At 40.2% G+C, this 72,089-nt stretch overlaps 1 pseudogene; it reads right to left on the reverse strand.

Moving 5' to 3' along the window:
- Nucleotides 1-12,733: 12,733 nt before the first annotated feature.
- LOC124230558 (riboflavin kinase-like) lies at nucleotides 12,734-46,748 on the reverse strand (annotated as a pseudogene).
- Nucleotides 46,749-72,089: the final 25,341 nt, after the last annotated feature.

The raw sequence follows: 72,089 nt of genomic DNA on the forward strand, positions 1-72,089 counted from the left end.
TTTCATATGTAACCTCCTTGGAAGTTTCTGCCATGCTTTGAAGGATGCGCGGTGGGAGGAAGGCCATGCTCATCCAGCCTGACGTTCCTCAGATTGTGACATCAGAGCTCTGTTTACATAGCTGACGGACTGGGAATGCTGGAAAGGAGGGAGGGGACCACGTGAAAGATTCAGGAGGCTGCACTGCATGCCTGCTCTTTTTCTCCTGCGGCAAAGAGAGAAGGAATCTGTAAGGTTCTTCTCTGTCATTTCACGCCACCTGTTTCCTTTCTCACTCCTTTCCCAAAAACTTTTTTCAATAAACACTATGAAATAGACACCACAGGATGTCTACAGAGCAAATTCATCTTTCCTCAGGTGCAGACTTTGGAGACCTTTGGCATTTGCAGAAAAGTCTCCTGTGCTGCTGTTCTTTCTTCCACCTCTGGAAGGTACTAGAAAAAATGAAGGGACATGATGCTGCCTTACTTACTGCATCTAGGTGAGCCAAAGAGAGTTCATGACTCCTTCCACCGAAATCTGTTCAACACATATTTCGTGGAAACCTAAAATATACCAGGCACCACATGGGGGTGATGGAGATAAAGTCAAATAAATTGGAATTTCTCTGGGAGACTGTATGCTCCTCAAAGTCAGGGACATTATCTTATTCCACTTCATACCCTCAGCACACAGCAGAGTGCCAACACACAATAGCTGCTCCAAAAATATATGTGGAGTGCCAATTTCTCACAGAAATCCTTGTCTGCAGCTGAACAAAATTGGACTCTCTGCATATAACCTAGGGAAGAATTTTCTGTATCCTTAAAGTTAAAATGTTATCTTTGACCAGGGGAAGAAATAACCCCCGTTACAACAGTGATTAGCATTTATCAAGTACATTCTACATATCAAGTTTTTCAGGTACTGTTAAGCACTTCACGTTGATTGACTTGTTTAATCCTTTGAACCATCCTAACAACCCTGTGAGGTGGGCACCACTGTTATCCATGTTTTATGGATAAGACACTACGCCACAGAGACATAAAATCACTCAGCCCAGTTTGCGTAGAAACTGGCTCCAGAAGCCTTGTTTCTAATCTCCCAGATTGCAGCTGCGTAATCCCTCCAGGACCAGCCAGGCACAAAGAGAGCCAATTAAGACAGGGACTTTCAAACTTTTTTGGACTACGAGCTACCATAAAAAAATAAAATTTACACCAACACCTATATATATAAACCTGGAGCAAAAATTTCAGGAAACAATACTTACCCAAATTAAATGATATTTTCCATCATATTCTAATTTATTATTACTATTTTTGAAGCTGATCACAATCCACTAACTTCATTTCACAATGCATAGCTTAAAAAACCCTGGGTTAGCAGAAAGAGCCCAGCTCTACCTGGCTGACCTTGAGCCTGCTGTGCTTAAAGCAGATCTCTCTAAATTTTCTCTTCTGGGGCAATTCAATTGCAATGTCTGTGGTATGCCCAAAGACCTCTTTAGGCTCTTCAGACCTGGGCTTCTGGAAATCCTTCCTTTGCTCCTCTTCTAGGTCACTTCATCACTCCAGGCTGCCATCTTGGGTGGAGTCTCTTTCAGATATGGCTCCAGTCATCTCCACATATCTGATCCCTGGGAAGCATGCAGCTTTGTCCCCTTCACTCTCCCCCTCCACTGAGAACGAAAGTGCCCCCTTCTCTGGCCCTCTATCTTGTCTTGTCTCAGGCCAATCTAGGTACAGTTTCTCATACAATTCTTATGTCCTACCTCCCAACCTAGGGGACACAAGCTCTCTGATTGAAACACTTGGAGAGGATACAGACAGAGCACACTGATCTTTATCTCCAAAGGAATTCTCCTTCCTCCCCTCTTCAACTCCCCTCCTCTATAGGTAGGAGAAGCATGATGGGGAGAATAAGTTTCACATTCTCTTAGCATGACCTGGATTTTCCAGAACCTAGTATTGGAATATGGGGGATTTACCATCACCTATTACAAAGAGTCTTGGCAGACTCTTCCAATAGTATGAAGAAAAAAAGGGTTCCATATTCATATCGTTTTACAGATGGGTGGGCTATGGATAAGTGGAGGGAATGGGAAGAGAATGAGCAAAGTCTTGGAGTCTGGAACAAGCAATCAGAATTTGGGGATTACTGGGGAACACGAGCTTGCTGCGGAGAGCCATGTATGATGGAACAGGGAACAAACAATGGGTGTCAATGGAATAACAGGCAGCCCAGCCTGTAGGGGCTCTTCCTGACATCAGTTGACCATCCTGGATCCTTGGCACATCCCTATTACCCCAGGCTCAGAGACCTTCTTCCTGCCCACAATGCATCAATTTAATTAAGGCTTATGTGTTTGCAAACTTTCTGCCTTTGTGCTGCCTCAATTAAAAGTTTGCTCTTGGCTTCACTAACTCTATCCTTGTGCTTGAAACACTCTAGCAGCAGAGGCAAGAGCCAAGCAAAAGGTGAGCTGTCATATCCCGTAAAAGCTGCCGACTGGAGGGCCTGGGGATCGTGCTCACCCACCACTCCACCGACCACAGCTCTAGGATCCCGTGTACACAACTCTTCCAGGGCCAGTCAGCTAAGCCTGAGTCTACTAAGACTCTCCCTCCTGAAATAAGTTGAAGACCTGGGTTCCACGCTCAGCTCTGAAATTTGATACCTACCTAGTTTGAGTTGGTCTGAGTTAATCTTTGATTTTGAGTTTCTTCATCTGAAGTGTGGTAACAATAACACCTGGCTGGATGTCTCAGACTTATTGTGAGGAACTATGAAGTGATGTAAATAAAAGTACGTTGAAGCTCCTGTTGCTGCAACTGCTAAACTTTACCACTGCTCAGTAGATGAAATGGAGAGGATGTCATCACTCACACCTTGAGTCGATACAGTGAAACGTGGGACCTGACTCTGCTTCTGAATGTTCAATGTGCACCTACATTGAATGTGCACCTAGTTATCTGTTTGACTTTTAAAACTATGTTCTCACGAAGAACATGATATCCTCAATATAGTTAAGCTGTGGCAGCAATAGCTATTTCATATCATCCATCCCTTTGCAACATTGTTTAAAAAGGAACGAAGAAGACAAACTTTCAAAAAGGGCAGAGAATCCAAGATAACACTTCCTTCCTTCTTCTAAAACTTCAAAAGAGCACTCAAACCAAATCTATAGAAAACAGTAGAGAACAGGTCTCGCCGGTCAGGCAAAGGGCCAGGGGAAAATCCCGGTTTTGAAATATGCTGGAAATCTCAGAATAATAGTATTAGGTTTTGTTGGGTTCAGGAGATAGATTTGAAAACAAAACAAAAAACCTCATTTGACAGAAATACTGTGCTAGATGGGGAGCCTTTAATAAATTTGAAATACCAGCAGATCAGTAAGCAAAACAACTCCCTGGGCAGGAGAAGAAAATATTGTGAAGGCTCAGGGAGGCCTGAAGGGCCCCTGAGATGAACCTGGCTGCCACGAGTGACTCCTGGTTAACAGCAATATTTGTTTACATGGATCCAAGTAGAACCCACAGCAGGGAATCCTCTCAATGCCCCAGAGGGAGTGATTCTTCTAGGATTTATGACCACCTGCTTCTAGAAAAGTGCTTGTGGTGCCTTCTATTAAGTATACAAAACGAAATTGTTGACATGAAATAGAGAACATGAGCTTTCAGGGAGGAGGACGCAACTGGGTTAATCCCTCCAAGCAGAAGTATAAGTATTTCTCAGCAATGGAGGCCTTTCATCAGATGTGGTCTCTAGGAGAACGCACAGCCATGAAATACTTTGGAGTGCTGCCTTCACGTCAGCAGGGCTGGAGGCGCAGAGCCCCCCTGGCTTGCCCATCACCCGGGCACTTCCATGAGGCCCTGGGGCTCTCTGGAGAACGTTCTGAGAATCAGGGTTCCTGGTGATTATAGCTACTATGATTGAACGTTAGCCCTGAGCTTCCTGCAAATCAAGACAAAAAGGGAAACATTATGGATTTCATTTTTTTCTTCTTTAGATAAAAGACAACAAAAGGTTTTATCAGGCTCTCTTGAGCATTCTAATTTAATACAAGGAAGGCTTTTTGGAATGGCTGAAGGACTGGATGGATGGCATGTACTCAGAGCATCATTTCCTTCAGAGTTAAATGATAGCAGTGGATATTTGTCAGGTTTTTTTTTACTGCCCAGTATCAGAGCTCTTCTCCCCAATGTTTAGGGAATTGATTCCCCACTGCATGAGCCTTGGTGGAAAGTGTGTCTCTCCATAGAACCTGAAATAGCCAGGTGCTCCATCTCCCAGCCTCCTTGCAGCTAAACCATGGGCACATGATCAAAGCTCCACCAGTCAGATGCTAACCACATAAGGATTAGTTTCTGGGGCAACAAGGCTGGCCATCTGTGTGGAGGATGTGGTTCTGGTGGCTTCTAGTGGGAAGCTGTGGCATCCTGGCTCAGCAGCAGTGGCCCCGTCCTCGATAACAGGCTGTGGTCCAAATTTGGCTCTGGTTCTGACCCTAGTTCAGAGGTCCCCTTTTCTCACCGTTTCCAGCTTTCACATCTGTTCTCTGAGCTACCCATCATTTTCCTAATAAATTCCTTTCCATTTTAAATCAGTCAGAATTTGTTTCTGTTACTTACAACCGGTTAGATTTCCAACTGAAATAGTAACGTATGAGGCTTAGGTCTGCTATGGGAAATACAAAAGATAACAGACTGCAGTTGCATAATCCCTGTATTTAAATGAAGAGAATTCAACTATACAGGCTCATTGGACAAGAGCGTCAGAGAGAAAAGTAAGATTCTTTAATTTGCTCAGTTATCCTTGCCTGTTTAAACTCAACCAAGGCCTCCACTGTCGCAGAATAAGGAGGCCTTGGCCAAAATGCAAAGAGACACAAAAGAATTAAATCTTAGGTTTGAGCTTCCAAAGACCCAGGTTTTAGCAATTTAAAGATAAGTGAAGAAGTTTTCACGGGCAGTTTTCCTTTGATATCTGCCTTTGGGCCATGCTTGCTGACTTTACAACCTCAGCCCTTCCTAAGATGAGGCTCCACCAGAGACAGCAATAATGAGCACTCAAGACTCTTAACTGTGCAGGGACTGGCGCCCACCCCTTTCTCACACATTCCTCAGCAGCTCTGCTCTCCCCATAGCCCTCGGTAATCCAGGGAACTAGTTCCGGTTTAGAGCACTGATCTTAAGAAACTCTATTAAGACCAATATGCTGGAGGCAGGCAATTTGACGTCCCAAATCTAGTTCCAAAAAGAAAATTACAAATATTTTATAGATGAGTCCTTTGCATCTTCTTCACTCCCAATTCAACTGCTCACACCTGTTTCCATAAGAGGGAGAAAAGAGGAGAAGAGAGGAGAGAGGACAGAGCGAGAGTGGGGGAGTGGACGACTGAGAGGGAAAGGGACAGGAGGGGAGGGAAGGAAGAGGTCATCTATATGAAGTTGCACATAAAGGTTCCTGTCTCAGTCAGTTCAGTCTACTGTAACTAAATACCAGAGATTAGGTGACTTTTAGACAACATAAATTTATTTCTCACAGTTCTGGAGGCTGGAAGTCCAACATCAGGTGCCAGCATAGTCGAGGTCTGGTGAGGGCGCTCTTCTAGGTTGCAGACAGCCAACTTCTCACTGTATCCTCCTGTGGTGAAGAGAGCAAGAGCTCTCTGAGGGTGCCTTTTATAAGGGCACGAATCCCATTCGCGAGGGCTCCACCCTTATGACCTAATCACCTCCCCGAGGCCCCACCTCCACACACCATCACATTGAGTGTCAGGACTGCAGCATGTGAATCTGGGGAGGATGCAAACATTCAGTTCCCATCCAGTGTTGGCATCTTATGATCATCCACACCTCCAACTAGAACAGTAAACATTTTAAATTCACTGGAACACTCCAGATTCGAAGATGCCAACACTACTTAAACCTATACCTCTCCTCCCCCAATTTTAACACCTATACTTCAAAATTAAACCCACAAATGCATTACATAAAACCTGCATAGTAATTAGGAAAAAGAAGACTACTATCTCACTATGCCCTAATAAAGGTTGAAACAAAATTCCTCTGACTCGGGAGGTGGCAACTACAGGCCTACGAGCCCAACCTTTCCTGCTGCCTGAGTAAATGAGAGTTTGACACGTAGCCATGCCCACTCGTTTATGCAGTCTATGGTCAATTTTTCACTTTGGCAAAACCTACAGAATTTACTATGTGGCCCTCCACAAAATGATTTGTCAACCCTGCTTTAGCTCAGAGGGAAAGCCTAAGGCCTCTAGAATAAGGCCACCCGAAGTGTGGGCAGCGACTGCTCCTGACCTCTGAACTGCCTGTTACTGAAATGGAGAGTGTTTAGAATCTTTTATAGCATTTTGACATTGACTAGGTATCCAACTGGGTGACTTTTTTCTCATAATTAATTTTTATCATATTTTTAAAAGTATTATTTCATGAAGGATTAGAAATAAGAAAAAATGCTAGGAGTCACAAATTTTCTGTAAAAAATATACAAGAGGTAATTTAACACCCTTCGTAATGACTTTAGGCATCAATGGATAACAAAATTCAGTCCTAGAGGTTTCATCCATAGCAGAAATTTTGCATTGGAGAACAGAACAGAGCTGAGGGAGGCAGAGCCAGGTTTAAAAATTATTTGTCCTAGGGGCCAGACCCATGGCCTGGTGGTTAACTTCAGCATGCTCCACTTTAGCGACCCAGGTTTAATTTCCAGGCATGGACCTACACCATTCATTGGCAGCCATGCTGTCGTGGCAACCCACACACAAAGTAGAGGAAAACTAGCACAGACATTGGCTTAGGGTGAATCTTCCTCAGGAAAAAATAAATAAAATTATTTGTCATACAAGCTGGGTTCCCAGTGAAGCTTTCTCTAATTCTGCTGCTGTATTAAGGCCCCAATATCAGAGATACATTTATTTTTAATTAATGTACGAGTGCATACAGAGCACTTTCTCTACACAGGTGCTGGGAGAATTAAAATACAGTCCAAGGCCTCTAGAAGCATACACTCTAGGTAAAAGAGCTATGATGATTATAAAAATACGAGACAGTGGAGTTTGTGGGAGGCTGCTATGAAGACACTGTTGTGGGCTTGGAATGTGAATTCATACATGCATGAATGCCACTTGAATGTATCCATCTCCCTTCTGTTAAATGCCTTTCAGCCTTGCTGAATAATGCAACCCCTTGAGACCTTTAAGGGAAGGTGACTGTGCACAGGACTGTTATCAAGAAAGCCAGGCTGAGACACAAATGCTGGGCACCTCACTCCTTTACAAGTGGCTGATTCCAAATCCTAGCAGGTTAACCAGTGGTAGGCCGGGGGAGAGTTTTAGAGTTAAATGCTTATGTGGGAAATAATGGCTGAAAATAAATGAGCAATTATTAAAAGAATAGCAAACTAAGTAGAAGGAAAGAATATCATAGACAGAGTTATCCAAAAAGTTGGGAAACAATCAACTTAAACAGTATGTTAGTTCTGTTTTCAAGAAATATGCTTAATGCATTTTCAGATCAAGTTCCTCAGAAGTAAAGCAATGGGTCCCATTGTTAATACAGTAAATATATTTCCCCTGTGTTTCCAGGCTTTTTAGATCCTCTATAGTTGAACTAATATAGTAGTCACTAGGCACATGTGGCTATTTAAAGTAATTAGTGGAGAGTGAAGGAATGGAACATTATCATCATAGCAGAAGGTTGTATTGGACAGCGCTGCTTTATAATGTGTGAATTTTTTTTTTTCAGATTACTAGTTGGAGTCATTAAATTTAGAGGTACTTTACCTGAAAGGTGTTTGGAAATTGAACAAAAACATACTGAGCATGTAATTTGAAAACATAATACACTGTTAAAAAGAAATTTATCCTACGTTCCTCAACTTTTTGAACACCCTCTAAGGACATAATTAACTTTTTAAAGGCTGATTTTTATTTTCATCATGATATATTTTCACATAGTTTAAGGAATCAAATTATTCGACAAGACAGAGTAAGAAAAAGAAATATTTGTTTGTTCCCATCACACTCCATTTCCCACCGCTTAGATGCCAGCAATTTCAGCTCTTGGTGATTGAATATTTATCTCCCTATCTCTAAGGGAGATGCTGACACTGCTGCTGCTTATGTTTTCAGGTAGGCATCTATTTATTCATTTCCCATTAATGGAAGATGAGCATTTCTTTTCCTTTCTATCTCTGCCCTGGACACTTCCCTTCTCCTCATCCTTCCAATAAACACATTTTGTTTTATAAAAATTCAGTGCTGTAATTCTTAGGACCACGTAAATGATATTCACACCTGAGCTATACAGAACAGTATTTGACTTATTTGTCTGTGCACAAGTGTAAAGCTTCATGAATTTTTATGAAGCGAGCCCACTATACAACCATCACCCAGCTCTAGAAACAGGCCAGTGAGATCAAACCACCCAAGAGCCTTTGTGACTCCCCCAAGTCACCCCATCCTCGAGAATCATGCAGACCCTTTTTGCTATAGTTTTGCCTGTTGTTAAAATTTATATAGAATCATCAGTACATACTCTTTCTTGACTGGTTTCTTTTGTTGTTCTTTTTCTAGCTTGAGGTCAAAGCTTAGATTATTGATTTTTCTTATCTAATATATGGATTTAATGCTATAAATCTTTTGAGGAACACATTAGCTGCATCTCATCAATTTTTGCATGTTGCTTATTATCATCCATTTCAACATAGCTTTCCATTGTGATATTTTTGTATTTTTTAAGTATTGATTTTTCTCCATTGTGTGGTCATCAAGGTGTTCTTTATACCAATCCTTGGAAATTTGTTGAGATGTGTCTACATCCTGGACCATAGCTGCAGTGGATGTCATCATCTGACTAGTTTATGATAATACAGTCATTCTCCAAGATCCACCAGATTTCTAAGTCTGAACAGATAGGATAGGAGCCTTTACTTTGAATCTTTCAGGATTTTTGACGATGGCACTCTGCAATTTCCCCAGATGTAGCATTGATTTGGTTTACTATTCTGGCTTCTACTTGGCTCTTGTTACAGTCAGGAGACCAAAGTGGGCATTCAGTCAGTTGTCAAGTATGTCTGTTCTAAATACACACTCAGGAACAGGGGAAATAAGCACAGGGTAGGCCCAAGGATTGAAATGCCTGTAACACAGGCAGGGGCTCAAACTTCACACAGGACCTTCCAAAAGGAAGCCAACTATCAATGAAACATTGAGTCACAGCCACAACACAAAGAGTATGAAAGCTGAATTTGGAACGGATAGACAATAGGTACATGACAGCACAGTTACAGACTTCATCAAATCTCACAGTTCACTGATTCTGTGTCTAATCTGTACTTAACCTGTCCATTGAGATTTTAATTTCAATTATTTTTTCATCATCACAAATTCTATTTTGACAATTCTTAAATCTGCTCAATTTTTATAGAACCTTGTTGTTTCATCACTTTTGACACTCTTTTATTTCTTTACACCTATTACACGGTCATTTCAGATTCTGTGTCTGATAATTCCCTCCATCTGTCATCTTTGTAGAGCTTCATCTACAGTTTGTTTCTGCTAACTCTTGCTTATGATGGCAGGTCTTTTCACAGGGTAGATTTATTTCCTAGCTCAGTCTCTGAAGGTCAGATTGGTTTGGTCTATTAGCCTCACATCCATTTTCCAAGTAAAAGGGGAGCAGGAACAGGTTAGCACTTTTACCAAGAAAGCAAACCTGTTGTCATAAACTCCAAGTGGACTTCCGTTTCCATCTCCCTGATCAGAGCCGTGTTCCATGCCAGCCTTGACTGCAAGCTTTTAGGCCTCCATCACTGAGGGTGCTGGAGATGGGTGTTGAGAGAGCAAGTGTGAGTTCCTGCGTGAATTGGAGACAGCAAGAGCTCCAGGTCACTGCTATGGGGTTGGCGGCACAAGTCACGAAGGATACAGAGATCTGATTTGGAGTCATGGAAGAGAATTCAGACCTACTTACACTCCTTGTAACTCCAAGTGGCATGGGGACCCTCACTCTCAGAAGGTGGCCTTTTGATAGTCCTGATGCCCTGTGAGTGCTCTCTAAATAAAGTCGTCACGGTGCTGCAGGCATAAACAGGGGCTCTTAAAGGCAAGGCCTTTGGTTGTAGAACTACCACTACATGCCAGGGTCTCCCTACAGCTGTCACCTGTGACCTGCTGTTCAGACCTCTAACAACCTTAAAAGAACGTCAGACAGCAAATTAGGAACTCATACAGACAAGGCAAAAGATTCAAGCTGACACGGGGAAGAAAACACATCATTTAGTCCAGATTGATTTCAAGGCCTGAAAACAGTCAGACTAATCAAAAATGGTACTACTGCAATTTCTTATAATATCTAAATAATATAAAATTTAAAAAAATGTAGACATTGTTAACTAACTCCTAAACTGCACACTATAGATTTTCAAAAGCGATGGTTATTTAACAAGATGTAAGGTGACAATAACAGAGAACTTTCATACACTTAATGAGGACATCATTAGCAACAAGATATTCAAGCAAACACAAATCTGTTTTTACAGTTTCCATGTGTGTTTTTAACTTTGCTTCATAAGGTCACTGAGAATTAAGGCTTCTTTCAAGAATAGGGTTTCAAATATTAAATTATATTTCCTAAGTATTTTTATAAACAAGAAATGAAAAAGACTCATCCTACAGTGTTGGCCATAAATTCATACAACAAAAAGTAAAACACAACCCAACCAAATTTATCCATGCTTTCCCCTTTCTCCAACATGGATTTTAGATGCTTTTCTAAATACTTAATAAATAGTTTTGTTAAAATCAGTTCTCTAATTCATTTATACAAAGGGAAAAATGACTTACGAGTTATCTTTAAAGTTACCTTCTACATATTTCTTCCCCCACCAAATCTGGTGCTAAAGTAAACAAGAATGTAATGGACTGTTTCAGAGGACCCAAGAAATCTGTAACCTTAACTTCCTAAATATCCAAAGATTTCAACTTTCTCCCAGAGTAAACAAGTCTTGAGTGGTCAAAAATCATTTCTTAGTAGTTAGTAGGAGGAAAAAATGCATAGTATGAAGATTATTTAACTAAAACTTTATTATTTATGCCTTTCTCCCAAGCTACAAGCAGGTTTTAGCATTAAATTACATTGTGTGTACACAACTACAGCAGTTTATATTTGCTCAGGAATATATAATTACATTAAAAATAAATAACTTTCTATTTTATAATTTATTTGGCTCTTAAATAGTGTCCCTAGGAAGAAAACAAATATAGTGTATTCTTTACGAAACTGGTATATACGAATGAACTACTATGTGTTCATTTAAACTTTGAGGAAACCTAAAGGTGAAGTTTTGGGTTTTTTCTAAAATGTAATATAGATATGCACTTAATCACTGTTTATATAGTGAAGGGATGGAATAGTAGACACAGATGCAATCTTTTGTAAGTGTACAGTTGTAGGATATCCTAAATGGAAAAAAAAAACCCTGACATTGACAATTGTTTAATGGAAAAAAAGAACCAAAGTCAAGAAAAATGCTGAAGAACACCTACTCTTAAAAAGAAGAGAGAGAGGCCGGCCCTGTGGCGTAGAAGTTAAGTTTGAGTGCTCCACTTCAGAGGCCTGGGGCTCACTGGTTCAGATCCTGGGTGCCAACCTATGCACCACTTATCAAGCCATACTGTGGCAGGAGTCCCACATATAAAATAGAGGAAGATGGGTACAGACATTAGCTCAGTGCTAACCTTCCTCAAAAAAAGACCAAGAGAAGTGTTATGCAACACAAAAATGAGACCTAGAAATTTGAAAACACTCATTTTACTGCTTTCAAAGATGAAAAAATGATATGCAGAGGGAGTCTACATCAAGTAGAATGGAGGCAGCTGATGCAAAAATGCAACACAGTACAATGACTTGACTCCATTAAGGAAATGACTAATTGAAAAGAAATTTCACAAGTCCTCGTGTCTATGATCATATATTAACGCACAAGACATCAAAAATACAAAGTCTGGAATTTCCCCCATAGGTTTATAATAAACTATCAAAGCTCTATTTAATCCATTGACTCTTACAAGCCTTCTCTTTTTAGCAGCACATGCTATACAAGCACAGACATGCTAGTATTTTACCATGAGAATTATCTTTCTCATCTCAAACTAGTGACTTGTCTTTTTACCCATGCTTATATACATCTCATTTCCACTATCAGACATGTAAGACCTTTCTAGTGGTATATTTGAATCAACATATTGGATAAAAAAGAATCTTGATTTTTAAAATGAATCCTTTTAGTACTGTAGCATGATGCGTTTAATTGAACAGTGGAAGTATCCTATGGGAACTACACTGTACTGTTTAAACTAATTCACAGCTGTAGGAAAATGTTTGATTTTTAAAATATAACCAAGATGTTGGGGGCTGGCCCCGTGGCCAAGTGGTTAAGTTCACGCGCTCCGCTGCAGGCGGCCCGGTGTTTCGTTGGTTCGAATCCTGGGCGCGGACATGGTACTGTTCATCAAACCACACTGAGGCAGCGTCCCACATGCCACAGCTAGAAGGACCCCCAACATAGAATGCATAACTATGTACTAGGGGGCTTTAGGAAGAGAAATGAAAAAATAAATAAATAAATAAATCTTTAAAAAAATATATAACCAAGATGAGACTGCAGTTATGACTACTAAAATACGAGAAAACAGTGAATAAATAAATAAGACGATTTTTCATCAGTGGCCATTCATTAGTTGCTTTTCGGAACCTGGAAGAAGCTATCTTCCTTGAGTTTCAAATTTGCTAGTAAATCTAGTCATTTCTTAGCTTCTTCCACATTATCTCAAATTGCTGAAATAAGTGACTCTGCAGAGAGAATATACCAGGCAAAGATGATTATAAGCCACTGCTAGACTTTTCACTGCTCCTGTGTGCAGCCTCTCCTACAAACTCTGAGGCTGGCAGCGTCTCCAGCACGGGGTAAATGCCCAGTAAATGTTTGTTCCATCCCTTCTTCCAGATTCAAATAAAAGTCAATGGTACACAAAAGATGTCCTTAACCTTCTGGCAATTTCTCAGAGAAAGGCATTAGCAAAAAGATACATTGCAAACACCAAATGGAAGACACAAGTATTCACTATCAATTCTCCTCAGTATTTACACTTGTAAAAGCAACTCTGCAGTAGAATTAAAACTATCAAATTACACTAAGATACTTGAAACCATTTGTTTCAAATGTTCTGATTTACTGTTTCTTACACTTCAAGCATTGCAAGGCACCCATTATTCATTACAGTATTAATTCTTACTTGTTCCTTAAAATGTGAAAAGGAAATAAAGATTTCATTAACTTCATACTGTTGGAGAGAGGCAGCCAGCCTGCTGGGTTTGAATCTAGGCTCTGTTACTTACTATGTGACCCTGGACAAATTACTTAATCTTTCTGTACCAAACTCCTCATCTGTGAAATGGACAGAATGATTCTTCATATGGTTATTGTGGGGATGAAATGAGCTAATTCATGTAAAGCACGTAAAACTGTGTCCGGCACGTATTAAACGCTCAGATATTATCTGTCCTGCCGTGGTTATTCCTAGTAGGAGCAGTAGAAGTAGCTGCAGTAATATTTATGATCTAAATAAGAATTACCTAAAGAATCAAAGTTCTTTTCCGGTCTGAGGTGGCCAATGATGGCCACATTGAGGATTTCCCCATAGAAGTTCTCTTTGAAGGTATGCATGATATGAGTTTCCTACAGTCAAAAAAATATTTCAAAAGATTACTATCAGATTATAGAACCTGAAATTTGAAATATATATTCATGTTTATGGTTGGGTAATTTAATGAATGAAACAATCAACCTTCATTAAAATTTTAAAGACAGGTTAAAATCTAAGTGCAGTTTTTCCTGAATTCTTCCATTGTTCCTTCTCCTGCCCCTGACCTTACATGTAAACAGTACAACTGAGTCACATAAATGTTACCCTACAAATTTGGTATGATTTGCTGTTTATAGAAAAGACTAACATGCACCATAGTAACTACGAGTCTTAAGGGAAAAAAACCGAGCAAAGATACCAAAGAGGGAATAAGCAAAGTGTTAAGAGATGTCACTGCTAAAAGAACTTCTCCTATGGTTAATCAGGATCCATGTGTCTCTGATCCACACCATGTTACAGAAACCTATGAGGGTTAGACAGAGCTGAAGACTGATGTGGGGGTAGAAAAGTCAGTGTAGATTCCTGACCAAAAATCATGTGACAAACGGGTACAGGACCTATTGATGCAAAATGATGCAGGAGATAGAAGATGTTCTGGAATCTGAATTTTAGTAGACTCCTATAAAGAATAAATCTGAGCCCAAAAGTTAGAAAAACCAATGAAGAGAGTAAACAAATACAGAAGATGGCTGAGGGTGAACTAGGATGGTGGCTGGAAAATGAGAAGTTTAAGCAATTTAGAAACTTGTAACTTGAGACAAGTAGTATATTTGAAGTATATGGCTTAAGAAAATCTAATCTATGAAGTGATCCTTAAAACTGAAGCATCTACCACAAATCAGCTAAGAGTACAGCTAGATCATTCAGATTAATAAAACCAATAAAGAGATAATAAGAGCAACTTACACTTAACAAGAATGGCCTATTTAAAAGAAATCAAACATGAAAATCTGAATTCAATAATTAAGTGTTTATTCTTTCTTACCCAACATAGAAAGTTCACCACGTTCTCTTAAAATGATCCAGACCAAAAAAAGAAAGGAAACATCACATGAGACTGTTAGGTGAGTTTTATTTTCTCTCTTAGAAAAAATAAAACAGGGCCAGCCTGGTGGCATAGTGGTTGAGTTCACGTGCTCCGCTTAGGAGGCAGGGGGTTCTCAGGTGCGGCCCTACACAACATTCATTAAGCCATGCTGTGGAGGCACCTTACATACAAAATAGAAGAAGATTGGTACAGATATTAGCTCAGGGACAATCTTCCTCAAGCAGAAAGAGAAAGATTGGTAATGGATGTTAGCTCAGGGTCAATCTTCCTCACACACACACATAAAAACCTAGTCTTTCATAAACTTTTTGATCTGTTGGGGGAAGCGTCAAGATCCTTCGAGGTCATTAAAATAGGGATCTCTTCAAGTGTCCCTATGAAAAATTTCACAAGCAACTTAATGATATTTATGGATTTTATGAAGTCTATTAAAAAAAGAACCCTGACTTAAACAATTTAAAAGAAGAAAATATGAATATTATTAGAAACAGGACTTTTCTGGGCTGGCCCGCTGGCACAGTGGTTAAGTGCACACATTCCACTTCGGCAGCCTGGGGTTCGCCAGTTCGGATCCTGGGTGCAGACATGGCACCGCTTGGCAAGCCATGCTGTGGTTGGTGTCCCACATATAACGTAGAGGAAGATGGACAGGGATGTTAGCTCAAGGCCAGTCTTCCTCAGCAAAAAGAGGAAGATTGGCAGCAGCTGTTAGCTCAGGGCTAATTTTCCTCAAAAAAAAAAAAAGGAAGAAACAGGATTTTTCTTTATAACATAGCTCTTCTTAGAACTTTGGTTCTGTTAGATTGCTAAATCTAAAATCACGTATAGAAGAGGTGAAATAGTACGCTAAGCTAAGTTCAAAGTGTCTAAGAGAAGCAGGGCAGAGCTATAGTAACAGCTTGAGTTAAGAATCAAGTCTGTGTTCCACACTTGGTTAACAGCATACCTAACCTCTCTGGGGCTCAGGTTGCTCATCTGCAATTGAACGGTTTGAGTTAGAAGATGTAAAGTGCCCCATAGCTTTGTACTAAACCAATAAATTTGACTCACATTTTTTCTTTTCAGTAAACGTTTGAACAAAAAGAAAGCTAAGATTTGTAAGACCTTGACACTGATCATTACAAAACGTTATTGTGAGAAATGGTAAAGATGTCCACTCTCCCTAAATTGACCTACAGATTCAATGTTATTCCAATCAAAATCCTAGCAGGGTTTTGTTGGACTTTTTTTAATGATGGAAACTGACAAGTGATTCTAAAATTTATGTGGAAATGCAAAAGGCCAAAATTATCCAAGAAAATATTTAAAACAAAACTGGAGGACTTATACAATCAAATATCAAAACCTATTATAAAGCTAAGGACATTAAGACAATGTTGTAATGGCCCAAGGATAGACTAGGAGACCAAGTAGGTATGAGTGCACTTTGGACTTTCAGACATATAAAGTCCCCTGATTTATGACCACGGTGACACTGCAGTGCTGTCAGGAAATGATGGCATTTTCAATAAATGGGCTGGGTCAATATCCACATGAAAAAAAATAATTTTGATCCCTACCTCACACTATACTAAAAAAATCAATTTGATGTAAAAAGACAACTAAGTTTTTCTAAGAAAACTTAGATGAATATATTCATGACTTTGGAATAGGCAAAGATTTCTTAAATAGAATATAAAAACCACTAACCATGAAAGAAAAACGATGAATTGGACTATATAAAAATTAACAACCTCTATTCTTCAAAAGACACCACACCATTAAGTGAATTAAAAAAAAAAAAGCAACACAGAGGGAGAAGGTATTGGCAATACATAATTCCAACAAAGTGACTGGATCTAGAATATATTAAGAACTTCTTTAAGTCAACAAGATAGCTGATCCAATTTTTTAAAAAGGGAAAAAGACCTGAACAAGCACATCAGAGATGTCTGTTATTAGCAAAGAAAAGAAAAACTCTGAAAAGTATGAATCTCCTACCAGTGGAAAATTGAGTTTCTCCTGACTATGGAAGGACTTGTCAAGGCATTCCTTACCTGGCTCTATAGTTATAGTCTAATAGGTCTGTCTTCTGAGTAGCTGATAAGGAAAAATGAGTGATAGGATAGCCTCCCTTCCCTTCATTTCCTCCCTCATTCTACTGAAGGAAATTTTGTGTTCTTTCATCAAGTCTTTTCCTTATCTACTTCAACAAATAATTTTCACATCCTTAAAACTCAAAACTAAGAGAAATATTGAGCATAATGGTAAGTAGTTCTGGGCCATTTCTATTGCTTATACAGCATTTAGCCCTGTGGTTTTCCAACTGTGCCACACTTCTCATCTGTAAGCTCTTCAAAGAGGAGGAAAGTTAGATCACCATAATTCTGTTTTTGCCACACTCTTGAGCTGATCAAAAGATTCGATCATATCTGGCAGATCAAGCACTTGAGCTGCGTTGGTCCTGTGAAAGAACAGAAGAGCATCCCTCAAAGTGATTTCAAAGAGAAAAAAAAGCATCACCTGCAATTTCATCAGAAAGTACCATCCTTCTGGTAAGCAGTTCTATCTTAACAGGGTGACCAAGTTATTAAAGGGTGAACAAACTACATTAACTGTGGCAAGCTCAATTTTATGAAACATGATCTTAAACACTTCGCTTTTATCTTCAGCAAAGGTAAATACATGGGCAGTTATAAAAATTAATATCATTCTAATTTTGGTTGGTAACGCCACTTTTTATTTTCTACATGATTTAAAAGATAAATGCATAAGAATTATTATATCTATGTTATTGGGCACACAATGTGTAAAGATGTAATTTGTGAGTTTTTGTATACTATTAAAGTTAAGTTGGTATAAATTCAAATTAGATTTTTATAGCTTTAGGATGTTAAATGCAATCCCCATTGTAACCACAAGGAAAATATCTATAGAAAACTCACAAAAGGAAATAAGGGAATCAAAATATGTCACTACAAAAAAAACCTAAACACAAATGACAGTAATGGAGGAAATGATGGATGAAAAAACCCATGAGGCACATAAAGAGCAAATAGCAAAATAGGAGAAGCCTCTCCTTACCAGGAATTAGTTTAAATGCAAATGGATTAAACTCTCTAATCAAAAAGCAGAGATTAGCAGAAAAGTTTAAAAAACATGATTTACCTATGCCCCCTTTACAAGAGACTCACTTCATATCCTAAGACAAAAATAGAATGAAAGTGAAGGGAAAAAGTTATTCCATTCAAATAGTAACTAAATACTTCACTTTTAAATCCTTCAAGTACGCTGCCAAAACTTCTAGTAGTTAGACTATATCATGATTACCCCTGATGAGTTCTATGTGCATCTAATACTGCATAGTACCCTAAATCATCATCCCATTTTCAGATACAAAGCTAAACACAATTCTTACCATGGACTTTTTTGCAGTCCTGTAGTTTGGGTTCCATCCTATGCTCACCCCCATCTTATGGACATCTCCACTTCCAGTGCTGGCCCACCCATAATAAATGCCAGTGGAGACATCAGCTGGAATATTATCTACTACTTGTTCAGGAAAGTTAGCCAAACAACAGAAGTCAATATTCCGAGTGTTAAGAGTTTCATATTAAATATTTATAAAAATCACATGCAAGGCTAGTCTAAATCCTTATGCTCACAAGATTCCTAAGACCTTTCCTATGATTATCAATCCCATCGTTCCATGTTCTGGTTCCGATTTCTTTCCTCTTCATGCGCACAGGTTAGGAACACGGTACCAAATTATCGTTAAGTGTATAAAGCTTTCCAAAAAGACATACACTCTGGAGGTGGGTGAAGAAAACAGGTACATGAACAGCTGGATTTTTAGATCTAGTCTTTCTTAAGCAGGTTCAGAATTTTTTGAAAGGATTCTTATTTTAGAAATACGCATGCCTAGGCCCTAAGCTCAAAGACTAGGGGCAGCCCTGGTGTGTATTTTTAAGGATGAATTACGCACACTGTCAAATCCTAACTATTAAAACTAATGTAGACAGTCCAAAAAAGATATGTGGCTTTCATTCAACCGCTGATAACAGTTTTAAGGAAAAGAAAACCTTACAGTGGGCTTGAGAATTTAGCCAATCTGGCCCACATTGCTTTCTCCAATGGGCAAGACACCTGCCACGCTTGGCAGCTCTATCGCGGCTGGATCGGAGGCGGGAAAGGGGGATCCAGGAACTCAGCCCCGGCTTCCCGCCCTCACCAGCCCCGAGCCCGTTCCCGTCCCCGGGGAGCGGAGCCACCGGCAAGGACGAGCTCCCTCAGCGCGACCAAAGGGCCTTTGCCTCGGCAAAGCGGGAGCCGGGCGGCGGGGAGGGTGTCACCTCTGCCGCAGGCCCACGACCCGGCCCCAGCCGGCCCGCTGAAGTCCCCGCCCCGACGTGAGCCGGCTCTGGGTGGGTGGGCTCCGCGCCTCCCGCGTTCACCCTCCCTGGGTGGGGATGCCCACCTGCTGGGGCCGCGCCCGAAGCCCCGCACCACCTGGCCGGGACAGGAGCAAGGCAGGTGCCCCAGGACGCTGTCCGCTCGGGACGCGGGGGGGCGGCCCGGTGCGCGCGTCCCGCGGAGTCGCCGTCGAGGCGGTGCGGGGACCGCGGACCAGCGGGGGACACGGGCGGGAGCTCGGGCGGGTCACAACAGGCTGGGCGGCGCCGACGACACGCCGGGCGAGTCCCTCCCCGCGCTGACCCAACAGAAGCTGCGGTCAATTCAGAGGCTGCCCCTCCGCCGGGGGCCGGTAGTAAGTGCGGGTGTAGACTGGGACCCTGGCGGGGCAGCCGGCGTGTTTGCATCCGTTTTGCTTCCTTTTCTTGTCTTAATTGCAGGAGCTACTACTTTCAGTACGATGTTGAAGGGCGAGAGGGGACATCCTTGCCGTTCCTGATCTTAGTGGGAAAACGTCTAATTTGCCACCCTTGGCGCTATGTTAGTGGTAGGTTTTATCCAGTTGAGCAAGTTCCCCTCTGTTCCTAGTTTGCTGAGAGTTTTTATCACGCATGGGTATCGAATTCTGTCAATACTTTTTCTGCATCTACTGATACAATCATTTGATTCTTCTTAACTGGTTGAGGTGATAGCTTCCCTAAATTGATTTTCCAATGTTAAACCAGCTTTGCATACCTGGGATAAATCCCACTTAGTCATGGTGTATAATTATTTTTTATACATAGTTGAGTTCAATATGCTAATATTTTGTCGAGGATTTTTTAAATCTATGTTCATGAGAGATATTGGCCTGCAGTTTTCTTTTCTTGTGATGTCTTTGGTTTTGTATTAGGGCGACGTTGGCCCCATAGAATGAGTTAGGAAGTGTTCCCTCTGCTTCCATCTTATGAAAGAGATTGTAGGGAATTGGTATAATTTCTTTATTAAATCTTTGGTAGAATTCACCAGTGAACCCATCTGGGCCCGGTGCTTTCTGGTTTGGAAGATTATTAATTATTGATTCAATTTCTTTAATAGAAATAGGCCCATTCAGATTGTCTATTTCTTCTCTTGTGAGTTTTGGCAGATTGTGTCTTTCAAGGAATTGGTCCATTTCATCTAAGTTATCAAATTCGTAAGCATGGGATTGTTCACACTATTCCTTTATTATCCTTTTAATGTCCATGGATCTATAGTGTTTCCCCTCTTTCATTTCTGATATTAGTAATTTGTGTCCTCTCTTTTTTTTTTTTTTCTGAGAAAAAATGAAGCTGCATGGTCATCCCTAAACTTTACATGATAGAAAGAACTTTGGCATTAGTTTTCTTTTCTTTTTTGATGTAAAATATATTTTCATTTTCAAAATCAGAAAGGCAGCCCTTCTCACGTTTCCTATCCCTGAGGAAGGGGGCATAAAATTTGAAAAAGATGCCACTCGGGCACTCAGCCCTTATGACATTGGGAGAACTAAGAACCAGGGCGAATCTGAGGAAGCACATAGAAGCCAGCTCCCTGCCCAGACCACAGTAATATAAGGTATATAAGGTATATGTAGTGTCCTCTGATCACAAGAAGTTATTATCTACTCAGTAGGCTTATGGCAACTGAAACGCTTATTTTCTCACCCTTGGCTCCTGTCGGTGGAATGCTCCTAACCACTTCTGGTTTGATGCTGCCTGATTGGAATCAGTTTTTGTTCAAATGAACTCTTCAAATTTTTCATATGGGGCCAGCCCCGTGGCGCAGCGGTTAAGTTCGCACGTTCCGCTTCTTAGCAGCCCTCGGTTCACTGGTTGGGATCCCGGGTACAGACCTGGTACTACTTGGCAAGCCATGCTGTGGTAGGTATCCCACATATAAAGTAGAGGAAGATGGGCTTGCATGTTAGCTCAGGGCCAGGCCTTCTCAGCAAAAAAAGAGGAGGACTGGCAGTAGTTAGCTCAGGGCTAATCTTCCTTAAAAAAAAAAAAAAATTAAATTAAATTAAATTTTTCATATGGCTCAGTTTATCTTTTAACAATGTAATAATGCAGGTAGTGGGAAGTTCTAGGAGCAAAATAAAGCAGGCTACAGAGGACTGGGGTGCTACTCTATACAGCTAGGGAAGGGTCCTCTGATAATGGGACATTTGAGCAGAGATGTGAAAGCAATGAGGGAATGGGCCAAGCAGAAATCTGGAAGAAGAGGGTTACATGTAGAGGCAACAAGTGGAAAGGTCCTCAAGAGGAGCTAGGTTTAGTGAGTCTGAAGAGCACAAGGAGTCCAGGCCCAGATGGCTGACCAAGGTGGAAAGAAGTTCAAGACAAGGAAAGACTCATGGGGGTGGAAGGGAAGGAATAGATCTTAGGGGGCCCTGAGGCATTGTAAATATTTTACCTTTTGCTCTGAATTAAATGAGAAGACACTGGAGAGTTCTGAGCAGAGGAATAACATGTTCTGACATGATTTAAAAGGATTGCTCTGGCTGTTGTAGAGAAAGTAGATTCGAGAGGGACAAATGCGGAAGTGAGTAGACCAATTAGGAGGTTGCTGCAGCAATCCAGCCAGAATTGACGTCGCATGAACCTGAGAGGTTGTGATGGAGGCAGGAAGAAATGATCAGCTTCTAGAAATGTTTGAAGGGGAAACTAGTAGGAATTTTGAGAGAGGAGTCAAGGCTGATTTCAAGGTTCTGGGCCTGAGTGACTGGAAGGATGGGGTTGCCATTTACTGAGATGGAAAGACAAATAATTAGCGATACAGCAGGAACTTGAACTCAGGTCATATCTGCCCTTGTCCAGTGGTCAGTCCATTCACCCCAGATCCCAGGAGGAAATTGGTGCTGTTCTAAAATTAAAATAAAAAATCCAGGATCTAGCCCCATGGCCAAGCAGTTAAGTTTGCGTGCTCCACTTTGGCAGCCCAGGGTTTTGCTGGTTCGGATCCTGGGTGTGGACTTAGCACTGCTCATCAAGCCATGCTGAGGCAGCATCCCACATAGTAGAACTAGTTGTAGAAAGAGCTACAACCAGAATATACAACTATGTAGTTGGGGGCTCTAAGGAGAAGAAGAAGGAAAAAAAAAGATTGGCATTGGATGTTAGCTCAATCTTTGAAAGACTGAGGGCCAATCTTTAAAAGAAATAATCAAAATCCAAACCAAAAAGACAAAAAACCTTCACAAAGTACAGAATGGGTGATGGTGACTTAGCAGCCACGTGATTAAAACTCTTCAAAGTTTTAGTTGAGTTCAAGCCAAGGTTGATCCTCCATAGGATGGCGTGGTCAAAAGCACTTATGCAATCTCATATTGCCTTTTGAGAACAGTCTTTGACCACACTAGGTAAAGCATGAATTGTGACAACCAGGCCTGAAGGAGGACATTCAGTTCTCAGAGCAACACTTTTAAAACAAAGAAAAATAGACAAGAGAGAGAGAATTCAGAGGGTGGCAGCTAGAACAGAAGGGAATACAAAGACTTGAAGGTTGAGTGAGAGGTTTGGAGAAAGATAAAGGGGAGACAGCAGTGAGGAAAATGTTCTGTGCAATAGAGGATAACTATGCTTATGTCACAGGGCCATTGATAGGATTAAATGTGATGATGTACATGGAACCACTCTGTCAAACAGCATATGCTTTATGAATGTGAAGCATCATTATTAAAACTGAATGTCTGTCATGTAGGAGAGGTTTTTTTTGTTTTTTTTAAGATTTTCTTTTTTTCCTTTTTCTCCCCAAAGTCCCCTGGTACATAGTTGTATATTCTTTGTTGTGGGTCCTTCTAGTTGTGGCATGTGGGACGCCGCCTCAGCATGGTTTGATGAGCAGTGCCATGTCCGCCCCCAGGATTCGAACCAAGGAAACACTGGGCCGCCTGAAGCAGAGTGCACGAGCTTAACCACTCGGCCACTGGGCCAGCCTCTAGAAGAGGTTTTTAACGGGTTCTATGTGGCCCCAAGAAGTAGAGGTGGGACTAAGAGCTAGGAGCATTTCTGTTCCAAGGAAAAAAGGACTTTCCACTGATGGGAGGGGCGGTTTTGGTCAGTTGACTTCCTCAAGTCTGGAGATGTTCAAAGGCCGGTGGGCTGAAGACATGATAGAGATCTTAAAGGAGAATTCTCCCATTTAATCGTCTATAAGTTTTGTGGGTTTTTTAGCAACTCTGAGGCTATAGTAGTAGCTTAATGTTTTCTTCTTGTTGCTTTTGTATCAGATCTTTGGCCACATTCATCCCAGAAAAAGATAATTCAACTCTCCTAACTAATCAGTAAAGCCAGAGGTGGTTGTCCCATCGAGGTCCAGTTACGCCACTTAAACTAGTATCCTGATAGAACTTATTATGGAAGGCTTTAGAAAAATCTCTTCTCTCCAACTCATCAAAGGCCTACAATCAAATAAAAGCCAATAATAATCATCATATATATCTCAAAACCATGGTAGTGTGTTTAAACCGGTAGAACTTTTCTTTTAAAAAAGTGGAAACAATATAAATTATTATTAGATAACTTTGATAAACACCATAATGATGAAACGTTCTTGCTAGGGTAAAATAATTGAGATGATAATTAGGCATAATTAGCATTATTATGAGTCAATCATATTTCAGTGAAAAGAAAACGTATTCAGCTAAAAGGATATAATTTTGTTGTTGGTACTTTTCAAATTCTTTCTGGTTCAGCTAGGTCACTCATTGTATTTGCCAATCAATTATTTTAGAGATGACTGGAGATTTCCATTTGAACAAAAGCCTATTTTAGCAAACAGCAGAGATGTTAGAAGCCCCTCTCCTTGATGCCTCCCAAATCTTTTCACTGGCTCTTGTCACTCTCTCTCTAATCCACATATCTCATGACTATTGCCAGTGTCAGAGTCAAGCTGCAACTTAAAATGGCAATAACAAGATGACACAACTGAGAAGAAAGTACGACTTTATTTTCTCTGTTTTATTAGATCACTTTCATATATTTGGCAGGGGATGGGGTGTGGGGGGAACAATATTTTATCATAGAAAATGGGGTCAGCCCGGTGGCGCAGTGGATAAGTGCACACATTCTCCTTCGGAAGCCCAGGGTTCCCTGGTTCGGATCCCGGGTGAGGACCTGGCACCGCTTGGCAAGCCATGCTGTGGTAGGCGTCCCACATATAAAGTAAAGGGAGATGGGCACGCATGTTAGCTCAGGGCCAGTCTTCCTCAGCAAATAGAGGAGGATTGGCAGCAGATGTTAGCTCAGGGCTGATCTTCCTAAAAAACAAACAAATAAATAAATAAAAAATAATCAGCCTAATATCATAGAAAATAATCTTTTTCATTTTTTCCACATTATCCATAATTTTTAAATTTGCGTTTATTAATGAGGTCAGTTCCTGTCGACACTAAATCTTATCCAGAGGATTTTATTTTTTTCCTACAGCTTTTTAAAAGAATTCTTAGGATCTTGGTAGAAAAGAGGGGGAAAAAATCTTTAAAATTTAAGGAGACAGATCAGTAATAAAAGAAGATATAGAAATACATGTTTAGACAAATGAGGTAACTGCTTAGTGGAGGTAAACATGGGAAATTAGAGTAAAAAAGGAGACGTAAATCTATGATTTTAATCCCCAGGACCTGGAAAGTTATGGTGGTAAAATCCAGGTAGAGGCTGAGCTTGGTGGCTTCCAACAGTGGAACAGAATATGGTTTTCTAGAAGGAAACAAGGGTGGTTCTTGAAAAATATTCTCAAAATGTGCTTAAGAGAAAAAAGAAAGCTCTAGAGGGGAAGTTGCTATCAATGGTCACTGTTATAACAATAACTATGACAAATATAACTGTGATATAGCTGACAGAATAACAATGATCCCAGGATTTCAACAATCAAAATGGAAAATTACATTTTTAGATCTCTTGATATAATCTTATCCTAGGAGGAGGGAAATCTTTAAAAAAAGTTATGATAGAGAAAATAAAAATTTCATATAAATAAAAAATCCTGTATTCTTCTTTTGATAATCAGTGGTTTCCATAGAAGCCTGAAAAGCCCCAAGACCTTGCTAGGTATAAATTCTAACGAACGTAGAGAATTCTCACAGTTTAAATGATCTAAAAAAATACAGTAATAGTAGGCGTGAAAAAATGAACTACAGGATGCTTAAAGTTAGATAATAGCAGTTTTATAGCTCTTTACCTCTCTCAATGCACTTATCAATAATTTATTAGGAAAATGTCAAAATGTCCTTGTCACGAAGGTACACAGGATAATAGTACTTGCTTTTAAAGACAGTTCACAGGAAGCTGCAAAATGATAGTCAGATGTTCAAGGCATGCTTCCAGCTCTTCTGTCTAGACACCTACTTAAATATTACGGAACAGAAAGGAAGCAACAGCTAAAAATGAGTCCTTTGAAACTGCAGCCTTCCACAGTGAAATGTAGATGAGACCTGTCTTGTAATTGACGTGTTTTATCAATCCTGTAGCTAAGGACTCGAAGAAATATTTTGAAACTCTTATTTTGCCACTAAATCCCCCCGCTGATGACCATATTATTTCATTAGTTCAGTAAAGTTAATATTTTTACCTCTGTCATCTCTTGTTTTTCCAGATGTCATCTTTTCACTTAATGAAACACATACAAAGTAATGTGAATGACTTTTAACAAGCACACCCAAATGTATGTCTGAGAGAGTAATGTCTCCTTCAAGGAAGCTGCAAGACTGTTGTGAGCACAGGCAGCAAATTAGGATTAAATAAGCCTGCCTCCCCATGTTTGAAGGACAGTATTCAAGCAGAAGCATAATTTGTGGTAGAGATGGTTGAAAAGATACTGTTTTTACTTTTTCGCTTTGTCTTGTATTTTTAGTAATTAGTGTTATGACTCTTGCTACTAATTTTGGTGAGAAAATAAGTGTTTCCATTGCCTTGTAGACTTCTTGAGTAGACAATATCTCTTTGTGATCAGAAGACTCTAATACTTAATATAAAAACTGTAACTAGACTTTGTTATTCGTCCCCCATTCACCTATTCATCCATCCATCCATCCATCTTTTCATTGCTATCTGTTATGCACCAGTCGCCATATTAGGTGCTGGTGGTGTGTCAACAAATAATATACGAACTTTACCCTCCAAAAACTTATAATCTAATGGTGGTGTCCAGTTCCAGGTCTAATTCATCAACATTTGTGCAAATATGGTATCACAAGAAGCAAAGCCAAGTCTATTTGCATTATATTTGTTAGTCAGTAAATCATTAAACTTAATATTAAAGGGAACCAAAAGATATTATATTTCCTCTAAGCCATTTCTGAGTTCCCTTCCAGCTCTGTATTTGAGACTTCTAATACGTCATGGTACTGAATGTGTATGGAATATAATTTAAGTTCCTGCTGGAAACAATAATGGAGATGCTGTAAGAGCATAAATTATCAAAATAAAGTCACCACAAAGGTTCCAGGGAAAGACCACAATTAATTGCTGGCGTCCCAAAAGACTTCTTGGAGGAGGGAGCATCCTACTGTTGATTCTACATATTTTAGAAGAGTTCATTGCAGTCAGAGATTTGATATTTAACTTTTCTTTTAAAACAGATGAATAATTAATTAAAGAACTCTCATTTTTAGACCAATGCCTACATTTTCTTACATCAAACAGAAAAAGAAGAAACTCCGCACTTGACCTATTTCTCATTATAATCTGTATTATGGAGCTGTGTTGACTACTGGTGTCACTGGGAGACTAACATCATTTTTTTTTTTTTAAAGATTGGCACCTGAGCTAACATCTGTTACCAATCTTCTTTTTTTATCTTCTTCTTCTTCTCTCCAGAGCCCCCTAGTACATAGTTGTATATCCTAGTTGTGGGTCCTTCTGGTTGTGCCATGTGGGACACCGCCTCAGCATGGCTTGATGAGTGGTGCCATGTCTGTGCCCAGGATCCGAACCGGCGAAACCCTGGGCTGCTGAAGCAGAGTGCGCAAACTTAACTACTGGCCATGGGGCCAGCCCCAGACTAACATCATTGAAGTACTTAGGACTCTACGGTTTTAAGGGGAGGAAAAATAAATTCACCCACAAAAATAGCGCAGAAAGAATGAGTCAAGATTAAGTGCATATCAGGGTAGCATGGCAAACGAGAATATAAGTGAATTGGAGATTAGAAAAATTGCTTATTGTTATGGTGATAAAATTTATTTCTGTATCCGATGACTATCAATAACCTTCATACTATTTGCCATGTTCCAGACACTCTGCTAGTAATGGGGATACAAAAATTAATAAAACCATCTCTAATCTCCAGAAATTCACAGCCCAGAGAGACAATAATATGAATACAAAATAATATCACAGTGTGGTAGAGTACAATGATGGAGTTTCCAACATTATTGTAACGTATAAGATGATGAAATCTGGAACCAACCTGTGTTTGAATCCAAGATCTGCCATTTACCACACATCTGACTTTGTCCCTCAGTTTCCTTGTCTGTATGATGGGCATGATAATAGAACTTTATAAGGTCATTGTGAGATTAAATGAAGTCATTTATGTAGAGCACTTTAGAATAGTGCCTGGTCCATACTAAGCACTACATGAGCATTAGTTATGGTTATTGTTATGGTTGTTCATATTATACTCATAGCCTCAGGAAAGCATCTGAGGATAAACAGAATGAGGACGGTGAAAAGTTCCAGGCTTTCACCACCTGTGCCTTTTCCCAGTAAAACCAGTTAAACATGTTCATCCATAAAGGTTCACTGTTAGCTCCAAAAATATCTCATTTTTACAAATAAATGGTTTTTATGATCATTAAATCAATAGTATATGCAGGGAAAAGAAATATTTTAAATCTAGAGTATGAATAATTCATGTCTGAACAGAGATAAGCTTATATAGACACCAAAGCATAATTCAAAATTGAATTTTGCTTCTTCACACACACATACACGCAAATGAACACAAATATGTGCACAGATTAGCTAACATAAGGTAGGTTTCAAATGACTGCCAGATCTGGCGTAACAACTTTCTTTATAGTTTTACAACCTATTTTATAACTATTTTGAGCTATTAAGATAACAATAAATGTTGGTCCTATATCAGTTAGTGTGGCAGATTGCTATTATTGGCCCCAGTTTTCCACCCTTCCCTCTTTCCCTGCCTTTTACCATGTGACTTTTCACTTCCTCCCCAAAGAGGCCAAGTCTATTTTCTCACCTCTTGATTTCCGGTTTGGCCATGTGATTTGCTTTGGCCAATAGGATGAGGCAGATGTGATCCAGTAACCAGCTTAAGCCTCGAGAGGGCATGCGTTTTTCTGCTTATCACCTTGTGCCTCTATCACAATACGAAAAAATCATGTCTATGCTAGCCCTCTGGTGCCAAGGGAATGAGGGACACATGGAACAAAGCTGCCCAGGTAAGATGACTCAACCCAGGCTAGAATCAAGCACAGCCCCAGTTTTTCCTCAGAAAAATGAACACACCAGCTGACCTGATCAAGCCCAGAAGATATCCGAAGAGCAGCCCAGGGATGATGAGTCTGGATGAGCAGACCCCAACCAACCCACAGGCAGTTATGCTATATTAATAAATTTAAAATTTATTTTTAATAAGTCACTGAATTTGGGGGTGTTTTGTTATTCAGCAGAAGCTGACTCATATAGTTAGAATGTTTTCCATTTTAAGTAACATAAAATCTGACCCTCACTGGCTTAAGTATTTAAAAAATGTATTTTTTCACCAAACTGAAAAGGCCAGTGATAGTTCTGCTATGGGTACAGTTTGACCAAGAGGTTCAGCATGTCCTCTGAAAATCTCTGCAAATTCCTCTGCAGTCTCTGGCCTCTGGACTCTTCCATGTGTCAGCTTTGTCCTCAGACAAAGCCACCCTCTTTGTGCAAAAACGGCTGCTGAATTTCTGGGCCTGCTATCTGCATACTTCACCTTGCATATTTCATCTTGAAAAAAGAGAGATAAAGAATGCCCTTATCCCAGCCCTCTGAACAAAAGTCTTGAGATTCGCTCTGATAGGACCATCTTAGATCATTGTTTGCTCCGGACCCAGTCAACATATCCAGGGAAAGAAATGTTCTGATTGGCTCTTCCTAAGGCCTGGGTTTCCAACCTGAAGGCAGATGATTGAAGTCAAATTCACCAGAGACCACGAAGTTTTTCCAATGCCAAGGGCTGTTGGGAAGAGGAAAAGGAAAATAAATATGGGAGCAGCAACTAGCAGTACACACAACACATTTTCTCTCTTGCAGTGTATTATCACATCGTTCTCACATTGTGTCTCAGCTATTCAAAGCCTCAAATTGTTACCCCTGCTAAATACTCTTTTATTAAAAGCAACAAATGCTACTTATTTGAATTAACTGTATATACCAACAAGTATAAAGAGTTTTTTTAGGTAAATAAAAATGTAAAGAGACAAGAAAGCAAAAGAAGTTATAAAGCTACCATTTATCCACCAGTAACTAGAAACAGCTTCTATTTGAAATCTCAGTACCACCTGCTTTGCATCTGCTCGACCAACTGAGAAATACAGGTCTGGCAGAGAGAGAAAATCCATTTTAAGTAGATTTGTGACAATACAGGGCAAGAAGGTCTTGAAATCCACCAAGGGCTTTAATCTATAAGACTGACAGCACAGAGCATGCCAGAAGCCAGGGAAAGAAGAGTTTGCAAAAAGCATTCAAGAGACAGCCCGAACTATAAGGTTCTGGTGACAAACCAGAGCCAGCCAGGCAGAGCCACATACCACCATCTTTCCCTTCTGATGTAAGGAAAGGCGAGAGAGGAAAGGGCTGAGTTGCTCCCGGAGGGTTTTTGTTCTGTCCTTTGAGATTCCAACTTTCCAAATCAGGGGAGAATTCTAAAACCCATTGTCTAATTTCAAAAGTTGGGTCTGAAAAACATGACAAGCTCTTTCTTTTTGTTACCTAATTCTCAGCTGTAAACCAAAGCTTCTCAAGTGTGCACGCTTCATAAAAGGCAAGGGGACTTCATTGAATTTCGCCTGCCGCTTCTAAGTGGATTGCTAGGGTATACCAGGATTAATTAGTTTCGTGTTGTTAATTCAATTCAAAGGTTGCTGATAAACTAAAACCATCAAACTCCATTAGGAGAAACAAAAACTTCTTAATTATGACAGCATCTTTGGGGTTGTGGATAAGTTTTATCAGTATGCTAAAGTTCCATCCTGGGTTTTCAGGATTTGCAATGGACCCACTGCAGTGGACCAGAGAGACCTCAGTGATTAAAGCATTTCACCAAATTTTTGACTTTTCAAATTTGGTATCTTAAAAAAAGAAAAAATTGAACCTTGGTTTCAATGGCTTTTTCCACCATGTCTTTTAATGTAAAATTCTATTTTTTGGTAAACTACCCCGGGAGAATTATTGCAGGCTTTTCACACACATACATGTAAAATGTACAAGGTTGCTGATGTGGATTTTGCCCACCTCCCTGCCTCCAACCCTTTATTGTATGGCACAGTCATAGTCATTGTACTATGTACAATGTTGTACTATGTACAATATTGTACTATGTGTGGGGAAAAAGTCTTTTATTACCTCCATATTTTATTTTGTGTTGAGAATGTTGAAAATCTGATTACCTACATGGTCTTACAGATAACTGCTTCTCTCAACCTTATTCCCAACTAAACCTCCCCTTTCTATGAAAGCACGTTTGGGAGCGTGCTGGCACGTGGGAGTGCACACACTCACTGGCTCACCATTTGGTCTGGATGCACATGTATATTGCAGCGCGGGATCTAGCCAGCTGTCTTTGCAGCTTGCCATACTGGGTCCTTTTAACATCTTTCCCTGTTTAGTGCAAGGGACTTCTCTGCATCTGGGACACTCCCCCAAGTATGTGCACATATGGACACAGACAGGCGTAGATGTGGACACACATGCACACATGTACACACTTACACTAATTCCTCCTCACCCCTGAGCTCTCAGTGTACCCCTCGCCTCGCCTAGGACATCGTCCTTGATTCCCAGGACTGGGGTGGCTGTCACTCCTATGTGCCTCCTCAGCACCTATGTTTAGCACTAACGTTGCAATTGACACATTGTAATAGCCTGTAAATGCATAGGTAACTCTCACTAGAAATTAAATTCCTGAATAACAGGGACTGTACTTTATTCACGTTTGTATCACCGAACATCAGCGTTTTTTGAATAAATGACTGAAGGCTGTAATGATTGCAAAATTACCTGCAGAAACCCTGCTCGTGTATATGGTTCCATTCTAGGTCATTCCATTAAGGGTCTCCTTTTCTTCTCCTACCTACCAGCCTGGTATCTCTGCGGACTGATTAACTCCTGGCAACTCCTTTAGCAGAGACTTCTAGCTGCTTCCCAGTGTTCACTCTCGCCTTTTCCTTTGTAAAAGAATACTTGAGTTTTAGCAGGGAATACTGATATGGAGTGGAGTTGAGGGGATATTTCCCATTCTCCAGCTAAACTGGCCATTTGAGTAAGTATGGTCATTAAAATGTAAAAGAAAATACTATCTGGGGCCTCTGGAAAGTATTCTTAAAAGAAAAAATATATGTCCTCCTTTAATCCTTCCTCTCTCTTGCTGCTTAAAATGTGGAAGCGATGGCTGGTTCTCTAGCAGCCATCTTGGACCATGAGGAAATATGCTAAGGATAGAAGGAATCTGTGCCCCTGGGAGTTTTCTAGAGTGACCGCACCAGCCACACCAGACTACAACTTACTGCCAGACTTCTTTTATATGAGAAAAATAAATAAATCTCAGTAAAGTCACTTATTTCAGGCATTTTTGATATGACAGCTAGACCTAATCCTAAATACTACAACCAGTACAACTAGAGACTTTCTGTATCTATGCACAGGTCTTAGGGGCTACGCCTGGTCCTTGCCCTGGGGAAGCCCTAGAGAAAGAGAGGAATCAATGTCTAGTCTGGTTAGGAATTTTTCCATATAGCTGTAGACTCACCATTCCCCAGGGCTATGTATGCATCCTCAGTAAAACTCTAAATTAGCCAAAATTTATTTTCCACGCTTCTAGTTTTTCTTTTTTCAGCAAATGTGGTTGCAAGTGTCTCAAAGACTTCCCAGAAAATATATTTGTGGTTTTTCCTGAGACTTAAAACTTTAAACCGGCATTTCTCAAAGAGTAGTCCCAGATCGTCGTCAATGTCTCTTGGGATTATTATCGTTAACGTGGAGTTCTGGCCTTAAACTCAACACGCTTGGTCACAACCTCCTAAAGTGGAGCCTCTGTGTTTTATAAGCTCTGCAGGGGGTTGTGAGGCACAAAAGTCTGACAACCGTTGCCTTCAAACAGACACTAGAGGCAATCTTTGCTACCTCTCAAAACAGATCTTTGAGGCCCTTTCTTCCTCTACGGACACCCAGGCCACCTCACATCCATCTTGCCAAAATTAAAGCTTCCGAAATTCTACTGCCTTGCTGCCCGAAGTATGGACCATGGACCAGTGGCATCAGCATCCCTTGTTAGAAATGCCAATTTCAGGCCTCACTCCAGATCTGCCAGTCAGAATCTTCATTTGAACAAGATCTCCAGGTGCTTCCTAAGCAACTTAGTGTTTGGGAGATGCCGAGCTCCATGCAGCTCTGTGCCTTCTCTTGAAATACATCATAGCCCTCTTCCCTTCCCAGCACTTGGCCACAGGAGGCTGCAACTTACACTGTCCACAAACCTGCTGCTGCTGAGGGTGGTGGTAGAATCCTTTACTGAGTACTACAGACAAAACGGTAGGAAGATGTCTGTGACGGTAATTGTATATGTCAACTTGGCTGGGCTATGGTCCCCAGATATTTGGTCAAACACTTATCCAGATGTTGCTGGGAAGGTACTTTTAAGCTGAGATTAACATTTAATGTGGGTGGACCTCGTCCAATGAGTTGAAGACCTTAAGAGAAAAAGATTGACCTACCAAGGAAGAGAGAATTCTGCCAGCTGACTATCTCTAGCCTGCCACTCTGCTCTGCAAAATTTGGATTTGCCAGCCTCCACAATTGCATGAGCCAACTCCTCAAAATAAATCTCCCTCTCTCTATATATAATATATTTATATATGTATATATGTAATATATAATATACATTTATATTTAATATAAATATATTTAATATTTATAAATATTATAAATAATATAAATAGATTTAAATATATATATATGCACACACACATACATATCCTATTAGTCTATGTCTCTGGAGAACCCTAATACAATTTATTTGTATTATATATTCAATATATTAATCACTATATTGACAAATACAACATATTTGTCACAAATTCATTGCAAATCTCCTTTAGAGTGATTCGTCCATCTCATCAGATTCTTCCATTTTTCTCTGTCACCTATGGAATCAATCCACGACTCCTTAGTGTGATATTTAGCATCTCCAAGGTCTCGTGCCCGACACTGCACTTTTCTGCCTCATCAGGCTTCTCTGTTTTCCAGACTAGCTTTCTTGTCTCTACTCATTCCTTCTCTACCTTGGCCTCCTACTGAAATCATTCTCATCTTTGATGCTTTGCTCGTAAGAGCCATCTTCACTTACAGAATAAAAACACACAAATGTTTGTTGAATATTGTGGCATAAAACCTTCCCCCTTCTCAGGTTTTCTCACCAGTTACAATTAATCATTGTTCCCTGAAAGACCTTTGAACAATTATTTCATTATGAAATATATTATAGTTGGTTACGTGTATCTTCTGTCTCTCACTAAACTTTAAGCTCCTTGAGGGCAGGACATATGTTTTTACTACACATCTTATTTGCTTACATGTGTTCTTTTCAGTGTCTGTTCAGTAATATTTACTGAATGAATAAAAAAGTATATGTGTGATACATATATTTTATTATTGACATTATTGGAATATTCTGAATACTAAGTGGAGAAGGGGATTATATTTGTTTCTATTTTTTTTTTTTAACTTTGTAACATAGAAAACTGCAAAATAAGAAGACAGATTCCATGGGGCTGGCCTGGTGGCACAGTGATTAAGTTCACACGTTCTGTTTCTCAGCAGCCCGGGGTTTGCCAGCTCAGATCCCGGGTGCAGACATGGCACTGCTTGGCAAGCCATGCTGTGGTAGTCGTCCCACGGATAAAGTAGAGGAAGATGGGCACGGATGTTAGCTCAGGGCCAGTCTTCCTCAGCCAAAAGAGGAGGATTGGCAGTAGTTAGCTCAGGGATGACCTTCCTCAAAAAACAAAACAAAAAATCAAACAAAAAAAAGAAGACAAATTCTCCACTCTCAGAGATTATTATTTTATGGAATACCTGAAATAGTAGTCCCCTTCCTTTATTCTCTGTCGCTATATCCTGCTTTAGTTTTCTTTGTAGCTCGTTTCACTATCTGGATTTTATGTATGTATGATTTTATTTATCACTTATCTTCTTCCTCTAGGACACGAGCTTCGTGAGCGCACGGAGTTTGTGAGTGCTTAATGAGTATGTATTGAATGAGTTCATTTATCTGTGAGTGTGAATGTGTGGTCAAAGCAGGAGTGCCTAGCCACTGAAAGTAACACAAACATGTACCTACTTAAGATGAAAGGAGCTGAATACACCGCCTTGCTGTCGAACAGGGAAAAGTCAGTCTTGTTGATTTGGTTTTATCTTGAGTTACACAGCAGGCTGGCCTAGGCTAAAGGTTCTCCAAACTAATTTTTAGCAGCAGAGCCCCTTTTTGGAAATGAAATGTTGTGCAAAACCATAGCTGCCCAGTTGCAGGTCTGTGTCCACCCAGGGGAAGGGTGACTTTTTCTAACTTGCACGAAGGCTCCGTATGGACTAGAGGTAGCCCTGCATGGAACACTAACACATAAGACAGATGAAAACTGTATCGCTCTGATTCAGGCAGGGATGAGGAACCCCCTCCTCTGGGCTTCCTTCCACCTTATCACTCCCCTGTGGTCCCTAAGGCATCTTTGTGGAAACAGGAGTTCGTGAAAAGCACTTTGAAAACCACACAATTCGGGGCATCTGGGGAGACTTCCAGATCCAAGCATCATTAATCAGGTGGAACTTTCAGTCTAAAACAACTGAGGCCTAGGAGGTGTGAGGTTTTGATAGAAGATGATGTGGGGCTGATTTCATAGAGAAGCAGGACGAGGGAGCCTGACAGTATCTGTAAGCACTTAGATGATAATGGAACCAGGGGCAATAAGCGGCCTGGATTTTCAGATTGAATCAAGCTGGGCAAACCTAATTGCTTTTTTTTCTTTTTTTAAAGGGAGTGGGAATTGCATGATTAATAAAAGAGAGAGAGAAAATGAAGATGTAACATAACCCAATTTTGGCAAAGCGCTTAACACAGTATCTAATAAAGTCTTACTTGCAAAATGAATTCAAATTGGATTGGATTTGGACTCCAGCATTCCATACTGGCTAAAAGCTGAGGGTTGGTGACACAGAAGCCAAGGATAAAGGCGATGTCTCGCGTTACGGAGGTGTCTGGTAGCCCTGCCCCAGGAGTTAATGAAGCTCTAGCATTAGTTAACAGCTTCATTAATGATCTACACGATGAGACAAAAGAGGATCTTAATGAATGTTACCGAAGAAAGTGTGGGGAGATGCTGTGAATTCCAATTTCAACCAAGAGGTTTGCAACAAGAAAAGAAACATGCAGAAACAACTGGGAGGACACATCTTAGAAGCTGATATTTAGGGAAAATGGCTTGCAAGATTTTGAAGAAATGTATTTCTTAAGTATAAAATAACATTCTTTGAGATTTGAGTACAACAGACATTTAACCCAACCATGAAGTTAAGTGCTAGCCTACAGGCCTGGGAGAATCCTCTCCCTCACCAAAACAAGATACATAACTAAGTCACTGCAGGGCATTGTAAAGTAGCAGCTAGCGAAAAGTCTTTTTTCTTCTTCTTAATTTTCCTTTTTCTCTCAGAGTGTTAGCAGGAGAACTCTGACATGGGATGATTACAAGGAATAATAGAAAGAGGTGAGATTTTTTAAAAAGGAAAGGGGGAGGTGAGATCAGCAGATAGAGACAGTATTCGTAAATCTCCCCACCCCGACCCCACCCAGACAAGGATTTCAGGGGTCTCTTGAGTTTTATAATACTAACGGGAAAAAAATCTAGTAACTCACATGATCTCAAAATCCACTACTTCTCTTCCACCATCCTCTACCTCCCCTCTCCCGAACCATACAAAGAGAAAAAGCCAACAATACTCTGTGGTTAAAAGTCATTAATTTAAACTTTTTTGGGGTCATTTCTATGTAACAATGAAAGCAGAGTCCTTAACCTTAGAAAGCACACATTCTAGTGGGGAAACAGCCAAAAACATTAATATTTAAAGAAACAAGTGCTCGAATTGAACGTGGGATAGTAACATGGGTGAATTCAAGGGAAGTAGTATCTGAATTGTGACTTGAAGACTTCATAGGTATGTACCAGGCTGCCAGTCAGACAAAAGAATGGGGCGGTGGGGTGTGGTAAGGCATATCAAGACTAGCAAGAGATGAGATCAAAATGATGCAAGGCACCAAATCATGACGAACCTCAGAAGCTGCTCAAAGGAGTTTCAATTTTATCTTATCCATGTTGGGAAATTATTGGAGAATTCTGAGTCAGAGGATGACACGGTTAGATATGTATGTTAGTAAGATCATTCTGGCATCCAGAGTATTGTAACAGGCTCCTAAGAGTTTCCCTCTTCTGTCTTTATCTTCCTACAGCCCAGTCTCAACACAGCAGCCAGACTCATCCTGTTAAAATGTAACTCAGGTCATGACATCTGCTCAAAATCTCCAAAGGCTTCTCATCCCAGAGAAGTGAAAAGTCCAGGTCCTTGCTATGACCGAGGAGATTCGACACGATCTCACTCCCATTAGCTCTCTTGCTTCTTCTGCTACTGCTTTTCCTTCTTGTCTTCTCTATTCTCCTCCAACAACTGGAAAATACCAGGCATAGGTCTACCTCAGGGGCTTTGTACCTACTCTTCCCTCTCAATTGCACGTGTCCCCAAGACAACTGCATGGTTCACAACTTGGTTCTCTCAAGACCCTGCCCAAATACCACATTTGCAGAAAAACCATCCCTAACCATCCCATCTGAAATTTCACCTCCCTCTCCCCAACTCTCATACACACCCTTCCTTGCTTTGTTTATCTTATTGACACATCACTTTCTAATATACTATATAACGTACCTATGTATTTTATTGTTTCTCTCCTCCCGTTAGAGGGTAAGATCCATGAGAGCAGGAATTTTTGTTTGTTTTGTTAACTCCTAAGACCCTGGTGCCCAGAACAGTTCCTGCACATACTAGATCCTCAGTGAATATTTATTGAATGGATGAACGAACTGATGAAAGATGGAGTAAAGGAGACTACAGGGAGACCAATCCCATAGGATTGCAAACAGGAGGCCACTGTGTTTGTGAAGAAGCTCTAAACAAGGGCAATAGCAGTAGGGGGTAGAAAAGTAAAATGGGTACCAGAGATGCTTGGGATGCAGAATCAACAGAAATTGAATTACTATGGAGATTAAGAAGCTGGGAAGCATTCAGGAAGAATGACTGCCAGGTTTCTGCTGAGGCAACCAGGTGGATGGTGACTGTATTTGCCCTGATAGGGAACATGGTACAGCAGGAAAGAGAGAAAGGGAGAAGATGATGGATTCAGGTTTTGACATACTGAGTTTGAAATGTCTGATGGAAATTTGCCTGGATCTAACAGTTGACTGTTAGATGTTCGTGTCTGGAAAACAGACTATGAAGTACCAGTCTTTGTTTTCCTCCAGGGTCTTCTCTATGTAGACGAAATGCCAAACGAAGCCACTCTGGCTCCCAGTAGCCAGCTCTGAGTTGCAGAAAGTAGCAAAGCCACCGGAGTACCAGACAGGAGGTCCAAGTGGTGAAGGGCAGTGAAAGCAGTTGAGACGGCAAAGCCCATGAGTATCAGGTGCAAAGAGCCCTGGGCTACCCTCAGTCATTCATTCAACAAGCTTAGGGGGCACGGTGAGGAGCAGCTCTGCCATGCACCAGGTACTCAGGTAGCCAGTGACAATGCCCAGAGGATTACGACCTAGTTTCTGCCCTGGGAACTCAACAGTTCAGTCATGGGACTCTGGAATATGGCTCTGGGGGTTTCACTCGTGTTGACAGGCGCTAAAGGAAACTTGGTCCACATGATGAGAGAAACTTCTAAGTAGAGATATTTCTAAGAATATTGCTTCAGTCTTATGAGAGAACTAATAAGTGCTACCACCATCCTCTGAGTCAACTAAGAATAAGTTGAACAAATTCCAAGAAACAGATTCACAAGGGTGATATACATACACGTATATACATTCACATAATAACCACCGAGTTAAGGAGTTTCGTCCTGAAGGCACATGAAAAACCATCCTACTTTTGTACAGCTCATTTTTTTCTGATGTATCAACATTTTCATCCAAGACACAAAATAAATATGCTATAAGAAAGGCTACTTTGACACTATGATTCCAGGCAAAGATATGCCCACTAATTTACTCAACACAGCAGTTTCTAGAAAGCATCATATGGAATGAGTTTATATCATATTCTATATTTCGATAAAGCCCATTTTTCTTTGCATTCATACACCAAGCAAGAGGGATAAACAGGTGGCATTTTTCTATGACTTTCCACTGTGGTCTGCATGTGCATTCTATCTATGTGTTTTGAAGTTCTATCACGTTTAGCTTGATTTTGCCCTAAAGCTTCATATGTGTTATAGCTCTATTTTTACATGCTGTTTGAGAACATGACGACCACAGCTCCAGAAAGCTGCCTGCCTGGAAGCTGATCACCTGACTTCCATTACCTTCCAAAGAATGACTCCCTGGCACCCCTCCATCTATCTTCTCTCTTCCTTGATGAGTAACTTCATTACAATAAACCTTCACTACGTTACAGGTTTTAAATAAACGATGTTTATTTACTTTCATTTGTTGTTTATTAGTTATAGAAATTTGTTTCTGTTGCTCAGTCGAACATATTTTTCTGCCTTTGAATATTGTTTGGGTGTTTTGTGTGGGGTGGAATACATCACAACTTTTCCCAATTAAAATTAATGGAAAAAATGTTTTTATTTAATGGCTTTTCACTTAGTGGCAAGGTGTTCAGAAACAAATTAAAATCATTAAATGAAGGACAGGCGTTTCTGGTTTATCATTCTAGTGTTTCTTTTTTGCAAATATAAGCAAATCAACATTTCCGATTCAATAAAATAATATTAACAACCTGGTCTTTTTTTCGTTTGTTTTGGTTTGGTTTCTGTTTGTTTGTTTTCAGGAAAATTGCCACTTGATTCCTCCCCATGGCGCCTCTTTCTGTAGGTAGTTAGGTCTCACTTGAAAACTCCTGCTTACCTGCCCTTGAGGTCCCACCTCTCAATCGTTTTTCCCTCACCGGGGAATCCAAACAGCAAGGCAGCAATAACAGGACTAACCATGCCCTTCTGGATCATCAGCAGATTCAATTTTCTCCAGGAAGTCCAGCCCCCAGCTAAGCTGAGTGACAGGAAAGTCATGCCAAGACGGGAGCCCAGACTCTCTAGAATGCTTGAGCATTTAATGACTGACAGCGGGAGTCCAGCTGTATGAAGGCAAGTGCCAGAGAGAGAGACACACAGAAGAAAGTTCTGCTGCATGGGGCGGGGGTGGAGGGTGAGGAGAATCATTTAGAAGGGAACGCGTATGGATACACACACAGGTGCATGTGCGCGCGCACACAGATGCAGACCGTACACAAGAAATCACTAACGGGATCAAAGAGATCGAGAAACCCCGTGTCCTCCATTCCGTCTCTTCTGTCCTAATTAATGCACGGTGCTCACAGATGTTTGCCAGGGCAGAATCTCAGTGTCAAGGCCCCTGAGACCGTATGAAATTAAGTTGATCTGCCTTATTTCTAGATGAATTTTCAAAGTTTTTTTTTTTCATCTCATTCGATCTCTAAACCAAATCACTTGAGTTCTAAACCCATTAAAAAAAAAGTCGGTAAATTTCCTCAAATCCCAAAAGGGTGCATAATAGCTCCGATGTATGAGTTTTGCAAACAAGCTTTTTTTTTTTACATGGAATTCGACTCTTATTCAAACAGTTCTGAGACAAGACATATGACATTCTCTTAAACTTGATCAGGGGTGACATGAGGGCTAGTTGGGTTTTCTTTTGAATTCCAACATGACAGTCACAGAAAAACAAAACACAAACCAGTGTTAATAAAGGACAGATCCTCTCACAGCTCATCTTGCCTGGAAATTACTATTAATAGCAAAGAAATAAATTCTATAATAGAGAAAACTGCACTATCAGTGGTGGCATTAATGTAGTTTATGCTTGACTAAAATCTAACTAAAGTGCTTGTCAATAATATAGATATTTCAAAATCATTAAAATCACTAAAAACAGCTAATGAAAAGAGTCTCTATTTTTTCCAACTTTGTAATATGGAGAATTTCAAACATACCGAATAATTAAGTCTAATGAATTTCAATTTAACTACCACCTAGATTCAATAGTTATTTATTTTCTTACAGATTTGCTTTATTTATAAATACATGTGTCTATACACATAGTTTCTTTCTTTCTCAATCATTTGAAAGTAAATTGCAGATGACAGAACACTTTACCTGTAAATACTTCAGTATGCAGCTCCTAAAACTGAAGACATTCTCCTACAGAAACATAATTCTGCCATCTTACCTACGAAAATTAGCAATAATTCCATAATGTCATTTATCATCCAGTGCACATTTACTTTCCCTATCATGCGCAAAATATCTTTTAAAGCTGTTTTTTAAACAAGGATATAACCAAGGTTGCCGCAGTGCATTTGTTCTGTCCCTTTAGTCCTTTATTCTAGAACAGTTCCCCCACCTTTACATTTTTCTCATGACACTGACTTTTTGAAGAGACCTGACCATCTCTTTGATAGGTTGTTCACATTCTAGATTTGACCTATTGCTTCCTCAGCATTGTTTAACTTGTTTCTCCATTCCCTTCACTTACTGTAAACTGGAAGTTAGGTCTAAATATTGATTAGGTTCTGGTTAAATATTTGGGGCAAGAATACTTATAAGAGATGCTGGATCTTCAGATTCCATCACTGTGGAGACACGTAAAGTTAGGTTGTCCCAGTATTAATGATACTATGTTTGTCATCCTTGCCACATCTCCTGATGATTAAGGTATGTTCTCCCTTGACAACTAGCAATTAACCTGGGGGTTGATTCTTTGGCATCATGTGAATATCCCATAACTCAACAACCTCTCACCTAATGGTTTTCTCATCTCCTCTTGTCTAAATGAAGAGTTTCACTGGAGGCTGCAGAATGGGGATTTTCTGATCCCATCATTCTTCTACATCTAGCTGAGAGGGTTTTTTTTTTTTAAGAAGAACTTTTCCTCAACAACCAGAGATGAACCATAGTTCTTCTTAAAAAGGATACAGTAAATCCTTTATTTTTATTGTTCTGCTTTGTTTTATTTTTAATCACTACACTTAGAATAAAGAGTTGATGTAATAACCACTCCCAATATTGTCAAATGACTCTCTTGGTATGAATTCATGGTTTTTATTTAGTCAATGTTTTAAATTTAACACAATGATTATTCTTTTGATGCTCAAATTGCCACAAATTAGGGGCACCGGAAGCCCCCTCAGGTGGGCTCCTGAGTCCTCTGACATGCCCCTGTTAATCTCTGAGTGTTTGTCTTCGAGTTCTAGGTACCCCATGTTCGTATTGTCCCCTTCCAAATTTGGAATTAGCCCTTTCTCTCCCTTTGAGTGGGGAATGGTATTTAGAAAACTAGATCCAGCATTAGACGTGCTCATTGCTGCTGGGGTATTATTGTTTCCAAACCCTTTAGAGATTTAGAAATCACAAATTTCTTTTGATATTTTTCACTTCAAATTTAAATTACAGGATTTTTCTTAATGTATTTGATTTTCTATTTATGTTTGAACACCTTGGTTTCTAATAGCATTAACATTTTTATTTTTTTATTCAGCAATATACATAAAATGATTTCAAATCTATAACACCAATGTTACTACTAACAAAGTCACTGAATAAAGTTTAAATTTCTCTGTGGCTGTTTTTAATAATATGTCCCACTAATGAACAGTTAGAGCACCGTGCTCAAAAGTCACTTGGCATAAGTCTTTTTCTGAATGATGTCATCATTCTGATATAGAACCAGATTGATTTCTTTCCATTTGTTTCCATTTCGGGGCTTGTCTTTTTTTAATCCTTTGAATTAATTGTGTCTTTTGAAAATTAAAATATCCATATAATCAAAACTCAAAACTATATTAAAAAATTATACTCAAAGGACTCTGGTTTTCATCGCCCCAATCCGTAAGGGTAGCCATTTTTATTAAAACTGACTTATCCTTCCAGTGTTTCTTATCTTATAACTAAGCAAATAGCCACATACATTTTTATCTAATCTCCTTTCTTACCAAAGGTAGCATACTGCTATATACTCAAATCTGGACTATGTTGTTTTTCACTCTATAGTATACCCTGGAGACCAGCACAGTAAGAATGTAGAGTTCTTTCCCATTCTTTTTTGCAGCTACATAGTACTCCATTGTGTGATAGTACTACAATTGATTCAGTCAGTCTCATAATGATGGTTCCTATTTTTCAAGCAGAGGAAAATCTCACCCTATGCTAACATGTAAAATATACACCAATATTTATAACTTCCCTTTCTGATATATATCATCCATACTATTTGGATTTTTATAGATGAATAGTCTTTTTGATTAGACTCTAAGTTCCTTAAACATGAAAACTGTCTTACATCTAGTATCGTAACAGAGCTGATGCTGCTGTGTATCTGATAAATAACAAGTCATATTTATTGACCACTTCTGTGTTCTAGGTAGTATCCTAAGAACTTGTTTATGCATATTATGCTTATTAACTCATTTAATTCCAAAAACAACCCGCAGATGTGGACACTATTACTATCTTCATGTAACAGCCGAGGTAAGGTGTGGTCTGCTCATGTGACATAACTTACAGGGCCAGGGTATAAACCCAGGTCACCTGGGTCCGGAACTTGCAGTCTTAATCCCAAGAGGATATGGCTTTATTAAATGTTCCCTTTACCTAGAACCCCCCCCTGCTTCAAGCACAACGCTTGACATGGTCCATATTCATCCAAGTAGATTTGGTTGAATTGGGGTTGGAGGACCTAGAAGCCTGCCTGCCTGGCCTCCGGTTGATCCTCTCTCTGAGCCTACATAGCTCAGCTTCCCCTTCTCTCCGCCCACACTTCCTGGCAAGTGGTCAGCAATTAGGGTTAGTCAGCTCATGACCAACCTTCTCCCACCCCGTTTCAGGGAGATAAGTAGGCCCCCTCCTTCTTTGCCTTAATGGCACCATGCCCCTCTCCTCAACTGCTCAGTGTTAACTGTAGTTTAATTTGAGCTCTGATTATAACTTATCAGGGGCTTTCTTCCCACCTTCCAAATGGTCCAGACTTAACTGTAGTAGACATTGTTGCTGCCCAGAGGCTCAAATGAAGCAGGCCCTTATCCAACTTTGAAATCAGGGAAATATGGTTACTTTCTGGAACTAACACTTTACAGTAAACATAAAAGAGATAGGTGGACCCACTTAAAAGTATTCCCCACTGAGAAAAAAGACTGTTGATCAGAAGAGGAGTCAGTAAGTCATAGCACCAAAGGAAAAGGAAGTTGATAATGAGAATGCCCACTCAGGAAAGAAGGTGATCGGAAGAAAGGACTCGTCCTGTCTGGACCAGGTGGCAGATGTGTCCCCATGGAGGAGATAAATGAGGCTCAGGCCTTGAGCCATCTGATCCCATCCCATGCTCAAGCAGTGTCATTCTGATTATTACTTGGCATCAGTATTGGCCAGTCATTGTTGCTTAATGCTCCACAACCAGCAATGAAGCTTTCAACCACAAACATTTGTTTCTTGCTCATAGATCTTTGGGTTGGCTGTGGTTGCTCTATTTCAGTCTTCAGGTTGGGTTAAGATCTGTTCTGGGTGTCTCTCATTCCAGGACTCAGGATGGAGGACCATGGCTTCTTGGGCATGCTCTTCTCATTACTCAGGGCAGGAGAACACGTGAAGCCAAATCACATGTGCACATTTAAAGCTCAAAACTGGATGTTTTGTACAGTGTTCCCCTTGTATTCCACTGGCCATGTCAGGTCACAGGGCCAAGCCCAAAGTCATGGGGGCAGGTAAGTATATTCTGTCCTCAGTCAATCATGGTAAAAGTGGGAAGAATTGTGAACAAATAATGCAAAAAACCACAGCATTGCATGTAGCATTTGCACAGGAAGAGACTGGGCTGTCCTATTCTTTGATCTTATATTTCTTAGAGTAAATTAAGAATTTGGCCTCCTGGTCTCTGCAAACCTCATTAATATGAGTCTTCTCCAGAAATGAATGCATTTTCCATGGACTAACTAGTCAGGTTTCTATTAAAGGTATTTGCCAAGAACTGTGCAGGATGACCCATGCAAATAAGTCTATAGTCCCTAGACAATAATGTTCAAAGTTTGGTCAATTAGATATTTATTTTGGTGCACAGTATTCAATATTCACACAGAGTTCAGATACATTTTACCTACTTCTCACGCCCCATCACTTCATCCACGATCTTTAAGGGGTGAGCTCACATACATCTTATATCCAGCCGGAGAGCAAAGCTAATACTTGATAGACTAGGAAGAGCACTGGACTTTGATTCAGTCTTGATTTGTGCTGAGTCTACCAATTGTCAGCATGTGATTCTGAACTAGTCATTTAATTTCCATGATCCCCATTTTCCTTAATGGTAAAACGGAGGTGATAAATACTCCCTTACTTACCACACACATTGTGAGACTCTAAGTCAAAGAAGATCAACTATAAATAGAAGAAATAGAAATAGAGGAAACTGTTATTGAGGACACTTCCTTTATCACTCATTCTGCTCTACCACTTCTGCTGGCCCTGTCTCCCAGCCACCTGTATCCCTCACCCCATGCACACACTGTTCAACTCTAAGAGTTATCCGGACCAAATTGTAGGGCACTCAGTATGCTCAAGCCACGAAATCGGTCCATGAATCATCTTTGTATGCGCAGCTTGCTCCTGGTGGATGGCAGCTGTGCACCACTAATGGCCTCACAAGCATCAGAGCTGCTCTAGTGCAGCAATTATTTGCATTAATCAAAGGCTTCAAGCAAATCTCCCATTTTTGGCTGAATAGTAAAAGTGTACATTCATGCTGTGGCCAAATGAGAGATGTCACAGGAAAAGGGATGCTTCGGGCATGTGTTGCTACTGTGGTATTCAGCTTCTAACCAATCTCCCACTCAGAGAGGGTCAACTTTGCTGGAGAATGTTATCTGCATACAAGTTAACTTAACAAAAGAGGGTGTGGTGGTTTAAGTGTATAGACATACTTGCTAGTTAATCGATATCTGAATGGGTTGAATACCGCCATTGTATCCATTCCAATTTCAGTGGGCTCTCTAAGTGTGGAAATGAGAGCTAATCAACGTGGATAGACACTTGTTTGAATAGTTCCAGGTGGCATTTTAAATGAATCATTCTCAGCCTTGCATTTGAGGCTGATGCCACATGCAGACAGTGGCATGGACCCCAGGCATGTGGAGCCACTTTCATCCTGAAGGACTGGATGGGGTCCATTTTCCAGAACCCCATCAGTTCCCCAAAGGAGTATCCCAGATCACATTGCTTTTTGCCCCACATAAGTCCTTTCTCTCATCCTCAGGAGAATTAGTAGAAAGAAGACATCGAAATACCAAGACTCAGAGGGTGCACCTTATCAAACCGGAGCAGACTTGGAAATCTGAAAGATACTACGAAAGAGGGCATTGGGAGCTTAAGAAGACTCCTGTCAAGCCCACTGGATTTCTCTGAAGTCAAACTAAATCTAAACTCCTTTGAACCGTCCAACCCAGATACAAAAGAAAAGGGAGACTGAAAATTTCTCAGTCATGTGTGGTGACTTGTTCTCTGTATGCTGTAGGAGTATTAGAGTAATGAGAAGGAAATTCTGCAGGAGTCCAATGCTAGGAAGCCCACTACACGGAGGCAATCTTCATTGAGGAGCACCGTGGGTGAGCTGCAGGGAAGAGAGACTCAGCCAAGCTTGAAGAATTCCTCTCCTCCGGAGACCTCTGCCTGCACACCCTGAGTTCTCTAGCCTATCTGTAGTCAACTCAGGTTAGTGCTTTAACATTTCACCATGTATTTTTTTCCTAAAATAATAAGAACTTACATTTTAATGAAAGGATCATTATCATATTCAAGCATCCTCTCTCCCACAGGACTTTATTCTTTGCATATTTATGATTCTGCTGGGCTAAAGCTGAAAGAAATTTACAAATGAACAAAGGAAAGGAAGATGTTGACTCCTGAAAAGACTGTCACAAAATGCTGTTTGTAAGGATTATTTGTTGTTTGTACCGTCCACATCCACTCATCCTTCGTACTCCCATGTTCCTCTAGAGAATCACCTTCTACTCGACTCTCAATGCTTCTGTTAGAATTGGCGACATTCTTGGCTCCAAAGGAAGGCATGCGATTCAGCCATGTCCATGGAAAGCATCATATTCCCCTGGGTCATAATGATAAGTTTGTACATGGGTATGCAACCCAACCGAGCCAATAAGTCTTAGTTCAAACTGCTGGGGAAGAAAAAAATTCTCTTTTGCCTCGGATTTGAATGTGGGAGGATGTATCCTGACACTGTGGGCAGCCCTTTTGCCACTGCACGGAGCCTACAAGGAAGCCACCAGGAAGGAGATCAGAAATTAAGAGAGGCCTGGGTCCGCGCTAAGCCCCAGACTTTGTGATTGCGTGAATCACTAAGTTCTGTCTTTTCATTTAAGCCCATTTGGGCAGGACTTTTTGCGAGTCCCCACTTGAATACAGCAAGCCAAAGAGATTCTAAAATGTGTTGCATATTTCACCCTCCAATGCCTAACTTACCCTTTCCACGCCTAACTTAGCATTGTACCCTTTCCGTGGAAAGGGTTCTGGTCAGGAACGAGAAGACCTGCTTTCTGGTTCTATCTGTGAGAAAGTGGTGAAGCCACTAAGTCAGCGTAGACGCCTGAGGATTTTCATCTAGCAAATGAGGGGTCCAAACTTGTGGACTTCCATAATTCCACCCTAATACTTACCCAACAATCCTGACTGAGAGGACATCTGAGAAATAATCAGAAAGAAAAAAATATGTTTTCTACTCAGTAGGGCACTTACTCAAATGGCCAAATATTTCATGTTCTTTAATTATCTCTATCATAGACCCTAAGCCTGATTCATAGCAAAGAGCACAGTTTAAAAAAATAAATCAAAGAAACATGCACTTTAATATATTGTACTTCTTCACCTGATATCGAGGTCTTCTGTGGGAATCAGATTAAGCTATTTTCCAATTTTCAAACCAGGCCAGCTGGGCAAAGCTACGCCATCTTTGATAAATGAGAAGGAAAGCCTCATTAAAGAGAGCGTCCACACTTTCCTTTTTTTTGTCAAGAATCTCTGTAAGCTGCAGTTAACGATTGGAACAGTCTGCAGGCTGCAGTTAACGATCCACGTGGTGTTTGTGTCTCTGCTGAACTTGTTTATTTGCATTTAAAAGAGATTTTGGGGTAGATGTAAATACTTTGATGGGATTTGTGGCAGAGACAAAGGTTGGTTAACATTTTGATCCAGTGGGTAGAAAACTGAAAAGCCATCATTAAATTGGTAACCAATGGTACTGAAGTTAGCTTTTGAAACCACTGAAAGGATGTTTGGAGCATGAGGGATCAAAACAGAAGATATAACTGAAAGCGAGAAGGGTGGGAACACTGGTGTTGTTTTCGGAATTTGAATGCTTTTATTTTGTAATCACAAAATAAGAAGCAAAAGCACTTTATGGACCTATCAATCAATATATGCCTGAAGGTAAAAAATTGAAATAGTATTGGCCACAATGTGGACAATTTGGACTAGAGACACAAGAATGCTATACCGATCAGACTGCCTGCCTTCAGGAGGATGGCCTGAAACAAAACAGAATAAGCTTGGAATCATTTTATCAGCTCAGAGATACCACAACACAAAACCTCTTCTATCTCAGGTGATTCAGATGCTCACAGAGCTCCTGGCCACTTCCCTAGGAAAGACGGACCTGTGGACTTTCTGGGGAAGAGATAAAGCACAGTCAAGGGGAAAGGTCTAGATGCAGTCACATGAGTTCAGACAGATTCTGACTGTGAGATCCTTGAGTCTTGAGTATTGAGCCTCATTATCCTCATTTATACAAGTGAGTAGAATAGCACTTATCTCACAGTTTTTGTAAAACTTTCTCCCTGATTCCACCAAGCTGGGATCAATGCTTCTCATTTATGCTTCCTTAAAACTGAACGTATATTCCTTTAACATCCCATACCAGGTGCCATGAGTGTTGTCTGTACGGTTTTCTGTCTCTGTCAAGACACTAAAGGCTCATTAGAGACGTATTTGCATTCACTGATTGCTATTGGTTGAATATCTACTAAGTGACAGGCAGTCTCTTGGGTACTCAGAATTCATCAGTGAATAAGAAAGACAGAGTGCCTGCCCTCAGAGGGCTTATAGTCTGGTAGTAGCAGGAGAGGTTCGGGCAGAACACAGACTATTACAACACAATCTCGCTTTCTGAGACAAGGAGAAACCAGGAACTTGAGAAATAGAAGGCATCCCAGATCCTCAATTATTTGTTAAAGGAATGATTAAATGAATAAGTGAGTAGATGAATAAATGAATGAATGAATCACTGTTTATTTCATCCCCTTTGGAGGCATCAAGAACTCTTTAAGTATTACAGGTGTGGAAATGGAAGATTAGGGAGGTTAAGTGACTTATCAAAATCTTTTATTTGGCTGATGACTACTTTGCATGATATTTTCCAGCAGTTTGTTCAAAACGTTTAGAATCATGACAATGCCCCTATTTGAAATTCAGCCTCGGTTTAGAGGAAAAAAACTCTACTTTTCAGATTTATTGGTGTATAGGGTATGAACGTGGAACCCTTGATCTATCAAACAACGTTCCTATTGGGAATCAGATGGCACACAGGGTAGACTGCCTACTGCACAATATTGGTTCCTCCTTTTGATTTTTATTTAAACTTGCTTCAAAGCTTCAAATTCTTCGGTAACTTCTAGGAGTGATAATTGTATCTCTCAGGAGGTATATCTAATGTTTAAAAAAGAATCGTTGACTTCTAAAACAATGAAGGAGCTATTTACCCTTGCAGCAGCAGCCAAATCTATTTATCAATAGCCCATCTCTCCTAAATGAGTTCATATAACTACTCATAGGGCCAGGACTACTGATGTTTTGTGTATCTGGGGCCTTTTGAATTAATTTTCCCACTGCTGAGTGGCAATGAAAGACAAGGAAAGACTGTTTGTCTTTAACACTGGAGAGAGCTACAATGGAAAGGACATTCGTCTAGCCTGGGTGTCCCAAAACTGGATCAACTCTCCCAACTGTATCTTTTCATTTTTCTCCCACAAATCACTTAACCTCTCTGGACCCCAGTTTTATCATTTGTAAAATAAGAGAATAAAACTTGAAAATCTCTTAAAAGTCTCATGCAGCTCTGATATTATAGGATTCTAATATTTCCATTTTATCAATATGTTAGATGCAAAATTCAGATGCTTAGACTCAGAGCACTGTTTATCTGGGGATGTGAGGAAGTCAAATTCCTAATGGGGACACCATGACGTGGCTTGAAGGGGCATTGAATACCTTCTCCCCAAATCTCAACCAGCTCTCCATAGGCAGCCGGAAAAAAACAGACAACATAAATAAAAAGAGTATGTTTGGTATGTAAATGTGACTTCAAGAACAAAACCCTCGGCACTTCCCCTCATATGTAGATATGCACATATGTCCTCCTCCAATACATGTACAGCCACAAAAAACAGGGGCCAGGCTTCTATTCCTAAACTCCTCCAATGTAAAATTCTGGAGCCACCAATGCAGATCCCTAAGCTGCAAATCTACAGTAAACGGGAGAGACAAATAAAACAGATCTGATTCCTGTCGCATACATGCGACAATCCTTTAGGTATGATATAGAGTTTGAATCATGAATTTTGAGAAAAAATTTGAGATTTTTTTTCTTTTTCTTTTGTTTTTTTCCCTAAGGAAGATTTGCCCTGAGCTAACATCTGTTGCCAATCTTCCTCTTTTTGCTTGAGGAAGATTCACCCTGAGCTAACATCTGTGCCAATCTTCCTCTATTTTGTATGTGGATCACTACCACAGCATGGCCACTGATGAGTGATGTAGGTCCATGCCTGGGAACTGAACCCAGGCCACTGAAGCAGAGAATGCCAAACTTAACCACTAGGCCACAGGGCCAGCGCCTAGAATACTTATTTTGTCTTTTCACCAGGAGTACATGGTAAATAAGAGAGAAGCAAGAAAAGAGGTATCTATGAGACCAGGAACACATTTTCTTTGTGATGCTGAAGTCATAAATGAAAATGGCACAATGTATAGAAGTAGAGCAGAGAGGGTGAGGGAGCTGATTTGAAGTAAAAACGGATATAACATTAATTAAGTTGTTAACTACCCTAGGCAGATAGCACTGGCTTATTTGGGGAGATTCTGTTTTTATGACGTTGTAATTAACAATGTTGAAGATGAAACATTGGTCATGAGGTTGGACTGGATGATTGTCTTGGTCTTCTTCAAAGGATGTTTTAACAAATAGGCAGACTCTGTGAAAAAGATGCATAAGTAAAAAGCAGGTAAATAAGTTCTGCCATTAAAAAGGATATCAAGAGCCAGTTAAAAACCAATTCAGGGTCATGTGAAATTTCAAAGTATGGGATAATGGCACTCAATAAGAGAACTCTTCAATGAAATTGACCCAGATAGTTGATTGTCATGTAATTCTGAGAAGAGAGAGCTGAAAATTGGTTTCCTTATTACACAGCCCTCCCTAGGACCACTCTTCGGAATTATATCTGCACTGCTTCTGGTGCCAAGGGAGGTTCTGTTCCTTATAAATACTTCACAACTCCTGTCCCTCTAACAAGAAGGCATGAGGTACCTGAAGACTCACTAATAGCTCTCAATCCTTCATTCATTCTGTAAATTTGTACTGAGTTCCTAATAAGCAGACACACTGAATCAGATGCTGACGATGCTGTGGTGAAAATCAGACAAGGTCTTTGCCTTCAAAATTTTGAAACCTAGCTAGTGGGTGGGTAGGTAAGGGTTCATAAACACTAGCAGCCATTTAGAGCCTATAAATACCCACCAGAAGGGATTAGGGGCTTGGTAGTGGAAGCAAAGCTCAGAAGGTCACTGCCATAAAAAATAGTTATCATGGTATGTGACAATGACCATCTTAAGTCTTAAGTTGGATTGCATGATGTATATAACCTTGCATTGGCTCTCTCAACCTTCATTTTACCCTGCTTCTATTTGGATAGTTTAGAAAATGCAAAATGGCATTTCCCAGACTCTCTTGCAGCTAGGACTTTTAGTGTGAATTGTGTTATGCTAACTAGATACACTTGCAAGAGGTTAAGACTGAACTAGCATAGTGAGGCAGTGGTCATCTTCCTGTGCATGTGGCTGGCTGCTGGAAAGCAAGTTCCAACAGGTGAGTGTTTCCAATGGTGGAATTCATTTCACGTAGGCCCACTCCATGGGCATAAGGCAGTTGTCACAGCAGTTTTTTGATGCCTGGATTGTAGCTATAGTGCTTAACCTTCAACAAGCAACCTGATAGAACCCTCCTGAATTCAGCTCTTCTAGCTCATTCCTTGTGTATTAGTCAGGTGTCTCCAGAGAAACAGAATATACATATATATATATATATATATATATTTTATTTTTGTGGGTTTTCTCCTAATGACTCTCTCTCTACGTTCATTCAATCCCCCACCCTTCCTCCCATCTTTTTCTCCTCCCTCCCTCTCCCCTTCCTTTCTGTCTCAAATCACATATATATATATATATAAAATATATAATATATATTATTACAGAGGCTGAGAAGTCCCACGATCTGCCACCAATGGTGTTAGGTCCTGATCTGAGTCTGAAGACCCGAGAATCAGGAGTGCCAATGTCCAAGGTCAGGAGAAGAAGGATGTCTCAATTCAGACAGAGAGAAAATTTGCCCTTCTTCCTCCTTTTTGTTCTGTTTAGGCCCTATACGGTTTGGATGATGCCCACCCACTTTGTGGTGAGGGCCATCTGCTTTACTCAGTCTATGGATTCAAATGCTAATCTCTTCCAGAAACACCCTCACAGACATGTCCAGAAATGTTTTACCAGCTACCTGGCACCCCTTAGCCCATTCAAGTCAACACATAAAACTAACCATCACACCTTTATTTTGTAAAGACCTGTAATTCCACATATTAAGTCCTTTTGTGCTTGAAAGATATACAATGTTTTCTGTTTCCTACAGTTGACCTTGACTTATAAACATGGTGAGACCATTACCACATCCAAATGTTGAGCCTGATGTCTATCCCTAGCACCAGAGAGCAGAATGGACATATTGAGCCCAGCAGAGTAGGAAAGCACGGACATAGGCTGGAAGGGAAGACGGGTAATCTTTCTCATCCAAGTATCCTGGAAAAGTAGGTGAAATACTTACTATATGACTTTGCTGCTTTGGGATTAGAATTCTTATATGCAAATATTTACACCAGACTGGGTTTAAGGGCCTCCCTGCTCTGATTCTATGACTGTGACTGTCATCCAGGTCTAAAAAGCAGAGAATTCATGCTCATAAGTTTAGGATGACTGAGCTAATATCATAGGTCCAAACATTTCATGGCTTTCCCAAGATCACACAGCTACTGAATAGCAGAGTGGGGTGATCTTAAGGTATGTCCATAAATTCTTTGACATACCTCCTTTCATAATGTAGAGCCTAATGCCTCTCTCCACGAATGCGAGGCTAGGCTTAGTGACTCACTTCTCACAGACAGAACGTGGTGGAAGTGATGGTGTGTGACCTCCAAATTTAAGTCACAAAAGATATTATCAACTCTGCTCTGCTTTCTTTCGGATTGCCTGTTTTAAGGATACCAGTGGCTATGTTGTGAGGATGCTCCAGCAGCCTCTAGTGAGGCCCAATGGGAAAAAACTGAGTCCTCCTACCACAACCAGCATCAGCTACCAGTGTAAGAGAGGGAGAAAATCTTCTCCTTGTATCCTTCTAGGTTCTCAGCTGGGGCTCTGTAAGAAAAGACAGATTAACAAGAGAAAAATAGAAGTTTATTAACATGTATATCTCATATATACATGGGAGAAACTCAGAGATGAGTAACTTGAAGAAGTGGTTAGAATGTGGGTATTTATAGCCACTTGAGCTAAAACAAAGGAAAAGATGGTTATGGCTTCTGAGAGAGTTATAGGAAGGTGACCAGGAAAAGTATGGTAAACAAAGATGAGGTTTGCCATGCAGATTTAACTCAGTTATTCTCCATGGATGAGTGTCTTGTAATTAAGACTCATCCTTCTCTTCCTGGTACAGAGAGGGAGACATCCTTAAAAGCGGAAATTTCCTTTATAAATGTCATTTCCCTTAGAAAAGGGGAACTTATGCTCTGTCTTCAGAGCTTCTCCTGTGTCTTCTGTTTCTCAAAATTATCCTCATGCCAGAGAGGCATATTTTGGGGTGGCATATTCTGGTCTCCTATACCAGCCATATGAATGAGCCACCTTGAAAGCAGATTTTCTAGCCTCAGTTAAGACTTCAGGTGACTGCAGGCCTGGCCAACATCTTGGCTGCAGCTCCGTGAAAGAGTCTTGTTACGAGTTGAATTTTATTTCCCCCAAAAGACATGTTGAAGTCCTAAACCCCAGTATGTGTAAATGTGACCTCATTGGGAAATAGGGTCTTTGTAGATGTAATCAGGTTAAGATGATGTCGTAAGGGTGGGCCCTAATCCAATATGACTGGTGTCCTTATAAAAAGGGGAGATCTTGACAGAGACAGAGGCACACAGAGGGAAGACGATATAGAGACACACCAGGAGAAGACAGCCAGGTGACAACAGAGACAGAGATTAGAGCAATGCATCTACAAACTAAGGAGCACCAAAGATTGCAGCCAAACGCCAGAAGATAGAAGAGGCAAGAAAGGACTCTCCCTTATGAGATGGGTTTTAGAGTGAGCATGGCCCTGCCAGCACATTGATTTTGGACTTGTACCCTGTCACAGTGTAGAACTGTGACACAATAAACGTCTGTTGTTTTAAGCCACTCAGTTTGTGGTACTTTGTTGCAGAAGTCCTAGAAAACTAATACAAACCAGAGCCATCCAAATAAGCTTCTCCTGAATTCCTGAACCACGGGTACCGTATTGAGATAATAAATGTTTAGTGTTGTTTTAAGCCACTAAGTTTTGGCCCAATATATTCTGAAGCAATAGTTAACCAATACTCAGAGCTAGACCAGAACTCAAGCCTTCTGACTCCAAGTCCAGTAATCTTTCTACTATATCAAGTTGCTGCTCATTACCTTTGAGAATGAGAAAGGCCATGAATATCTAGCTTAAATAGCTAATAGCGTTTTTGGAGACATCAACAGAACTTTTCACTATGAGGTAGCAAAGTTATCTTCACGGAAGATAGATAGTAGAACTAATCTCACCTGGGTTTGTATTGCCCCTAGGAATTCGACATCCCTGGAGAAGCGGTTTCAAATGAACAGCACTCAGTGATGAAATGCAGAGTAGACACTATGTTACAAAGAATATTATTTATAACTATTCAACTACTCTCCAGACAGAGATAATAGATAGATGGAGAGACAGATGGATGGATAGAAGGAAAGAAGAAAGAGAGAGAGGGAAGGGAGGCAGGAGGGGGGCTGAATGAACACACAGAGTCACTAGCAGAAAACACACAAAAATAAATAATAGATTTCCGTGTGTCAGAAAGGTGGAATTATGGCTCATTATCTTCTATTTTTCAAACCAAACTATTGTAATGTTTTTTGACAGGTTCTTTTCTCTAGCTTATAAATAGATCTTTGTTTTCTCCCTCTCTCTTCCTTTTTTTTTTTTTTTTATTTAATACACCATTTTTCTATCTTCTGGCAGAGGAAAGAAAAGTATGTATTTATATCTTAAATAATTTAAAGTCTCAATATTGTAATTTTAGAGGTCTTCTGTTTAATGTCATCACATTATTGATTGCAACTTGATCTAGATGAGATCATCTCAGAATCTTTGAAGCTTGAAGAAGAAAAGGAAAAAGAGATGTAATGTGTTTTGGTCCATAGTTTCTCCTCTCAGAAGTAAGTAACTGAGTTCTGTGTAGCCCAGCACAGGATCCAAAGTGAACAGAACTGGGGACCAGCCCAGCACATCCATCCCTTGGTAAGTTGCAGGAGTATTGTCTTACATAAAGCTATTTGGAGTCTAAAATCCAATCCCACTAAACATCATCATTTGATTTCCTGTTGTATTATTTTTCCTCTTAGCTGGTATGACAAAAGCCAATGACTTCCCAAACAGGAAAATGTCTCCTTTTTCAAGGACGAGTAACTGTGGAAATTTTTAGCACTTCTTTAACCAACCAACAACTCCATGGGCACTGAGTGGTAGAAGATGTTTTCAATTTCATTCTTTAGGTTGAGGTTGCCATCCAAAGGAGTTACACACGAACAGACCATGCCGAGCTTACATATTCGTGAGATCAACATATCCCCAAAGACACCAATTGCATGAATCCATTCTATTCGGACACAGTTGAAGTTAATATTTTTCTCGTGTTTGCTTGTTTTTTAATCAAAGCACAGCAAACAGCAAATGAAAATGATAATTTTCTCTGGACCCGCCATATTTTCTACAAAGCAACTACTGGCTGTGATTAAGTGAAGACAAAATTACATGCTGCGGTAGTTGAAATACTTCTGGAATTTATTAACTTCAGTATACATGCTAAGGCCAAATGAGCTTCTTTAATTTCCATAATGAAATTGTTTTTGTAAAGTTAAAAATACTGTAATGAGGCCAAAACGGTGTGCTTTCAGGGGGCTCCCATGGTGAAACAAATGAGATTTTAGCTCCTCTAATTGGGCATACTGCAAGCTGGCTCGATGCTGTCCTCAACACAGGATGTTTGTTATCCTAACAAAAAAGAGGTCTACAGCTGTCAGCAGAATGCTATATGGCCTTTCAGAAGCCTAGCTATGGGGAGAAGACTGCAGCTCTCTGGCTGGGACCACCCAAAGGGAAAGATCAAGTAGAGAAGAGCGCTTCTCTTCCCTGATTAAGAAGTTATTCGTAAGGTAATTTGTTTACAGCTATCAAAGGAAAGCTTTGGAAGCAACTGGGGAGAATTCCCAGAATCCTCTGAAAGAATTTTATTTGATTAAGCAATGAATATGGATATTTTCTCGCCTCCCTCTCCCCCGCTTTTTTTCCTTTGTCCTCTTATGAATCAAATCTCATTACCTGTCAACACAGGCCTTTGGAGTCTTACTGTTCCTGGAGAAAACAAAAGTTAGGCCCATTTTGTTGAGGCCGCTATTGCCAAACTCCGCTGGTGAGCTGCCACGCTGGATACCATGGCAACAGTCTATAAGCCTCTTTGAGCTCTGGAATGGTTTTGATGTAATATTGTCTTCATTTATTTTTAACCATTACTTTCAGCTACAAAAGGAAGTCAAATAGTAGGCTAGTCAAATTAATTTTTTGCCACCAGAAGTAAGGCGGTAACTGAATTTTTTTAGTTTGTAGCAGATATTTTATTTTGGATATAAATATTCAAAAGAATCCAGAAAGATGAATAATTTTGCTGTAAAGTTCTACACTATTGAGCAACATTTACCAGATGCTTGACAAGTGAACGATTGGTATACTATCAAAATATATGAAAAATTAATACCATATTCACTAAATGAATTAAAATCTCATAAATCCAATTATTCAAAGGGATAAATATTTAAAAGATAATGTAAGCTGCTATAGTAGGCTACAATTATGCATTACAGGGGTAAAATGTGCATTTTCAACAGCATAGTCCCAAAATGCTCTTTTGTGTTGTTCTAGAGAACATTATAAATCATCACACAGGAATTAAAGAAACAAATTTTACTATAGTAAAACTTCCTTCCTTTCCCCCCAACTAATAGCTTCTACTTTACATTAATTTTATTGTTGTTTCCAACTTATTCAAAACATTAAATAAGTCCACTGTAATAAAACAAAAAGAGGTTACTTACTATTCTTCTCCCTTTTCATTGGTCTTACTTTCCCTTTCTATTTTTTTCAATAAGCTGTCAAACACCAGTCATTTCAAAAACTCTAACCAATCCCATATTTTCAAGATGAGTTTAAATATAAAAGAGACTATTTACAGGAAAATCTTTCATTTTAAATTTCATAAATATGGAATCTAAGTAAAAATGAATTGACTCGTCATGTGCCTATATTTTGCAAATAAAGGGAATAAAATAAAATTGTATTTCCAGAATGATGGCAACACCAAAAATCATACATAGACTAAGTAACTATGACTGCATTTAATTATAAAGAATCCAAATTCTGAAATTCTGAGACAACAGCAAAGGTTAGTGGCTAGCAACATAGACTCTGGAGTCTAAAAGATATGGGTTGGAATCTCAAGTCACTCCCATTCATCATGTGGCCTTGGGCACTTTAACTCTTTAAATCTCGGTCTCTTGATCTGTAAAGTGGAGATCCTCAAAGTGTCTACCTCACTGAGCTGCTGGACTCAATGTGATGATGCACACAGAGGTAGTGCCTGCATGTTATAAGCTGTCAGGTAATTTACACGATAAGGATGAAGTGATGAAGATGATGATGGTGACAACAGTGCTGACACTGAGGATTCAAGCACCATAAAATATTATATTTGAATACACCTGAAATGACCTTCTTGATGCCTGGAAACCAGAGTTTAAGGCGATCAGAAGCGGGCACACATACACAAACACATGTAGAATACATTTTGTCATTCTATCGCTTATGAAGGGTAGCAGAATATCCCACCCCAAAATATGCCACTTTGGTATATCAACTTTTTTCCCCCCGAGGAAGATTAGCCCTGAGCTAACATCTGCCAATCCTCGTCTTTTTTCTGAGAAAGATTGACCCTGAGCTGACATCCGTGCCCAGCTTCCTCTACTTGATGTGTGGGACGCCTGCCACAGCATGGTTTGCCAAGCAGTGCCATGTCTGTACCCGGGATCCGAACCAGCGAACCCCGGGCTGCCAAAGCGGAACGTGCACACTTAACCACTGGGCCACTGGGCATATTGATTATTTTGAGCTGAAGGGAATTGAGAAAAAGCAGATACAGTATGAGCTCTCTGCCCTCCTCCTATCTACCTGAAAACAGAACACAAATTCCCCCTGTGAGGGTGTTCTCCTCCCCGCATTTCCCATACCAGGAAGGGGGTAACAACCTTAACACCTGGACAAGATGGCACTGAGAAAGAGTACATAAACAAACCCTACTTGCTTATTAACCAGCCCTTATCTACCATTAGATTCCTCATATATTTACCTTCCCACAATTTGCTGCCTCTAGAAGCTCTTTCAAAGTCCTTTTCTACTTTCTTGTCCCTTCTCTACAAATTTATTGTTCTTCTGTTACGATGCTATATAACCCCAAGTTCTATTACTCCTTTGAAATACTTATCACCAAGTACTCCCACACAGATGCATGATGCACATGTTAATAAACTTCTGTATGTTTTTCTCTTATTAATCTGCCTTCTGTCCATCCAATTTGCAGGGCCACAACCAATGAACCTAAAATAAGGAGACGAAGAAAGATTGTTTTCCTACACTGGATGCAAAATACAATGTTTCAGGTGGGAGGTATGTGAAATGCCTCAGTGTTAGAGGCAGGAGTGACTGAAGAAAAAGGAGTCAAGGGACATGTTTAATTAAAAGGAAGAGATGAGGAGCTGAAGACAATGGTGTAGTCACAGACGCCTCACACAGCCCCAGAAGGATGTCTGATGTCAAGAACAATCAGAAGCAGAACTCTGCTAACAAATGACAATAATCATTCAGCAGAAAACTTCAGAGTAGAGACGAGCTTCATACCATTGGAACTGTCCAAACTGGAGCCATATGCATTAATATTTCTCGGAGAAAACAGATCAGTAGAAAAGAAGATTGTAGTATGATTTGTTAATGGAAGTCTACCAAACAAACTGTGAGTCTCCTCACCAAGTAAGCCAAGAAATGATGGTTTCCCAAGCCATGAGAGGCTCCAGGAATCTCAGCTAGGGGAATTATCTCATTTCTCTCTTATACCAAAAGTAATTGTATGTCCTCTGAATCTTCTGCTTTTCACAACATTTGGCTAAGTCTATTTCACGATGAATATATTACGCGCTAGCAAAAACTGCTGTATGCAAAGACAAAGACAAAAAAACATGACTAGATTAAATTGAATTATTTAGCTTAAATATGTTACTAATAGTCAATAAACAATACTCATTAGTAATGTTGATCCACATGATGTCTAGTCCCGAAAGTCACTATTTGGTATTAGATTAGAATAACCATTTTATAGCCATTGAAATGGTTTCCTAAACCATTTATACCAATAGGTAATAATAATAAACCCATTGTATCATCTCAAATTCCTTGTGGTGTGTGGACATCTCAATTCACTAACTGACCATTTTCTTTTTAAATATGAAATATATGTGTGTGTGTGTGTCTGTGTCTCCATAGATTCTTAAGAAAGAGCATTTACTCATTTACATTTTCAGAATGAATTTTCAATTGTGCAAAGCCTTTTGCAACATCTCCTCTCAGCTCAGACATGAATACTGTAACATGTATGGGCATAGCTGAGGCAAATTTATCATGACAGCAACCAAATAATAAATCTGTATCTCTATAACCAGTTCCATTTCTGAATAATTTCTCTGTCGCACATTATTTTAGTCTGGCAGATTGCTCCATTCTTTTTGTTCCCCACCCCTTTACTTTGGGGTTAAACTGCACTTTCGAATTCACATTATTTTGCAGATAGCATGTCAGCTTCACTTAAGTTGCTGTAGCTGGCATTTCTCTTCTATCAGCTGAAGCAGTTAATTTACTTGCATTGACCAGCCAACAATGTAATCTACCACCTGATAATTGTGTTCTTCTCGGGCCACCAAAGGCTTAAAAGACAAAGAAGAAGACTTAATTTTTGCAGTTTTATACTTTGAATTCTTATGATTTGATCTTAAATTCTTTGATTTGCTGAGGAACTCCATGACGAGGTGGGGGAGGTTTTGTTTTTTTTAAACAAACCACATTTATCCATCTATGTTGTGTTTAATGTAGGAGGATCATTTCAGGTTGTACTGTAACTGATGCAGCAATACTGAAATTTCAAACACAGTGGGATGTAGATAGAGTGCATCTTTAAGGGCTGCTGGATAAATTATTGTTCACAAACAGGCCGGTTATTCCAAATAAAATAATTTTTGTCATTGATATTATTAAAAGAATGGAGAACTTTGTAGGAAGACCAGAAGAATAAATATTATGCAATATCAAAATGGATATGCTCTAAAATGTGCACATGCCAGCAATTTAATATTGTAAAGTGGGAATGGAAATATTTTGGAAACTCACTAAGTCATACCAAAAGTAAATATTTCTGTTAATCCAAAAACGTTAGACAATTTAAACCTGCTAAAGTTGAATTTCACAGCTATTTTAGTCTTCTGTAAATAATTACTCTTTCCACTCTTCTCTAGACAATTATAACACCAGAAAATGCTAATTCATACTTATCAAGATAAGAAAGAGCTAGAAACCAGAAACATGCTCTGTTCAGTCTGTTACTTTATTTTGGGCTAAGAGACTGCAGTTTTGACAGTGGGGCCATCTGCTACTAACTTTTCTCCTCATCATCATGCCAGTCCAGTCAAAAGCAATTAAACCTGTTTTGCCATTATAATATGTAGATAATGATGATAAATTATAGCTTTAAAATGAGTCTCAAATTATGCATACGCTAGGTATTTTCCTTACAGCTACTGATATAAAAGATACTCCTGTACTTGTGAAATTTTTCAGCTATTTTATTAATGATGTTAGCTCTATAATGAGCTACCTACCAGGATATTTTGCAGGCACAGAGCCTAGCAGTCATTATAAATCTATTTATATCCCAGCAAGATGTTTCTCCAAGTGGAGAGCAGAGCCCTAACATTCTGCTTGGCTGTTGAACGAAATATATAGCACACACGGCTCCAACTTGCTATGTTTTATTATGTCACATAATCAATAAAATGCATAAATACCACAAATAAAAAGTAGCAGGAAGAAAATTCTATGGCTCTGGCACAACATGGGGTCATATAACAGGGAGAAGATGAGGCTTAATGATTTCCAGGAACAGATACAAAGCTATCATTCTTGAGGCAAGTCATACATTATCTCTGATTTCCATCACAAATGTTGGGACTTCTTTCAGTGTAAAAACTACGAATAAGCCAATGTTCCAAATTGCTAACTAATATTAATCTTATTTTAGGAACGTCAGTGGGGATTGCCATGCTGGACAACGGTACTGTTGGTTTGGTTTTTCAAATTTGCAGCTGCTAGTATAATTATTTTTTCAGATTTGTTACAATTTTGTTTCCACCTTTTAATTATGTCCAATAAAAAAAAAGGAACCAAGAAATGCAGTAAATGCCTTGAATATCCCAGGAAATTCCATTCAAATAAGCTCTCTGGTGGTACCCCACTCCAAACCACAGCTATTTAAGATAGCACCCTACAGTACATAACTAATGTGGCTGTGTTAATTGAAAACTCACAGAACGGAAGCCCTTCTTGTACTGCTTCCTGCCATGTTTTCTCTAGCCAGGAACCATTTGGGTTGGTAAACATGTATTAATTATGGATATCAAACTTTCTAACTCTGCTTTTGTTTTGTTTTGTTTTGTTTTGTTAAGAAGATTGGCCCTGGGCCAGCCTTGTGGCACAGCAGTTAAGTTCACACGTTCTGCTTCTCTGCAGCCGGTGGTTCGCTGGTTCGGATCCTGGGTGCGGACATGGTACTACTTGGCAAACGCCATGCTGTGGTAGGTGTCCCACGTATAAAGCAGAGGAAGATGGGCATGGATGTTAGCTCAGGGCAAGTCCTCCTCAGCAAAAAGAGGGGGATTGGCGATAGTTAGCTCAGGGCTAATCTTCCTCAAAAAAATAAATAAATAAAAAATTTTTTAAAAATTAAAAAAAAAGAAGATTGGCCCTGAGCTAACCTCCATTGCCAATCTTCCTCTTTTTGCTTGAAGAAGATTGTCCCTGAGCTAACATCTGTAGCAATCTTCCTCTATTTTCTATATGGGACACTGCCACAGCATGGCTTGATGAGCAGTGTGGAGGTCCACACTCAGGATCCGAACTTGTGAACCCAGGCCACTGAAGTGGAGTGTGCCAACCCAACCACTATGCCACCAAGGCAGCCCCTTTAATCCTGTTTTTCCAGCAAAACACAGACTAATGACTATGGGGAAGACAGAAAGGAACAATTTTGTCCGAAAGAAAAGAAACTCTTAGCAACAGTGGAAAAATGTTGCACACGGCAGTCGTTCATTACAGCCTATCTTTTTCATTACTATGCAACACTCATAAATAAGTCAGGGGGAGGAGGAACATGGAAAAATGAGAACCTCACCAATTATATTTGCCGCAACGCTATATAAATGCATGCAGCTTCCTGATATTTTAATAGGTCTTCTCTTGAACTACATTGGAAACAGGAATTTCAATTGCAGCTAATCATCCATTTGCAGACAAAGGAATTACTCATCATGACTCATACAAGGGCCCACCTCGAGTTTACACATTCTTCTAGTCGTCCTTTTAGGTCACACCCTTAGCATCTCAGTGGGCTTCCTCAGACAAACTCGAATAGTAAGCGCCTACCCAGGGTGCACAAATCAACAACTATAGAAACCAACAGTGTGGGAGTTTCATCTTTCACTTTTTCTCCCTCGTTTAGAGTGTGGAGCCTTTTGCAATAGTAAAGTTTTACAGTATGGGAAATGTCTGGTCAAATTTTGACACTGGAGAAAATATCTCAAATCTCAGAGAAACAATGAGATTGCTTCCCTTCAGTTCCCTATTGGTTTAATGAAATGTGTGTTGTGAGTTGAATATATGCAAATAATGGTAGTCGTGTAGCTCTCTGCTTCCTGGATTTATAGTCATCTTTGGAACCTCTCGGCTCCAGATGTGACTCCAGCTCCACCAGCTGTGCCATCTTAGTTCTTTTTCCCAGACCCGCTATTTCTCCATCTGTCAAGTGGATAAATCTTGCTACCTCATCGGATTGCCGTGAAGATTGAAAGAAACATCATATAAAAGTATCTACTCAGGGCCCTTGCACATTTGACATTTGTCGTTATTGCCTCTTATGCCCAACACATTTCCATTTAAAAATATTTTTCCTGATTAAAAATGTTGTACATCATCACCGTGGGAAATATTTTCTTCTGGTTCCCACAACCATAAAATATGCTTTCTCCCCATAATTAGTGATTCCTCTGCACAATAAAGACCTCCACCCGTCTTGCCCTTTTGGGAGGCCAGAAGAGCGTCCTCTCCAGAACAGTGGTCCTCAGCCTTGGATGCACATTAGAATCACCTGGTATGTTTTTTTTAGAGTATAAGAATGCTGGAGACTCGATTGATTGATCTGGGCTGTAAGATTTCTTAAATCACGCTGGCGATTCTAACGTGAAGCTGAGGTTGAGTCCACGGCTTCAGCCTTTGTGTACGTGAGACAGGGCAGCAAGCAGCGGTGTGGGGCATCACCTGGTGAGCTTGCTGGTGAGCATCGAGTCCTCAACTTTAGTTCCATTTTTAAAGAAATGGCAACATTTCTCACTCTGTCTGGGAGGGTGCATGGCATGTGGGACGCAGTATCTTTTAAAACCAGTCCACAGCCAGCTAAATAAATATAACATATTCCATTTTTCCCATTTGGCCTCTTCATTCTCATTAGCAGATGCCAATGTGTTGCCATATTTTTATTTCCCTTGGCAGAGAGGGCGAATTGCTCCCCAAAGACTATGTGCCAATCAAGAAGATGGCAAAGATGGTATGTCATCATCAGCCTCCACCCGCATCCTTCCCTTTGTCCAACAAGAGCATAAATTATCCTCCATCTGACCTCGGGGTCCAGCTCCCGGGTCACACATTTATCCCCGTGTTCGGTTTCTTCAACTTTGACATCCAGCTGCTCTTTCTATAATTAATTGTTTTTTCAAAATCCTAGGAATACAGTGAGTTTTTTCTTAGTATTTAATCATAAATATGTAGGACTTCATTGCAACTGCACTTAAAAGAAAAGTCCTCAACAAATCTTAGATAAATTCTTTTCTAGAAATTAAAAAATAACTGAACAGAAATTAAACCCAAGCTGATTTACCTGTGTTATACTGTGTTCCAGAAAGTCCTTAATTCTCCTAATACTCCATTCCAAGGGAAACTACACCACCCAGCCACTCTTTTTATCAAGCTCAGGAAAACACTGCATCGTGTTCCCCTCTCTGTACAGCTGTGCAGCGAGTTAACTGATAAACGCTAAGCCACCTCTGTTGACATTAGTCAATTACACTTGTGCCACACAAAAATAGTTAGCACTGGAAACATGCTGTATGAATTGCTATTGTATCAAAATAGCCCTATGATTTCAACTCCGTTCTACAAAGAAAAGCAGAAAAGGGTTTACCAAGCAGAAAGCAAGAGGGAAAGAAGCAAGGGAATATTTCCTGTTTGTTTTTTAATTTTTGCATTGGAGCCTGCTAATGGAGAACTGATCATTCGACCTTACCCTCCTCTCAATATAGTTTGTTTCTGGTTTTGTTTTTTTTTAAAGGTTTAGAACATGTTTTAAAAGGTTAGGAAGGTCTGTTGGTCTGTTACTGTGGCAACAGTCATCCCTGAGACGCAACATAACTAATAAGTTAACTAGATGCACCCAGCTCCGACCATGCGCAGAAGCCGTAAAACTAAACTGCTGAGAATCACTGGCAACTTTGCTGAGGGAGGAATGGTGCAAACTGGTACGCTAGGGAGGCCGATAATCCAATTTAGAAGTGCAGATTCTCATTTCAGTTTCATTGGCATGTTCATTTTGAACTAAAGGGATCTGAGCAGTAATTCTATAAACAACCAGCACTTAGAAATCAGAGGCAACAAGATTCTCTAGAGGTATAATTGCTTTTAAACCAGGCAACCTGAAATTGTCTGCCTGGTGTAGCAGGGAGAAGAAGAGGAAAATATCTCAGTTGGGAAAACGAGTAGCTGGCCAAAGAATACCGCATGCCGGGCATAGCTTGGGCGTCTCGATGTACCCAATGATGTAATTAAATTCAATAAAATTCCACGAGGATTTTTGTAGTACTTACAATTTTATTAGGCACCATACATTTTACATAAACTAAATTTTGTAATCCAAGTTTTGTAATACCAGGAGAACTAATTATATAAATAAGACCTCGTTCAAATTACAGATCTGCCGCCTTACCATCTGCGTAGTAAAAGCTCTGCTAGGTGACATAACCTCTCTAATCCTAGTCACATCATCTCGAAAATGGTGATAATACTTGCATCTACTTCATAGGTTATGGGTACCAAATGGAACAGTCCCTGTGTTTATCATAGTTCTCAATAAATGTTAGCCCTCAACATTAGTAACCTTTAATTTATCTCTCCTTTCTGTTCATATTGTGAATGTCAAAGAAAGATTCTCTTGCCCACAGCAATATGTATAGGCTTCCTCACCAGAAGAAAAGTATTCCAATAGAAGGGGAAAAAAATGCTACGTAGAGTTATCATTTCTGATTGTTTTGGAATAGAGAGCTATACACAATTAGCAGCATTCAAAGACCTGAATACCTAAAAAGTACTTAAAGTAAGAGCTTTATAATTTGTTTGTTTGAATCAGATGATAACAATAACAACAGGAAACCACTCTAATCAGGCCTTTGCCCCCTCTACTGCACCTTGTCAAGGTCACCAAAGACCTCCGCGTGGCAGCATTTGGCACATTTGTCACTCCCTCCGCCATGCTGCCCTTTTGGCTCGTGGCTTCTCCTAGTTTTCCTGCTATGTCACTAGTCACATCTTAATTGCTTTCTCCTCCTCTCCCTAACCTTATCAATTTAAAGTGCCTCGGGGCTCAGTCCTTGGTCCTCTTCTTCATTTACTCTTGCTTCCTTGGTGACCTTCTCTGGTCTTGTGGATTTAAACGTCATGCATATGCTAACATATCTTCCATTTATCTCTCTAGCCTTGACTTCCCTGAACAATGGGCTGCTTACTCAGTGTTTGCACTTTGGCTTCTAAAAAACATCTCAAAATCAACACGCCTAAATGAAGTGAACCTCCAGTAGGCCTCCGAAATCTGTTCTATCTGAGTCTTCTCCATTACAGTTCACGGTGATTCCATTTTTACTTTACAGACACCCTTGATCTCTCCTTCTTTCACACTCCACATCCAATATTTTCAGAAATTCTGCTGGCTCTGCATTCACAATATACCAGCAATCCAATCACTTTTCACACCTCCCCTGCTACCACCTGTGTGAGCCACCATCCCTCCTGCCTGGATAACTGCATTAGCCTCTGAACAGGTCTCTCTGCTTTTACCTTTGCTCCTCTAGACTCTATTTCTATCACAACAGTCAGAGGAATCCTTTCAAAATATAAGTCAGATCATGCCAATTTTCTGCTCAAAACCCTGCAATAGCTTCCTATTGCTAGTCATACAGATGCTAACGTCCTACATGATCTGGCCCCTGTCACCCTCTAACCTCATTCCCTATTTCATTTCCCTCCCACCATTCTAATCTCCTTCTCATTTCTAGACTTTTCCAGGCATGCTCTTTAGAACCTTTGCTCTAACTGTTCCCACTGACAGCCCCATATATAAATGAGAGGAAGGTGATTCCATCCCCAGATGCAGGCATAGATCCTGACTAATATAAGCCAATTGGAGCATGACATTTACCCGGTGATAGCCGTTGGTCCAAGGGTGGTAGGCTGCTCCAGTAAGACTCATGGGAAGGACTTTCATCCTACATTTGGAGGATGAGTTTCTCTCTTACTTGAACAAGAAAGCATCAAGCCCAGGTTGCCACTGACAGTCATGTTGCAACCATAGGAAGAAACATCATTAACAGGGAGTCAATGTTAAGGGCCAGATTAGAGAGACAAAAAGAACCTGAGTCTTCAATGACATCTTCGAGCCCTAATCATACCATGACTGTACCTCACCCCATCTCTGGACTTGTAGTTCTATAACATAAGGAATGTCTTTAATGTTTAAGCTAGTCTGAATCAGATTTCTAATACTTGCAGCCAAAAGCATTCTAAAGATACAGAGGTTAATAGAATAAAGATGTCACACATGAAAAGTGGTTGAACCAATCATGCCTGCCGAATTTCACCAATACTTAGAACTGACCTTTAGCAACATTTGACATCTATAAAATGGGAATATTAATTCATATGCCATGTAGTATCTCAACAATTAACTGAAATTTTGTTAATCATAAAACTCTGTATAAGTGTTAATTACATTTGATCTTCGAGTGCTTCATCCTGAAGCACCAGGTAAATATTTTAGAAATTAAAGGTTATGGGACAATCCAAACTAAGAAACTACTTATCTTAGTGAAGGCATCCTTTACTTCTTCCTACTTTCCTTCACATTCCACATCCATTCCATGTGAAAATCCTACAGCTCTGTCTTTGAGACTGATATTGATTGGGACCCCTTCTAACCGCCTCCACTGCTGCCACCATAAGCCTAGTCTAAGACACCATCATATTGCAATAGCCTCCCATCTCATCTCCTTGTTTTCATCCTTGCCCTCTGAAATCTATTTTCCTCACAGAAACCAGAGAGATCCTTGAAAACACAATTCAGATCATGTCAGTCCTCTTCTCAACACCTTCCCAAGCCTTCCCATCTCTCCCAGAGGAAGAATCTAGGCCCTACTCTGTCTGTGATCAAATCTTCTCCTCGCTCTCCCTCCTCCCTCTGCTTCTGTGCCACGGGCTTCCTTGTTCTTCCTTGAACATCAAGCAAGCTCCTGTCTCCCCACCTTTCTACCCACTGTGCCTCTGCCTGGAACATCCTGTCCCAAGATCTCCACTCGGTTCCCTCCCTCACTGCCCCCAAGTTTCTGCTCAAATATCATCTGATCAGCGGCACCTGCCCTCATCATCCCACATAAAACACCAACCTCCATATCCCCATCTCTCTCTAACCCCCTTACCTCTCTTTACTTTTTTTTCATAGTACCTGGCATATAATAGAGTTATTAACACATCTCTCTACTGTTGAGCTCCCGTAGCTAGAGGGGAAGCTCCATGAGAGCAGGGGTGATGTTTGGGACACTGCTTTATCCCAGGTTCCTGCAGCAGTCACAGGCACACAGTAGACACTCCAGCTGTTGAAGAAGAAGAAATGAAGCTAAGTCAAAGGAAGAGAATACACTATTGGTTGTGTTGTTTTACATGCATTTGTTTGCATGATCAGACTTCCAGGCTCTTGGGAGCAAAAGCCCCATCCCCAGCATGCAGTAAAGGGTTAATTCAGCAGATTTGGGGGTCTTCAAACCCTGCACATTCCATTATAAGAACTGGCCCTTGACCCGCTTCTAGGAGATAACCTCAAAGCCCTTGCAATATCCTGCCTGACAGAACGTCTTTGTGTACTTGGAGCCTTGGGCCAGGCCAGAGAGTTTATGCTCACAGTGTGATTTATGGTGAATGCTTATTTTTGTTTGCGCTGGGCCCCACTGTATCAATTTGACCTCTGAGGGTGTGGGGGCTGGCGACTGAGTAGCTAGGGTCATCTTGCGGGTGCACCATGCTTATGAGACTGACCTCCAATAAAAATCTCGGACACCAAAGCTCGGCTGAGCCTCCCTGGTCGCTAATACTTCACACACTTGTCGTACATCATTGCTGGGAGGACTAAGCACCGTGTGTGTGATTCCACTGAGAGGGGACAACTGGAAGCTTGAGCAGGTCTCTCATGGACTCTGCCTTATATGCCTTTTTGCTTTACTGATTTTAATCTGTATCTTTTTGTTATAATAAACCATAAACATGAATGTAACAGCTTTTCTGAGTTCTGTGAGTCCTTCTAGTGAAGCAGGAAATCTGAGGGTAGCCTTGGGGACCACTGACACACCCAGCATTTAGCATGGTGTCTGGCACATAAAGGTGTTTAGTAAAGGTTGACCGAGTGAGTAAATGAATGAATGAACTTAGACCATGGATCCACGCCATGTTAACCACCCATCCAAATTCTTTTCTCTCCACTCTCTCACTGCCCCTCCCAATACATGTTTCCTTTGTTCTCTCACTCTAATTTAAAATACCAGATATGACCACTGTCATAGTAACAGAGCAGCCCTTGAAACTGTCACTAAACACAAGAATGATTGACAGAAAGGTAAGGCTTAGAGATCAAGATCATTTGGGGGAAACAGAGCTTCACTTCAGCAAATCACCTTTCAGGCCAGCATTCTGCCTGGGATAATTTGCTTTGCTGCCTGACCCCTGCCCTTTTGCCCTGGCTTGAACCCAGCTCAGGAAGGCATCCACCAAGATCTGGCTCCAGTTCTTCCTCGCTGTTCCTCATCGAACACTAATAAAGGAACCTTCTTTGTTTGCATGGGATTTGACAGCCCAGTGACAGACAGGACAGGGCAGCAGCCATGGCCTTAGCTTGGCAGTACTTACACTGCTCACACATAATGACACGTGTACATGTGAGATTTAACGATGGATGGTAACATTCAAGGTCTTGAGTGGGTTTCTTTTAGCCCACTGCACTGGTATCTATCATTTGAATAGCCACCAAGGAAGAAAAAATATGGTTCTCATTAATATCCTGAGTTTGACCTTCCACTTGGCTTGAATTGAAACTCACTTACAGCCTGGAATGCAATCGTGCCTATTAGAAGAATGGAGACGTCTTCTTTCCCGTTGTTACTTCATTTTCCCAGGGAGTACAAAATAGAAAGGAAGAAAATCAGGGCTGAGGTGGACAAAGTTATGATGAGAGAACTATTGCCCTCTGATGTGCTCAAATTAAGGAGACTATGAGATATTCTGCTAGACTAGGAATTAAAGCAACTTTCTTGTGAAATCACTTATCCAAAGGAAAATTAAAAACCAGGAAGATAGCCTATAATCAGAATTTGCCAGAGTTAGGAAAATCAAGCCTATTGACTCTATGAGCTACCTGACATTCTAATAAAAATTGGCAGCTTCAGTTTCTGTTTCTTGCAACCAAAGAATCCTGGATGATAGAGATTATATACCACTTCGTTTAAGATGGATCTACACTAGAGGCTGTCATAGGATGGTTCAATAGGGGTACCATGGGTAGTTATGGGTCTCCAGTGTAGTAGTAATAATCACAGTGGAACAATCACACCTAATGACATTTGTCTTTGTACCATATGTGGGTAGAAAGTATTCATTGTTTAGCAAATGAGTAGTGCAAGCAAAGGTGAAATGTGGTCTGCTTAAGTACAAAGGCCAGCAAACTTTTAAACACTCATAAAACAATTCTGTGTAGTATGGATGGGTTGATTTTAAAAGCACCGTTGCTTAACATACTTGAATGTAACAAATAGGGAATTTACTTCCAAAACCTATAATTCCAGTTTTATACTTTTTTTGAAAAACAAAATCAAACCAGATTAAGGATAATAAGCCCAGTTTAATGGTCCTTAGAATCAGTTTATTTGAAAGAGAACATGGAACACATCACTGGTCTTATACAGCATCTTCATTATTCTTTTCAAATAGTGTTGACTTTAACGCAATCATTCAGACATTTAAAATAGGTAATTATTGAACATGTACTTTAGGTATAGCAGAGTATGATGTCTTATGAGCCATATAATCTCTACCCTAATGAGTTTGCAACTTAATTGGGAAGCTAAGGCATTGACAGGCCCATGAAAGTTAAATTAAAAAAACAAAGTAGCAATAAGACATAAGAGATTACTTAAGAAGAGACCCAAATCTTGTCCCTCCCTGGAGTGTTTCAAGCACACCTAGAGAGACAGTTAAAAATAGATCTATATTAGAACAGAGCCCAGGCCATATCAGTGGCATAAAAAAGGTGATGTGAGAAGACAGAGGGAGTCATTAATTCTGTCTCACACGTCTGCGAAGGCTTCATAGAGGAGGTTACAGCATGGAACTTGCAGGATAAGCACAATTTAATATGGCAGGGATAAGGAGGAAAGCATTCTAGCCTGAGGGAATTGTAAGAACAAAATTAGGACAAACTCGACTATCCAAGGGTGGGTAGGCCAATGTGCCTGGAGCGTGAGATATATGGGAGGATGGAGTCAGGCAAGACCATGCTAGTTGGTTTGTATTTAATTACCTAAAGGTAATGAATGAGGAGTCAAGTGCTGGTGTTTAAGTGTGAACAACATGATCCAATTTGCATTTTATAAAGGTCATTCTATCAACTATGTAGAAGACAGATTGAAGGGAGAAAAAATCGGAAGCAGGAAGACCAATCCTTCATTCTCCATGAGCCCATCCATCCACTCTGTTGAGGCGTATTCACCAGTAATGGCTACCGGAGCTCGATTCTTTGAACAGAGGTTGCAAACTCAAGAGCCATGGGCAGATCTGAACCCCAGCTGTATTTGGCACAGCTTACTTTGTTTGTTTCTTTGATTTAATTTGACCCAAACTTTGAAATGAAGAGCTTCCCCATAAAAATCTAGATTTTCACCTTCTCTGAAAAATCAGATCTGGCAAAACTAGACCCACATTTCCAGCCGAAGTTGAATAGTGAATCAACCACTGAAAAAGAGGCTTCAATAACCAATTTA

Source organism: Equus quagga, chromosome 19 (genome assembly GCF_021613505.1).
Source record: "Equus quagga isolate Etosha38 chromosome 19, UCLA_HA_Equagga_1.0, whole genome shotgun sequence".
In the NCBI taxonomy this organism is placed as follows: domain Eukaryota; kingdom Metazoa; phylum Chordata; class Mammalia; order Perissodactyla; family Equidae; genus Equus; species Equus quagga.